A 72089-nucleotide genomic window follows, 5' to 3' on the forward strand; every position below is an offset into this window, starting at 1 on the left:
TTGGAAAATACGAAGTCTAACTGAATCATCATTTAAGGAGTTTGATGAACATCACAAATGAAAGGTCATGACATGATTTGATGGGTCTTCTCCAGGATTTCCATTAAATTTCAGAATGTCAAATGGTAACTTATGTGGAATATTCGGACAACAAGGTGCATATAAGATTCGACCATTAGTGAGCTAATTTAAATCTAGTAATTCTAAAGCTGCTACAAATGAAAATTGTCAATTAAAGTCAGGTTGAGCATACCTGGGATATGATGGAATTTCCTGAGCAATAGGTATTTGCATACCGACATAGGGCATCTGCATTTGGTAACCTTGGTATGGTTGTTGAAAAAACCAGTATAAGCTGGTCGTTGATAACCAGGTTGAATGTGTGGTTGGCCATAACTTGCAAAGCCTTGTTGACCAGGACCTTGGTAAGCTTGAGATTGACCAAAACTAGGTTGAGCCTATAGAACATGTCCAAACTAGGGTTGGAATTGCTGGAATTGGCATTGTTGAAATTGAGGCTGCCACAATTGTTGAATCAACTGTTATTGTTGTTGGTATAACAATTGTTTATTTAAGAGTTGTTGTTGTCCAACAATGAAAGGTTGGCCAAGTTGTGAATAAACTATACCAGTGTAAGCCTGGGTCAGTCGAGATAAAGGTATACTAACCTAAGGTCGTTTTTTAACTCTAGAAACAAGTAGTTGTTGTACAACAACTTGAGGAACTTGAACTTCCTGACATGAAACTTATGATTGCAAGGTAGAAGGATTAGTTTGTACCAGTTGAGATACAACAGTTTGAACTTGTGATTGTGGTACAATAGTAACAATAGGTGTAGTAGGAATAGTTGACACAGTTTTCATTGGTTGTGTTGGATACACAAACCTCGTTTGAACTGGCATTCTTGGTTGCCATTGACAAACTCTAATTCCATATTGACTTGAATACTATGGGATATTAGCATATGGTAGTCCTCCGGAATAAGGAGGATACAGTGAATAAGCATATTTCTCTCCATATGGTGGCAATACAGTATTTAATGGATACATAGGTATTTGCTGACCAGATTTCCCAGCTTGATACTAATATGCAGGATCAAACTGTTGAATTCCAATTGGAGAAGAACTAGCTAAAATTCCAGTTGATCACATGGGTGATGACCATGGTGTAGAAGCAACCCTTGAGTGGGTTCCAAATAATGATTGGTAACCAACCAAGACTGACAATTCACCATACAGGTGCGACTCAAGTGTGGTAGAAAACATCAAAGAGTTTACAACAAAATATTCTACTACAGCTACATTGGATGATACAGTCTGAGATGTTGATGGCTGTTCAGCCATAGTTAACTGACCCAAAAGTTGTCCTAAAGAATCGATGGGTACTTGAAAAGAAGCACGATCAAATGAAGCAAAAAAATCAAGAGTATTAGGGTAAAGATAAAGCCCAGTTCCAAAGTGAAATGGGTTTCTAGGTGTGGAATCTTCTTCCAATTCCTCCTCTATTGAAATTAAACCTGGTGGAAGAACTTCACCATCAGGTCTGTAAAAGATTTCTAGTGTTGATGAAGTTGAAGTTTCAATAGTTACTGATGTCTGAGCGGTAACCAGTTGACCGTCTTCTGGTAAAGTAACAACTTTTGAATGTTTAAATTTGAAGTCGAGATGTTCGGGTAAATGAACAACAGTTTGAGAGAGAGGTTCCTGAACAACTTCTGGTTCATATGTAACTTCTATTTGAATTTGGATAGATTCTAGATTAACTTCTGGTTGAACTAATTCAAGTTCAGAAGTACTTTCTTGTTGAGCAACTTCAAGTTGAGGATCAAGTTGTTGTTGAACAACCTCAGTTACTGTTTCACTAAGATCAATGCTAATGTCCTCGGGTAATTGTGAAACTTCTTCTTGAGAAATAGATGGGCCAGAAATAGTTGGAGTAATTGGAGTCTGTGTACTTACCAAAATAGATGATTTAGGTGACTCAGATGAAGAACTAGGAGTTCTTGATGTACCAGACTCCATTAAGCGAGACCACTTTGCTAGAATTGGTGTCGCTTCGAGAGGCAAAGGTGGTTTTCTCACTATTCTCCACGAATGATGGGGTATGGGTTGATGTTACTCCACGATTGCTGATTAATTTTACTATCAAAAGAGAAATAAACAAAAGTGGTGTACTAGGAAAAAGGCTTACCAATCAACTATGAACTGCAAAATATCTCTTGGCAAACCAAGAAGTATGGGAAGGCAATCTCCTCGAATTTTGCTCGGTGTATCACAGTTTACAAGGCGTCCAACTCGATTACTTAAGAATGGATAAAAACCTAGATTTGTCCTACCATATATACCCAAAGGTGCGTGGAGGCCCAGTCCGTATAAACGCTGTCTAATGTAAAACCACATAGTGAGAGCATTCCCATATACTTTATGTACTGTAACACCACCCTATATGCCCGAAGGTATGTGGAAGAGCTACGATATACTCATGTACGTGGAATGAGGTATCACACTTGGGATGTATTACAGACAATGACAACTACTTTATTTTACGACGCCGGAACACATCTCTAGCCTAGAACCACTAAATGTTCGCATTAATTACAATGCTCCATTAGGTAAATTTATTTTTATTTTAAGTTGATCTTGCTTAGGAATTTTCCTTTCAAGTTCACCACATGATGTATTTTGAAATTCCTAGGAATTCAACTATCATCATAAGCATTCTTTCCATTCAATTTAACGATGAAAATCCTAGCTACTTAGGGATAGAGCAATCAGATTTCTTTTTATCAAAGAGCAAATAACACAATCTAAATGAAATTCCACTACACTATTCCTATCATCACACACAAACATTTTCAATGCAAAATGCATGTATTTATTTTTTATTCCCTTATTGTGAATATGAAAAAAAGGGAAATATGCACATACAATCAATCAATCTTTCATACGAATGAAGAATTTTACAACAGTTCAATTCGAAGGAAGAGAAGACTTTACGACACTTTATTTCGAATGAATATTAATCAATTATATCCTAACTTTGACTATTGATCGATAAAGAAAAAGGAAACATGAAGAAACATTAATTAATCCAATCAAATCCGGGCTAGACCAGGAGATAAACACTCATTTTCAGAGACATAACATTCATTGATCAATCAAAAAACAAGCAAACAAAGAAAACTTGGTAAAAACTCTTTCCAAAGGTGGGAAATTGGTCCTAGGGGGATCAACGCAGCCCAGAGTGGGAGATAGTGCACTTCAGATCACTATTCCTAAGCCAGGGATGCTCTGCAGTGCACTGTGTCCCTCACAATCCTGCACTGGTGATAATAAGCCATCTCAAGAGGCAATTTGACATAGTTTTGACCAATTTTTCAATGTAAACAACTCAATTACAATATATGAACATGGTTAGAGTCTTCAAGGATGTCTTAGGAGGTGGATAAGCTACTAGGAAAGAGGATTCTTCCCCAACGAAGTCGCTAATTTGTTTTGGAGAATTTAGCATCTACGGATAAATACTATTCACTAGACAAGTAGATGTGCCTAGAAAAATAGTTTAAAGTGTTTTAGACTTTCCCTATAAGCAATAGATAAGAAGAGAGGATAGAAGTCCTACTTGTAGTTCCACTTTCCTCTCGTCTCCCAAGTATCGATTCTGTCGCCCCTTCTGTACTTAAACCACTTCAAAAGTACCCTGTCAACACAATAGAAGATGAACATCGATTAAAGCATATGATCCATTGAATATAAATGAAAGGAATCAGAATCAATTCATACATATAAGCATTATGAAAGAACACAAATATGGAAAAAGGGTTCAAACAATTTATTGGATAGAAGAAGGAATTACAACCATCAGTGTCTGATTCAAAGTCCTTCCTCCAGCTTGGATCCCATTCACATCACATCAAAAGTAAGACAATCTTGTGGCATCACATCATTTGATCAAAAGTCAAGTCTCATAACAACAATATCTCCTTACAATTCAACATAGTCCAGCCCCTGATCACTTAGATGAGTGGTCAGTTTATAAGAAGATGAAGGAGGTTTTGTCATTAATGGTGACATTGAATGGCCTTCCATACTTAGAATTAGTTCCATGGAGAAAGGGATGAGAGGATAGGATGATCCTTAACTCATTCCTCATCCACTTTCGAGCTCATAAGAGTTGATAAGACAGGGAAACTTCTATATGACTCCACAAGATAAGAATATTCCAAAACCCTATGTGAATTTCACTCATTCTCACCTAGCGTAGGTGGAAGGAAGCCTACGTGCTCTGCAGAGCACCCTAGCAGTGGACCTAGCTGCTCTACAGTGCACTTTCATAAGGGCTTACCTACGCTGGTTCCTCTAGAGGCAATTTCTGGATGTCTTCAAGTCATGAAACACTTTGGGAAGGAGGTATTCCAAGCATTGACCTGGTTAGGGCATGAAACAACTGAATTTAGGGTTTCATGAGCCCTAAACCACTAATTTGAAGGTTGGGATTTGATGTGCCCAAATGGATCTGTAACACAAATCACATGTGATTTGGAAGTAGAATAGGTGCCACTTGACCTAGCAACTGAGCCCATGGATGTCCATGTCATGTGTTGCATCCCTCAGCATTAGGGTATGTTTCTCAATGGACCTTCTAATAAACATGGCCAAAATCAACCTTCTTGTCACTAGCGGAAATTTTATATTCCCCAATGGTTGAAGCTAAAAACATGGGGAAGAGAGAGAGAGAAGGAAATTTTATATTCCCGAGCAGTTGAAGCTGAAAACATGAGAGAGAGAGAGAGAGAGAGGGATTATGCCAACAATATGATAAAATAACAAAAACTAAACAAAAGATAAATGTAGCACTAACCCCTTAAACCAATCCAAAATCTGAAGAGAACAAGTCTCCTCCCCCCTTTCTACCTTAAAATATTTAGAAATATTATAACTCGAAATCTTCAAAACAATGTCTCATGTCATCCATCCAACCTACTATTGGATAATATCTATTGTGTTATCAATGGCATTCACCTTAGAAGCATCTTCTTCAAATTTGGTCATATCACTTGTTGGCTTGTGATATGTATCCTTATCTTCTGAACCCCCATATTGCTCCTTACCATAAAAAAGCAAATGAAACTAACGATTGTTATTTGATCCCTTTTCACCTGGAAGAGAATTGTTGTTACTACATGGATTAATGATGGTTCAACAAACAAATCAATATTTGTCAAACCATTCTCTCCAACTACAATCATGTCTTCGGGCGTACACTCAATAACATCAATTCCATAAACTTCCAAAATATTTACAGTGAAAAAAAATTCAAAAGGCAAACTCAACACCAAACTCACTTCACCACTAAGTATTGTACCAAGGCTCCAACCATAATCTCCAACCAATTAAATTGAAAAGGGGAAATGTCCTTTGTTGTGCAATAGCATTGGATGCCAAGAATAGGGGTAACACTCTCTTAATTTTTTTATTGAACAATGAAAGTGATGCAAGAATGAAAAGATGATTTAGAAAAAAGTTTAGCCAAGAAGATAAATAATATAATGTAGAAATAATAAATAATTTTTTATCCATCAATTTAATAGGAAGCCAAGACTAAATTCTTAAGTATATCTCAATTGTAGCATGAGCTTGAAAAACTTGACGCTAGTTGCCATGAAGAAATAGGAATGTCAAAACCACTATTTATGATTTTATTCATAACTATATTTGAATTTTGAAATATGAAAAGGTATATTCTTGACTCTCATGTACACATTTTTCAGTTTCAATGAGATGATCATTAACATTGATTTTCCAAATCATTCACAAACAAAAGTAAAAGTCTGTATCATTGAAGCTTTAAGATAGACAGAGGATGGAGAGTGCATAACACATTATGAATATCAGTTAAAATGTATGTATGTAATGTTTGATCATGATGACTTAGTTGGTGACAATGATAATCTAATGATTAAGTTCAAATTATTAACAAATGGCCTCCGAAATATCTAAATTCATAATGGTCTATCAACTTTTTAAGTAAATGAGGAATAGTTGTAAGAAGAAATAGTTGAAGCAAATGAATATTTGGGGTACATGGCATGTGGATATTAAGGAAATGGGTGAAATTTCAGATAAATGTGCTTATATGCATATAGAAAAAACATGGAAACAAACAAATATGTTAATTTGCATGTGATTTTTCTACTATGCAACCCTATAATCATTTTTAATTTTATTAATGTACCCTGACCTTGTGTCATTAACACCCTCATAGTTTAAATCTTGCCTTTTAAGTTAAACAACTAAAAATAAACCATGTCTAGAAATATGAAACAAGGACCGTATCATTATTAGGGTCCAGATCAACCAAAATGTACACTAAATCCCTAACCATTATTCCTTGTTCAACAGAATCATGATCACCTACTTGACCTAGTGTAAACTTCTTCCCTCTCTAACCATATGCTATCACTACTCCATTGAAACCATTCAAGACACTCTGTAAGAGAAGGTGGAAATAGACCATAAAGTAATTGTGAATAACTTTTTAAAATTTTAGGGGAAAAGTTTATGGAAATTGTATCAATCAAACTAAATATAATTAAAATTTAATTTGTATATACTATAGAATTTAAAACACATTATCTTGAGTACAAAAATAAATAGCTTCGTTTTAGCTAAAACTTAAGGCATTTTATCATGTCCTTTTCCATGTTTCCTTAAGATGGATATTGATGTAAAACTCATAGAATATACTTCATCCAATCAATTTAAATCAACTTAACAATTTTCCTGTTGCACCCATTCCTATTGACTAGAAATATTTGTCCATCATATTATACTTCACTCACATTTTGGTGCTTCTAATTATGGTTAATTAATAAATACTAGAATAGAAATTTCCATATAATCATGCAAACTACATTCAACAAATCTTGCTAGGAGTTTACCTCAACTACATGTTTGGTAACTACTTCATAAACATGCTTTGAAAATTTATTTCTACGAAGACCTCATCAAACCAGAATATCTCCAAGTCCCAATTTTTTTTCTCAATTTCAATCTCTTGAGTTGCATATTTCTACAATTGGATTATTTAGTGCTACTAGTGACTTTCAGAAAGCAAAATTCATATATAAACATGATAAACGATGGAAACATATATTGAATTACCTAAATTGATTTTTTCCATAAATTTTTTTAAAAATCAAACTTTAACATGAATATGTATAACTTTATCGAATATGCACATTGTAATATAGAAATCAATCAGTGTCCAAAACAAGAATAATGATAAGAAGCCAAATAATTTTAGAAAGTTTCTTCTAAAAATACAAATCGTTGTTGGAAGGTGCGGAGATAGAGCAAGGACATCACAGTCCTGGTTTATTCGAAAAGGACTCTTCGGGGTGAACTGAGTCCTTCTAATAGAAATAGAATGGCCTTATGGTACCTTGCCATCTCTTAAGTATAGAAGAAGGATAGAAGGCATATTCATTTTTGAGTAGTACAACATATCAATACCCATCCCCATGCACCAAGGATTTTTATAATCAATTTCCATCTTTATACCATATAAGCACATCTTTACTGGACGTAGTAAAGAATTAAAATCCTTATAAATATAATGAATTTGACCCATAATATATTTGAATGCAAAGTCATTGACTTGATAGGAAATGTATAAATAAATATCAACTCAACTAACTTAGTTATGAATTTGCTTCCATTACCCATTTTCGGCTTTAGTATCAATTGGCTTACGTTGGGTAAATTCTATTAAGATCTTTGACCTCAAGAACATTTTTAAAAGTGAAATAAATCCAAGTAGGAATAGATGTCTACACTGATTTCAATCGAGTGTTAAATAATGTTAGGGAAAACTACAGCCTAAGCTTCTAGTGAATCGAACAATTATAATTCACTACACTAGAATACTTCAAAATCTATCTCCCATACAACCTAGGAATATGTGAAACAAAGTATAGTGATATATATCCTAGATAGAAAAGAAGTATAGTGAATAGATACTAACAGAGCTACATTCATCATTGCAAAGAAAATACCAACTGAAAGATAAAAAGGTTTTGATTTATGCTTCATATTTCCTGATATTTTCATTAGAGAGGACTTATCCAAACTTAAGTTGTGCACGTGGTGAACTTGCATGTGTGCTAGTACCCGTAGGAAAATGACTTTGCTAGGTTTTATTTGTGATTTGTAATTTATAGTTTGAGATTGCAAGTTAAATTAAAGAGATATATCACGTAAATTGAGTTTATATCACAATATATAAGAGATATAGCCGTCCCAATAAAATCAAGTTTAATTTAATAGTTTACCTGTTGATTTTAATGTTTACCTTGTTATTAAGAAGTGTATATTTCTGAAATGAAAACCCTAAGTTGGAGTTCTGGTCATATAAAAAAAGAGATATATGCCCCAGTAAACCATTAATTAATGACAAACATAATTCATAAACTAATAGCAAGTATTGTAAATTATCACCTTTCGATTTATTAGTTTTAGTGGAGAGCAAGTTTGTTGGAACATAAATGAGAAATAACAAAGACAGTTGTCATTTTGCTTTGTTCTGTTAATAATCAACCATGAATATTTGATAATATTAGATCGAAATCAAATTCATAATAAATGGACTTAGAAATCATAAATCATCCTCTTGAACATTAAATAGAAAAACTTTGAACAGTCATTACCCTTCTAAAATTGCAGTCATACCAACACCTAGTTCTCCAATCAATACAGTGTTATTTTTGGACTGTCTCAAAAGAATTTGAATGCATCTAGATATTCCATCATTTCTTCCAATGATAGGATCAGGTTTTCCTTTCCTAGCTATCTCTATTAAATATTTGCCATATTTTTCCAAAGCCTTGTACTTTTCCTTGGGAACTGTTTCTCCAAAGTTCAACAAAGATCACGTTAAGGTCAATTACTATCCAAAGTTTAAACGAGAGTGCTAAATTTTAGAGTAAAAATGCACAAAAGCTTCTGCACATAATTCTCAGCTAGAAGTTCATTGAAACCAAAGTACATTTACACTTCACAGATGGGTAATGATTATGTGGGTTTAGTCCAGAGTGTTAGTTTCCCAACATGTAGCTCAAACAATGCTCCAGGTACAATACCTTCTATCCTCCAGCACAGCAACATAAAATGGTACACCATCCCTCCCTTTAGTAGTTCATACAATATACATGTATGTGTACTAGCATTTATGGAGGGGGAGAGAGAGATACCACTAGTATGTTGTCCATCAAACCAAGGATTTTAGGTGTAGTTCTACAAAAACCCTATATCTTCACTTTCTTCAAATTGACTGAAGGTATTAAGAATCAAGTCCACCATTCATGAAGGCAGCCTACCTATAGTTTTCATCCAAAACAAAAAAGCTAAGTGAAAACAAGGGATGATACCATTATTGGAAAAGAACTTTGATTTTCTCAAGGGACTATGATGCAAGAAATGTTAATTTATGAAGCCCTTAATAAAATAAATCTCACCTTGCCACACTATTTTGTGGAGAATTCCACAATCTCTGAAGATGTAGCAACAATTTTTCCTCTTCCCCAATTTTTTCTGATAGAATTGCAAGACATGGAAAATGAGAATGCGACAAAATCTCCCGAAATAAATCTCCTACCCTTACAAGTTGAAAAGCAAATTACGTCAAAGAAACCCATAAGACACCACTCATCTTCTATCTGGTGGGTTAGAAAACCTCGACCATTGTTATAATCAAAGGAATAATTGGCTTCCTTTGGCATATTTGATTAAGGCGTTGTATGGGACCAATAGAATCATCCGAGTCTGAATATTCAATTATCTCAATTGCATTGATTTTATGTTTATCCATCAACTGAGTCTCTTCCATAGGCACTAGTGAACCCATTGGGCAAGCCTGTTTGAGAGATAAGGGAACTCTTGTTCCATTCTCTAATGTAGCTTTTCCATGACGATATGGAACAATTTTTTTTGTCATTGATGGGGATCTCTTGGTGAGCTCCATCAGATTGCTTGAAGAAACATGGTTGGTAGCAATGAAAATTCGAGCTCCACCCCCTAGTGTGGTTCATTTAATGTTAAACTTGTCTCTTTTTTGAAAGTTATGGGTGTCAAATATTATGTTTACAACCTCATTTATGCAAATTTTTGCATGGTGGAGAGCTCGAATGACATCCATATACGATTTCTCATTACTCAAAACTACTCTGATGGCTTTAATCCTCTATAGCCCTTTTCTAGTTTTCCATTTGTTGAACCATGGAGAAGTGTGCAATCAAATATGCAGATCGATAAATAAAAAACGTTTTGCATGAAGAGAACATAATTAAACACACAACTTTACGTATCACAATTTGTGGTCATCAAAGTAAGGAACCAATGAAGAAGGCCATGTGCATTGCCATACATTCATTTTGTAAGTTATTTTATAAATGATAAAGTAATCCATAAGGCTGAAAATATGTGCAACTTATTGAATATGCACATTGCAATACATAAGCCAATGAATGGCCAAACCGCGAATGATGATAAGAAACAAAACAATTTTAGAAAGTTGCTTCTCAAACCACACACTTAGCTTAGACTAGGTAAAATATATTAGGATCTTTTCCCTTACGAACATTTTTAAAAGTGAGATAAACCCAACTAGGAAACATGGGCCTTGAAATATATGGCTACACTAATTTCAACCCAGTGATAAGTAATGTCATGGAAAATTATAGCCTATGCTTCATGTGAATCCAACAAGTATGAATCACTAAACTAGAAGACTTCAAGTGTTCAAGGTCTATCTCCCATACAACCTAAGAATATGTGTTATAAAATATAATGATCTATCTCCCACACATAAATGAAGTATAGTTTATAGATACTTATAAGCTTACATTCATCATTGCAAAGAAAAGACCAACTGTGGGATAAAATGGTTTTGATCTCTACTCCCTCTTTCGTGGTATTTTCATTAGAGAGAACTTCTCCCGACTTAAGTTGTGCACACGGTGTACCTGCATGTGTGTTGGTATCTGTAGGAAAATTATCTTGTTAATATTTGCTTGTGATTTGTAATTTATAATTTAATATTTAGAGTTAAATTAAACACATATATCACATCAATTTTGTTTATATCACATATGTCACATATATAACAAATATAGAAATCCTAAAAAATCAAGTTTAATTTAAAAGTTTACTTGTTGATTTCAATGTTTTCCCCATTATTAAGAGATGTATATTGCAGATCTGCAAGCCCAAAGTTGCAATTATGGTCATATAGAAAGAGAGATATCCTACATGATGCCAAAACACGAGGCATAAACTAATAACAGGTATAGTGAATCATTACCTTTTGGTTCATTAGTGCCTATGGAACATACCCTTACATGATTCTTTGAGAAAGCTTGTCGAAACATAAATGAGAAATAGAAAATACAATTGTCATAATGCTTTGTTGAATTAGTAACCAACCATGCATATTTGATAATATTGGTTGCAATCAAATTCATTAGAGATGGACTTATAGATCATAAATCATCATCTTGAACATCAATTAGAAAACCTTTGAATGGTCATTACCCTTCTAAAATTACAGTTTTTCCAACACCTGATTCTCCAATCAATACAATGTTATTTTTTGACTTTCTTGAAAGAATATAAATGGATCTATGGATTTCATCATCCCTTTCAATGATAGGATCAAGTTTACCTTTCCTAACCATCTTTGTCAAATATTTCCCATATTTTTCAAAAGACCTGTACTTTCCCTTGGGATCTGTTTTTTGAGAAATTCAAAAAGCTCATGTTAAGGAAAATTAACATCTAAATATTAAATGAAATCCTTAAATATCAGAGTACAACATGCACAAAAGCTTCTGCGCATAATTCTCGGCTCGATGGTCGTTAAAACCAAAGTACATAGATGAGTAATGATTATGTGGGTTTAGTCCAAAGTGTTAGTTTACGAGTCTGTGGCTAAACCAATGATCTAGGTAAAATACCTTGTTTCCACCAGTAGAGAAACATACAACAAAATGCCACACAATGTTAAACATCCTTCACTTCAGTAGTTTATATCACACTTATGAAGGTGTACTAGCATGTCCACCAATGCTAATGCATTAAAGGCTTTAAATAAGAAACAAATAACAATGTCCAATATTATTAATGTATTAAAGGCATTAATACAACTACTGGAAGTGCATTAAAAGGTAGATGAGAATGATGCCTAGTCAACATTATTAAAAATACCACCCAAAAAAATTAAAAAATGATAACAATAATAAAGTTGGCACTTTAGCATGGGGTACTAAATGGGGCAAGGACCCCTTTGCAGTATTATTGGATGTGGAATTTGCTTGTAATGCCTCACACTACTGTAAATATATTAAATTAAGTGATAGGTAATGCAAGTAGTCCAAACTAAATAGGGTATATACCATATGGTCCAACAAAGTAAAAGAATAATATTAAATTACATTAATGAAAGTAATGTACTGTGATTCGTGGGGGAAATAGATTCATCAATATAGTTCATTGTTTAAGAGCATAAACTTGTGGCTATAGAAAATATTTAATCACAAGAGTATAAATAGAACTAGAAGCAATAGTTGAAGGTAGGCATTCCCACTTGTTAGTATTTCACAGTGTAGTGTCATTGGCATCTACCATTTTGGGATGAGTGTTACACCCACACAAGATTCTTCTTCCAAATTCAACTATACCCATGGCTTTTGTAACGTTAAGGCCAACAAAGCAATGCTACCACCAGAAGGAAGGATACAAATGATCCAAATTGGAGAACTAGAAAAGAAGGATGAAAATGTCCCATAAAGCTCTCACTTAGAAAAATATAGACAAATCATAGAAGGATGGATGGTAAAAGGTTGGCCCCTAAGAAGCTTTAAGTTATACCCCCAAACTTCAATAAACCACCTATCAAAAGTTACAAGGTTGGTACATGCTACACCCACAGAATCTCAGTCACATCTATAAGGAAGAAAGTATCAACGTGGCCCCAAAAGTACACCTCCCTTGTCAGCAAAATATAACAATAGGACATCCATTTACCTCGAGTTTACCCCTTGGCCTGGGAGATCATACATTTATAGAGAAATGAAAGATGACATAGATCCAATGGGTTCATTGCATAAAGCCTTAAATATTGAAATTACTACACTGAAAATATTTGTGGGAGTCTTATAGTTGAGAAGGAGTAGGACAAAGTAGGACAACATGCCTAGTTCTTTAAAATTGATATAGAACCAAGGGACAAAATTATTGAGATAAATGAGAAGATGAGATAAATGTATTTCCAATGTGCAACATTGGAAATACATGCCATTGATAACAGAAAAGAATCCTTAATAACCATGCCATAATGCTCAACTTTGTTATGTGTTGTCAACAATGTACAATTTCTTATCTCAAGGAACAATGCCAAGATTATTGCCTCATTAGCTCAAATGGAAGTTTGGTTGGAGAAAATTTCCATAAAACTTGGAAGGGAAAGAAGACCCACATGGTGTCTTGGAGTAAAATTCTCATAATCTCTATAGGTTATTAAAAACTATTGTTATGAATAAGACATTGAACATAGTACTACAGAATGGACCAGCCATACTTATTCGTTGTACCTTTGGGTCAGGTGCCCATGTTGAACATTATATAGGAGATAATGTTGCAACATGGAATGATCTCTCGTACTCCATACCTATAATGACGAGTTTTGGATTTTTTGGAATCCTACTGGTAGGTGTTGATATTTGTGGATTTTCAAAAGATACAAATGAAGAGCTTTGCAATATATGGATTAAACTAGGTTCCTTTTTATCCTTTTTCCAGAGATCACTGAAGGAAGAGAAAAAGACATGAATACTAGCATTATCATGGGAATCCATCACAATGTTTGCGAAGAAGGTGTTAGGTCTTACATACAAGCTCATAACGTATATCTACACATTGTCTTTTGAAGTTCACACTAAAGGGTCTTCCATTGCCAGGCCTTTGTTCTTCACATTCCCTAACGGTAATAATACACTAAGAATTATCACTGAGTTCCTATTTAGTAAAGCGGTCATTTTCTTACCCTATTTACAAAGGGAACTTGGTATGATTTTTTCAATGTATCACGCTTGGTAACAATTTCAAACGGACCAAATGTGACACTTGAAACTCAACTAGATACCACTGATATCTAATATAGGAAATAGGTTTGACAACTAAGGAATGTAGAAAATTTCAATTTAATCTATGGGTTGCTTCGGGTGGTAGGAAGGAAGCATATGGAGACCTATATGTTGACAATAGAGAGGGTCTGGAAATGGTAATAGAGGATGGAAATTCAATCTATATAGAGTTTTATGCATATACGATACATGGAAGAGTTCGACTTACATGAAAAATCCAACTCGATGTGTATGCATTTAGGCAAGGATGGCTTCTTAATAAAATTAGATTTTTGGGATGATTGTCCTCTGTGTAGAGTGTTATAGTCATTTCAAAGGATGGCTTCTTAACAATATTAGAGTTTTGGGATGATTTTCCTATGTGTAGAGTGTTCTAATCATTGCAAATGCTTCTCTTGTATTTCAGAATAACTTTTAACTTGTTACAACATGGAAGAAATGATCGAGTATAAAATTTTCCTTACTATCTATTCCCATTCTCGTATATATGTAGCTACTTGTTATGTATCATGATCACAATACCTTACAAGTTTCATTATCATTACATATGGTGGACATTCCATGTTTGGTATCTTAATGTTATAGATTAGCATTCCATCCAATATGGAAAATAGTTCAAAGCAATAATATAAGGAGATTTTCTCTTTTAGGGTATAAGAAAAATATAAACCAAATTTATTGAAGCATTTGTTTCATATTTGAAAAGTTAATGGACTAAAAGCTCAATGAATGATATTTAGACAAGTTAAATGTGCTTTGTAATAAATTGTGGATTTGTAATAAACATTCCAAATATGATGCTTAAGAAGCTCGATGAATGATATTTAAACAAGTTAAATGTGAATGATATTTAGACAAGTTAAATGTGCTTTGTAATAAATTGGAGATTTGTAATAAACATTGAAAATATGATGCTTAAAAAGCTCCATGAATGATATTTTGACAAGTTAAATGTGCTTTGTAATAAATTCAAGATTTGTAATGAGCATTGCAAATGTGATGCTTAAGCTTAAATATATTGAATGAGAAAAAAACATACATGTTGTGCATCCCCAACACAAGGCCACCTGCATATTGAATGGTAAGTCCTCCATTCAAATAAGAGGAAACTACCACCAATGTTGCTTGGACCATAACTTGAGAGGAAAGAAAAGTTGAAGGCACACCGATAGAAGCCTAACTGAGCTAATGGAAGAAGGGCCTGGAATTTTGAAAATAGATTTAAGGCTTACGCACCATGTTCATTAAATCAAATCTGGATAGAGTGAACAATTTTATGGTAGTTCTCAAATTGAACAAGGAAGGCTGCTAAGGTAGCAAGTCCCTGCCACCAAAGCAGCATCTATCGAGTTGGAAAAGACACGGGTGCCACCAAAGCAGCACATACCGAGTTGGAAAAGACACGGGTGCCACCAAAGCAGCATATACCGAGTTGGAAAAGACACGGGTGGGGCTAGCATGTAATGAATTTTAGCGACTTTCCAAGATATATGTGTGTAATCGTGGTTGTGCTAGGTTAAGACCGCATGTTTTCCACTTGTCTAAACATGCAATCATTTGAAGGTGTCTTTGAAACAACGATTAAGCAAACTCTACTACGCTTTGCACATTGAGATCGCAACGTAACTATGCTCTGCCTACAAAGGATAGGTAGCCAAAATCAAGGGAATCAGAGCTGTGAAATAGGTAGCCGAAATCAAGGGGATCAGAGCTGTGAAAGCACATGGTATTCGAGGCAACCCATGAGCAGTAGCTTTTGAAATGACTGACAGAGTAGAAAGCCGAGAATTTGGCATCAGAGGTCTGGACCAACTGCAAGTATAAGTTCACCTTTATCGTATTGTTCTTGCCCGCCTGCTTGCATTTTGAATTAATGGATTTCTTTTAAATGCAGTGAAAACTGGAAACATGTCGGATGTGGCTTGGGGTAAGCTGACCTTGGGTGTCTAAGCCCTAACGGAAGGAGGCTTTGAAGCTCTGTTCCGACAAACCTTTTCCATTTCTCCAGAGAAGAAGTTACAGAAAGCGTACGCTTGTTATATGTCCACTTCCACTGACCCCGTTGCGGGAACTTTGTACATCTCCACCGTGAAGTTCACATTCTGCAGCAGTCACCCTTTGTCGTTCATTGCTCCCTCCGGAGAGGCATCCTGGAGTTACTACAGGGTGAGTGATGCCTACTTTACTTTATGGAATCATTTAGTGTAAAAATTGGGGGAAATTGAAATAGTGATAAAATTGAATGTAGGTTGGGATCCCATTGGCGTATCTGATGATTGTGAATCCTTTTGTAAACAAAGACAATCTCGCTGAAAAGTATATTCAGATCGTGACAGTCCACTGTCACAAGTTCTGGTTCTTTGGATTCATTAACTATGAGAAATCTCTGAGAAATTTGTAGGAATCCATCCCGAATTCAGCCCGCTCAGCGTCCACCTCGTGAGCATCAACCATCGTCTCGAACCATCAACAGACCGCACAGCTGCCCACTAGTCTCATATCTTTGATGTCTAGAAACTGTGTTGCATGTACATGGTGCTCACCGCCACTAGGTATCAGGTATGTCCAACCCACCCACCGCCACCTGCCTGCCCAGGCCACGACACACCTTGATTTCACTCACTGCCACTAGGTACATGGTGCTCACCACCACTAGGTATCAGGTATGTCGAGCCCACCCACCGCCACCTGCCTGCCCAGGCCACGACACACCGCACCAACATGCCATTGCATTTACAGATGGCCGAAATAGCCCATTGAACTTTGCTAAGTTAGCGATAATGTCTCGCAAAGATTAGTTGTGAGGCTGCAGTGAACAACCCTGGTTTCTATCAAGACAGAAGAAAGCTTGGAAGGTGCGAGAAAAAGCAACTGCCCAGTTCTCGCATAATAGGTTCGACCAGTTTGGGTTCTTTTTTTTTCTTCGCAGAGCACCTACAGTGTCCATTGAACCTGTCCAGCTAGATCATGTGTGTAATTAACTCGAGCTCAAAAATTCAAATTCAAGTTAATAGTATCTTGTGATGCAAAAATTCAAATTCAATACTAGGATATAGAAATAGAGAAATTCATAACATTTTAACAATATATGTGGCTTGAATTTCCAGCGACGGCTTCAGAAGCACAACCAGCACAGAGGCTACGCTACTTAAAGCAGCAAGGCCACACAGAGGCTACGCTACCTAAAGTAGCAAGGCCATACTACCGTCGTTGGTAGATTACCCGGCCTCCCCTGGCTCTTTCACCGTTCGGGCTCAGCTCCTCCAACAAACAAAGGATTTTACTATGCTCTGGGCACAGGCCTGCGGTGTTTTCACCAGACTGCAAATAGTGCCATCCTCTACCGCCATCCTCCCCGTTGGCTGCATAGTATTCCAGGGTTGTCCCCGTGCGTTCTGTTAGGTGAACCGGGCCTGCTTCAGATTACCTTCCGGAAGGTAGCACCTTCTTGCAAACCGATGCCTCTGCAACAAAAGGAAAAGCTAACACAAATATGGGAGTTTGAAAAGTGAGGCGGTGAAGGCCACCGAACACACGAAATCTGCATGGCATGCAAGCGGCAGTGGGATGGGTGTGTAGGTGGCAATCGGAATAACAAGTATAACCGTTGCTGTATTATAACTTTTGACATTTTAGCATTTAATACTATAGATTAATGTTAGCATTAGTCTGTTAGCATTGGTCAACACTATGAACATACGAGCAAAAAACACACATAATATATGGTCAGCCTCGGGAAGAGGCCAAATAACATGGCAAAATTGTTTGCGCATAAAAACTTTGCTTAAACTAACATGGCAAAATTGTTTGTGCATAAAAACTTTGCTTAAACTGCTTTTGTACTGGATGGGAAAGACGAACAAACAGCTAAACTAATGCTTATGGACTAATAACCGATTACTATCCCTGGCCAGATGGCAAGGACTAATAAGATCTTGGTAAAAACATAATCTAAAAACCTTGGATATATGGACAACATCACCTAAATGCGCTAGAATGTACCCACATTTTAATGGCACACACCCAAGGAAATACTGTGTTCCAGAACAAGCAGAAGTTCTGGGAAAATGTTTTCATCAGGGATCCATTCGAATAAAATTGGTTGAAAACATAGAGGAAAAACAGAATCTAAAAAACACCCAACCATAAATCATTTCTGCTCTGCATACTGGATTTGACTTGAATCAGCTGCACTCTCCATCTCCATGGAAAGTTGAAGTGCCTTCCTCTGCATCAGTTTAAGCGTGTTCAGAAACCCATTATTCCTCGAAGGTGTCGATCTCTGCGTACATCCCAACATCTCAATAAAATCTGGTGTGACACCCATTATTTGAGCAGTTGAGCACCCTGAGAGCCCTTCAACTAAAAGAGAAGCCACGCCTCTGGCCAGACCAGAATCAGAATCTGCTTCGTAGTACACCTTCATGTCATCCATGAATGCCCTCACCCACACCTGGGACGCACACCCTTCAACTTTGTTCTCCCTATTTTTAAATTCATGAGGCAGGGGCTTCATATTTCTCCCATACTGCAATACTTGCCTAAACTTTGAACGAGTTTCTGGAACTTTCTGGAACAGTTTTACAATATTCTGAAGCTTCGGCGGAAGCTGCTGAACAGCTTGTTGGCGCACGATTCTGTGGGCAGGAGATACTGCGGGCGTTGATTGTTTTCTGAAGACGGGTTTGGTCAGGGCTACAGAAAAAGAATTGGGTCGTTCACAGCTTAAAGGGCCAACTGCTGACAATGGGACTGTGGGCAACAGAGCCACAAAATTGGAAATGGCCATTAATTCTAAATTTTGATAGAATTACTCAAAATTAGGTAACTGAGATAGAGTTCATAAAAAAATTGGAAACGGCCATTGATTCTAAATTGTCATAGAATTACTCAAAATTGGGTAACTGAGATGGAGTTCATCAAAACTTTCATCAGGCAGATCAAGAAATGCACATGAGTATGGAAACTCAGAAATGAATCTCCTTCCAAATCACACACGTCTAGAAGAGTATTCCATACCATTTATAGAATCACAAAAGTTGGTATTAGGGGTACTGCATATTATTTTTAGTTAATTTTAGATATGAAATTCGTTAGGTTTTAATTACGCCAAAGGCATTTTTATTGTGAGGTTACAAACTAACCCTCTAGAAATTTCCTCGCGTTTTTAAATCCGCCGCCGTTTATAATCTCTTGACTTTGAATTAGTCCCGGCAGAGAGATGTTCTAGTGATTTCATTTTCTTCGCCATAAGGTGTTGATTGATGACATTGAAAAATTATTATTTATAAAAACTCATCCAGGTTTTCAGGTTTGTTTTTAGTTTTAAATTAATAAAGTATTTTTTATTAAAAAAAAATTATAATATAAAACTATAGTATGATATAATCATTTTATACACAAAGATATATAATTAGCTGGGTTGAAAAATTTCAAAACACATACATAAATTTTATTAAAATATATATTTACCATTACTTTGAAATAAAAATTTAATCATTTCCTTTAAATATGTAAATATAGATTTAAGTTGTTTAACTTTATTGTTTGAGTGGTCGGAAAGAATTGTTGTAATTTTTGCTACCAAATTAAAGTCTGGTATATTAATATGTTTAAACTCGAGAGGTATACCCAAAAAGAATTGGCCTCAAAAAGTAAAAATTTAATGCTTTCCAATGAAATCAAAATAAAGAGATATTACCATGCTTTAGAGATCATTGTTTTCATCATAGAGTTTTAAGTAAGGTTAGTGATTATATTTTTTTTTTTGTGAAAGTATGATTTATTGGGTAGCCACTATATTTATGGACAATACTTTTGGTAGATCTTTCAGTAAGTAATATATTAATTTAAGCTAATTTAATAGGTTAAGCTTAATTTTCATTGGTAAAATATTGGAACTCGACCAACTAAATTATCTCTTAAACTTAACTCGAATTAAACAAACAAAATCAATAGAAATTTGCTATTTTAAATTTTGACCGAACACTATCCCAATGAGGAACCTAAAATATTATAGAGAAACTTGGTCAGTGTTCATATTAAAAAACGAGGGGCCATGTACTTCGTCAAGGACTGTATAATATTTAATGGACCAGAAATCTGCGCAGCGACTGTGAGAACTCATTTATTTTAGATACTTCAAAATTTCCACGGGGATCACGGGGATCGGAACTTGAAGATTAGCATCAGAGTCTGAAAGAGGCAAATACGTAACGCAACTAGAAACTTGAAACATTCGAATTGGGGAACTTGAGAAAGTAATTAAATAGAGAATTTGGGAATCCTGCAATGTTTGACAAAGTCATCCAAATGGCGAATTTGAGCAACATGTGAAACATAGTAATAATGATATTATTCAATGTTTTAAGATAAGATTATTTGACCTACAATGAGCACCTAAAATTTTCAAATATTTGCTGACTACCACATTCCAATGAAGATATAATATTTGCAAACTACCATACTCCTAAGAAGATATGATGATTTAGTATTTGCCAATTATTTTAATAAAAATAATTTTTTTAATTTTATATTTATTAAATATGAAATTAAATTATTGAAAACACAATTATTTTTAAATTATAAAATAAAATAAAAGAAAAGAAATTATAAATTTAATATATTTTAACATTTTATATTTTAAATCTAAATTAATTTAACCTCTAAAATATTTATAAAACACTCTTTTATCATTGATCTTACAAATTTTGATGAGCTGACCAATAATATTTCATAATGTACAATGATTTCGTAACCCATGAAGGTCCTCTAAGTCCCAATGCTATACCTTTTCAAATAAGAGAGGTTCATGTGAAGAATTCATTGGAACTGCTAAAGTTATAAATACAAAATAATATATATATATATAATAATAATAATAATAATAATAATAATGAAAACATTGCGATGGGAAGAAATTGTTGAAATTGAAGGTTTTAATGCAGTAAAGATGATATATACATGCATTGTATTATATATTTATCAAATTTTCAAGTCAAAACATGAAATACTTATCTAAAATATTGTAAGGAAACGTTATAAATTTACCGAGAATCCAAATTTTGGGATAGGATTATGCAATTTTAAATTTAATATAGAAATCAAGCAATTTAAACTTAAGTAATTTCACTTACAAAATTGAGTTTCAATTTAAAAAAAATATTTATTCTTAAAATTAATTTTTTAATTTTTTAAATATTATTTTTTTAAATTAATTTTTTAATTTAATTATTTTTGTGTAAATTATTGAAAAATAAATAGCATAATTTCAAAAATTATGTAATATAGTTGATTGAATCATTTTTGTTTTCTGTAATAATTTAATTAAGGACATAATTTTAATTAATTTTTCATTTTAACTCAAAAATAAAATAAAATAAAAAATTGTTTTCAAAAAATAGCAAAATAAAAGATAAGTAGAGTATTAGGAGCTAGTTCCTAATTTTTTCTTCATTTAGGTGATATTTGATCTTTAATATGTAATCAAATATGTATATCACCCATGATGCCAAATATTTATTTTTCACAACTATCGTCGCAATATGACAAGCATGGTGACAATCATTATCGCAATGACACAATACATTCTAGTTTATTCAATGTCACATTGTGTATTCAATAAATTAGAGTTTAGTATTCTTATTTATAATATGAAGTTTAGAATATAAATATTAAGGTTTGTATTCCTAGGGTTTAATATATATCCTAGTGTTTAACATTAATTCATTGAGTTTGTAATCCCTTGAGTTTATACAATTAATCCCTTCGCTTTATTGATCCATTGGGTTTATAATTTAATCTGTTAGGTTGATTAATCTCGTAGATTTATAATATTAATAATCGCTTGGGTTTATTAATTTGTTAGGTTTATAATATTAATAATCTCTTGGGTTTATAATATTAATGTTTTTGGTTTATAAAATTAATCCATTGGCTTTATTAATCCTTTTTGTTTATGATATTAATAATCCCTTGGGTTTATAATATTAATCACAGAGATTTATAATATTAAATCCTTAGGCTTATAATATTAATAATCCATTGGGTTTATAGAATTAATTCCTTGGGTTATTTTAATGATAATCCCTTCTTTTTATAATATTAATAATCTCTCCTCTTTACTAATCCCCTGGTTTTTTTGAGATGAGAACCTCATTCTACAACCCAATATGAGAGAGATGTGTAAGTATATCCTTGTTCAACTTGGAGTTGACATGTGCCCATTTTAATATATATATATATATATATATATATATATATATCCCATGGAAAAATCATAATTTTATTAATGAAAACAAAATTACATTTTGCATATTCTACTATGCATTCATCATCAAGTCCAAGACACGTGATCATAAGTTCAAACAAAAAAATAATAATATACAAATGAGGAGAAAGTTAGGCTTTTCTAAGTTTCTGTTTTCTCTACCTTATGCCATTCCCCTTGTGATAGTGACACAGAGAGAAGAGCAAGATGATTTCCAACATCAGGTCTTGCATTGTTCTTGTATGAATTTGAGGTGTCTGATGTATGTAGACGTTTGATTCCACTAGTATCCAATGATTCTGGTATCTTTGCTGATTGTAGTGAATTGCCCTGTGTTTCAGTTGGATCTTTTGAGCTTCCCCCTATATTTCTGGTTCATTTGTTGTCTAATTGTTCCCATTGGGTGTGGGTTCTACCTCTACTTCATCCTCCTCCTCATCAGATTTTGGTGGGGCGAATTTCCATCCTTTGGGTTGTTTCCCAGTATTCTTCTTCCTTCGGGTGTCTTTCTTGGCTTCAGGGCATGTATTTTGTAGGTGCCCTATTTGCCAACATATTCTGCACCTGAAGGTTGTGTTCTCATAATATAAACTCTGTATCTAGATCTTCTAGTTGTGAATGGGTTGTATGCGATGCGGTAAGCCTTTACTGAGATCTAATTCCACACATATTCATGCGAAGGTGAAGACTCCTTCCTCGAGCCTTTGGGTATCTATTTTGATGTATCTCCCAATGATGTTCCCAATACATGTAAGGACATGATTATCCCAGAAATGCAGAGGGAGATTGTGCAATCAAACCCATACCGGAATTGTGGATGTGCCCATGGTATTTGAATCAAATTTTGGAAAGAAAGGTGTGATGAGGAGGCCCTTCCATCCCCGGAACCATGGTCCTTCTTTAAGGATAATGTCTCTTACATCTGGTAATTGAAAATTTAGAGTAGAGGTGAATTTCACAATGTATTGTCGAGTTACTAAAGTTCCAATGAAAAAGATCTGTTGGTTTTGGCCATAAATAGTTGAATCGACATATAATGTCTTGTGATTCAAATGTAGCACAATTCTCGTCTATTTCTGGAGTAACTATTTTCAGTTCTAGAGTGTATTTCAATCAATCAACTATGTATGGACTAGGAGAAGTAACTACTTGAATTAATGGCATTGTGGCTGCGTTTTTTCCCTGTAGCATGTGGTTGGAAGAGTGACCTCCATTTATCTTCTTCTATTTTGATTCTATTATTTTTGATGTAATGCTTCCATTCCCTTCTCCTACACTTTTAATTTTACTGGAGGTCACAACACCACCTCGCGATCACAAATTAAGGGTTATGGACGATGTTGATAAGATATTGTAATCCATTATGGGTCAGTTATCCTACAATGATCTATCCCCATAGATCAAATGTTACAGCTACACAGGGTATGTAGTATTTTATGAGATGTTTTTCTTCAAATGCATCACGTTGTCTGTTGCATACACCCAAACTAATAAAGACATCCCTATAGGGGTTTTTAGAAATATTTGAAAGCAAAATTCTTTTACGAGATGCAAGGATACTATGTCCATCTTGTTGACTAAATTTTGTTCTGCTTCAGATATCCTATTTTGTGAAGAGGTCTGTTTTGAGTGATTGAACATTGGTGTGGGGCTCCTTAAACAGAGGGCTTTTGTCCTTATTGAAATCTAAACCTATTATATTTGTTCCTAGTGGACCCTGTTCAAGTATTTGATCATCCAAATCTGAGATCGTGAGCGGGTTTGTTAGTGGTGTATACCCAACCTCTACAACAAATTCGATATGCATGTAGACCTACAAAATTGAGTGTATCGGAGCATTTTCGTTTGAGTTCTCGTTGGTAGCTGCGAAAGCATTATTGTTGTGACAACATAGGGTTCCTGGGGTGTTGTACCAACGTGTCGCAGAGACTATATCAACATATAACCATGTTTCCACTGCCTTCCTCAAAGTCTCCCATCTGATCCGCAAAAAATTTGTCAAACAAACCCTTTGCAGCTAATCCATATGGGCTGGTACGCCATCTTCAACAGTATCGTGAAGGATGATGAGTCATTTATGACAAATCACATTCTCTTTGGTTGCCCCAAGAGAGGAAGCTATTGCAGGGTCATGATCTCCATCCTCTAAATGTTCCAAGTACTCTTCGTTCCAGAAATCAGGATGCCCTCACAAAATAGATGGCACAACATAAGCCCACCCAGAAATGTGAACTGACCAGAGGCCAAGTGCCTCATCTCTGTAGTCGTCATGTGAGCCCACCAAGGGATTATTCTTTGCCTTTGATCGTATTCTTACACACCGAAACTGTTAAACCCTATCGTCATCTAGCTCCATTTTTCTCATACCTTACAGCTATATATATATATATATATATATATATATATATATATATATATATATATATATATACACATATACATATATGTATATAATCTCACTAAGGGGTAAAAATATTTCACTCACACTTTGGATATAATAGAAAAACAAAAATGAATATGTGTTTGGTTTATTTAATTAAAAGTATAATAAAACATCAATAAAATCAAACAAAAATGCATATATGTGTTTGCTTTATTTAATTAAAATTATCGTAAAACATCAATATCCCCACTCTATCGAGCTGTAAATATTTTATTCAAAATTTACACTCTAAAAAAAATTTTCATCTCAAGAGATTTGATCTCTTGGCCCTTTCTAGATCTGTGGATAAGATGGATCTATATTATATTAATACTTTGGGTTTATAATATAAATACCAAGTGTTTATAATATTAATCTTTTGGGTTTGAAATAATAATCCCCTAGGCCTATAATATTAATAATCCCCTCAACTTATAATATGGGTTTATGATATTAATTTTCATTTATAATTTTAATGGTTTGGGTTTATTAGTCTATTCCATTTATAATATTAATCCGTGAGTTAATTACTTGTGATATGTATATATGTATATATATATATATATATATATATATATATATATATAGGCGTAGTCTAACTTATAAACAAACTAACATTTTTCACCAAAATCCAGCCATAAAATTTCAAGTGAATGCGATTTTTTTTTTGTTTAAAATATATTTTTGAATGCACAAATGGATTTAGAACACTCAAAACCCCCTCCACTCCAATTCTATAAATTAAACAACTTAAATTCAAATTTTTAAAATCTCTCCTCAATTTTGGTTAAAAATAATGAGAAAAATGATCTTTAAAAATGTCATTTAGTCTATAAGTTAGACTAAGCATATATATGTGTTTGTATTTTAGTTTACTATATAGTCTATATAGTTAATAGTATCAATATACTCCAACTAATATTGACAACTATATTAATAAATATATAATAATTATTAACTATAACATATATAATTGGGAGAGATAAATAAATATTATTAATAATCACTAAATGCTATTATTATGCTCTATGTTAATTATATTATAATTTAAAATAAAATTATTAATATATTAATATTATATTATATGAATATATCATATAATATTTATATAATAACCATAAATATACAATAATATGGATGCTATTGTTTAGAAAATTATTAGTAATCCAAAATAATAAGTTTTTAAGAAGATATATTTAATAATTTTCAATTTTTATGTTAAAAATATTAGTTATCATATAATAATATGACTATATTTCCTAATATAGTTGATATACTCTCATAAAGATATATGAAGTATATGTACAACCATATTAATAAATATAATTGATATATCAACTACAAATATAGTTGATATATCAGTTATATTTATTAATATGATTGTACATATACTTCATATATCTTTATGAGAGTATATCAACTATATTAGGAAATATAGTTATATTATTATATGATAACTAATTGAAAAAAATATTTACTCATAAAACCTTTAAAAAATGAAAGAAAATCATTCATGCATATTAACCAAGGAAGTTAAAACTGGAAAATGGTACTTGTCAAATATTTAAGTATTTATTATCTCAAACATTATTATCCTAAAATATTTCAAAATATCATTACACATATTTTTGACATGTTACTTAAATTCTCTATTTGAATGACTTTGTAAGATATTATAGCATCCTCAAATTCTCTATTTTAATATTTTCCTCCAATCATCTATTTCAAGATCTTAAGTTTCTGGTAGTATTGCGTATGCGTATTTGTTCCTTCACACTCTGATGCTGATCCTCGAATTGCCAATATTGTGTTGATCCGTGTCGAAATTTGGAATTATTTAAAATAAACGAGTTCTCCCACGGATGCGCAGGTTTGCAATGCATCAAATATTAAATACAGTCGTTGACCAACTACATTACTCACAAACACTGACCAAGTTTCTCTGTATTCTTTTCAATTCCTTTTCCTGCTCTATCGTGAGTGGTGGTTGAAAATTAAATTAGAGAACATCCAGTAACATGTTGTTCTTGGTCTATATATAGTATAATTTATAAATCCAGGTTTATTTTTTTTCTCTGTAAATCCAAGTAATTTAAATTAGAGAACATCTAGTAACATGTTATTCTTGGTATCTATAGTATAATTTATAAATCTAAGTTTATTTCTCTTCTCTGTAAATCCAAGTTTATTTTTTATTTTTTTATTTTTTCTCTCTCGAGACTATGAAAAATGCAGACTGTGGATTAGAGTTCTCAAAATCAAATTAAATAATTTTTTACCACAATTTAATTTTAGAATTTCAAATGAGAATGTGATTTAACACATTTAAAAATCAGTCTATAATTTAAACAACTTAAATTCAAGTTTTTAAAAATCTAAGGTGAATTTTGATTAAAATTAATGGTCATTTCATTTATAAATTAGACTATATATATATATATATATATATAATTGTATTTTAATTTAATATATAGTTAAAATTATCAATATACTCTAACAAATTATATAATAATTATTGACCATAACCGGAAAGATAATAAGTATTATCAATAATAATTAAACGTTATTTGTGATGACTCCGGAAAATGTAAATGTGGGAATTTTACTGTGGTAAAAAATAGAGTTGAAAGTTTGTTGTTCTTTCATTTACAAAAAAAAAAACAAAAACTCTAATGATATTATCCTATTGGTAAATTTAAAATATATTGGAAATATATATTTCTTGAAATGTTGGCAGCCTCTGGAAGGAGGATTTGAAAAGAGAAAATCAGTTACAAAAAATGACTGAAACTACCCTTCCACACAGGAAAAGTCCTGGGTAGAGGAAGGGGGTTCCCTGTGCTGTAGTGACAGACAGGAGGATTCCAAAGAAAAAAAAGATAACAAGAAACTGGTTAAGTCTGGTAATGACCAGGCACAAGGTGCATGTATCTTGTTGAGGGCTGTAGGGCTGCAAGATAGCTCGGGGGGAGAATCCAGTCTTAGCGATGGATCTCAAGGTTGGGTGGTTAAGAGCGAGTATGGAACGCAGGTGAATTTTCTGGAGTACGTATTCACAACTCTGGCGAACCAGGTACGAGTTAGTAATGAAGGTTGACTACACTACAGATTAAATTTACAGTAGTCGGCGAATTAGACCTTCACAATTTATATCTTTTTTTGATATCATAATGCTTAGTATATTCGTAACAGGTGAACATTGATATTAAATTGTCAGTATATTTAGATGCTAGACAAATACAAAGAGACAACCAGTGCGCTTCGGGTAGTTTAATAAAGAAAAACTTATAAGAATTCCACACGGGCCAGAATACCATGGTGGATATTCAAGCGGCGAAGCACACCAAGGGAAACGACTAGAAAACCTTAATGATTCCTATGCAAAGAATAAACCAAGACCATAAATCTCTTTTTATTAAAGCACGGACAAAGGCATACTAACTGGATACATTAAGCAAAACATATATCTGACAAACCTCAGAGTCGAGAGTTATAGCGAAACTGAGACTGCAAGAGGAAACGCATACCCACAAAGCAAAACTATCACCGGCAAGAGTAAACGTTATAAAGCTGTTGTATATCAGCAAAACCATTCGCAGTTAACCAAAAACGATACTAAGAAGTAAACATTCCAAGAATGGATGCGTCCAACCGTTTGAACACGGCCGCGTAGATAACTGTAGGTGTATTCATACATCAACAGACAATAAGCATATGCATTCGCTGTAACGATACCATAAAACTTGTTATAATCTAAACTCTGCAGCGACTGAAAATGAAACATACTACCACTGCACGAATAGGATTTAACCGGCGAATAGTAAGAAGGAAACCGATAAACATTATTGGAATGTTCTTACTATATATATATATATATATATATATATATATATATATATATATATATATATATATATATATATATATATATATATATATATATATATATATATGTGAAACGAAACTTCCATACCGTTCAAGGAAAAGAACATAACTGTATCAGAATAACAATGACATTATCAAATGGGTATACAGCGAACAATCCGGAAGGACCGGGAACGAAATAGCAACACAGTCCCCATGATAAATAAGAGCGATGGTCTGAAATATAAGCTCTGAAATATATATATAAACATTCAGAAAACAAAATATGCGTTCATTTGTCCAGATGAAATAACCCTGACCAGCCAGCCCGACACAACGGCCGGAAACTACAACTGTCTTCACATATATATATATACAACAGAGGCATAAAATGCCGAAAAACACAGAAAGACAAGATTGCCCTCAAATCGAACAACTTTTGCACAAGTTCCAGGTATGATAGAAGTCGGTCTGCAGCTCATAGCTCAGCGGGGTAGGTCGAAGACATAACCCTGAGGACAGGCAAATGCATGCAAGCCATGAGGAACTCCTCTGGCAATTCCTCGTCTAGTATATAACAGAAAGAAAACGACATGAGTAGAACATGTGGCACACCAAAAAAAAACCGAGTAATCCTCAGACTCCGCACCCAGTTAAAGGGTCGTCGGCTTACCTAGAAGGAACGAAGGGCGCTGGCTCTATCATCCTACAGGCGGTAGCGAAAGGCTGTAACGAGTCTCACCTGCACACAACCATAACAAAAGTCACCAGTCAATATGAGCTTCCAACAAAAGGCAACAAACACATTCTAAATGCAAGCAAACCAGAGCCGAGTAGAAGGTGCATAGCCTGTAGTAAACGACTGTGCCGAAGACAGAAAACCATGAACAAATAATAAACAGTGCGGGTTACCTGTACAAGCCCGTGAGGGGAAAACTTGAGACCTCTGTGCTGTAGAGGAATTCTGGAGCGGCAATGAATGAAATCGAACGCGGGGTTTGAATAACCAGAGGAGTGCCGAGAGACCCCCTCGTTTCCAAATGAACCACAGGCGCATTCCAAGGGGTTTATGAATGACCCCCAAACCCTTGAACATATTCCAGCCCTCCTATCTGGGCAACAGATCTCCACCTTTGAGGTTGAGCGGGAGTCCAAAGCGGGAAGTCCGAAAACGCAGAAACCAATGAATCACATGGCCAAGCGGGTGAGCCATGCCACCTATCGAAACGCTGGCAAGAGAATTAATTACTGCCAACAACTCAGCGCCGGAAAGGGCTGCGGATATAACACTTTTCCGATCACCGTCCAACACACATGTCTCCCATGCAATCAAGCTAGCCCTGGGTCAATAAATTACATAAACGTTAGACATTATCAAAGGTCCAAAATATATTGCCATATCGTCATTGTGTAAGGATTAGATCGCACGATAATATTTATGGTAGAAGTAAAATTATATAGTAAAGAATCATTAGTTTAATTTATTTTATTTTATTTTATATTTTCAGGGGTGTGACAATTTGGTATCAGAGCCAAAGTTTCAATACTGTGGCCTCTAGAACAGCATGTTTCAGTTGTACGGATAACTATCCCATACATATATGAGGGAGAGAGTTAATCAAAGTAACTACTTTTCCTGTCCTATTTTTAGGGGTGAAACACAGGAACAATAACAGCTAATAGTCAACAACAGAAAACAGTGAAAATGCAGAGAGCCGACAGTGCTCCTCGGGAAAACCCAGAGCTGTGGGTACAGCTTGGCGAAGAGACACGTAGTACAAACCTTGCAATACTTGAGACTGTTCAGGAGCTAAAAAATGAGATCGCACGTTTACGAGAAGATAATGCGTGACTGACGGTGGAACAAGAAAGAATCCTGAAGAGTTTGTCGGACAGACAGAACCCACCATTAGCTAATCCCAGTACAGAACAGCAGAGGGTGACAGAAGAATAAAATTATCAAACAAGACCTGAAAATTCAGAGGAAAAGGAGGACCATTCCAATAATGTACTTGAACAACAGACTTCAAAACAACAGAAGATGGAGCTGCAGGGAGAATTTCGAAAAATTAAACCCCCACATTTTGATGGGGAATAGGAAGAAGCGGCTGAAGCATGGTTAATTAACATGAACAAGTATTTCCAGCTATATGAGTATGACCATAATTTGAAGGCACAACTGGCCATCTTCCTGTTACAGGGCAAAGCAACCCTGTGGTGGGAAGAAATTAAGATCGTCAAAGGAGTAAGCGAGCAGACCATAACATGGGAAAAGTTTCAGAAATACTTCAAAGAGAGATATCTGACCGAGCGTTTTTACGATGAAAAAGCAAGAGAATTCCATGATTTATAGTTGGGACAGTAGTCTATGGATGAGTTTATTAACCGCTTTATTTCCCTGCTTCGCTATGTGCCATATATTAAGGAGGAGAAAGCAAAGGTGTAGAGATTTGTGAGCAGCTTACCTCTATATATAAGAGAAAGGATTGTGTTTGACAATCCTAGGACAATGGATGAAGCTATCTGCAAAGCTAGAATCTGTTATCAGCAAAATAAACAAAAGGGAGATACTTCAAATAAAGGATGGAGTGAAAGAAAGGGTAACAGAACTGTTGGGAATAGCAAAGGAAGTCGCGGTAATGGTAGTAAGGGAGCTAGAAAAGGACAGAACAACAGAACTGTAGCAAGAAGTTCATTTCGGGCTCAGCCCACCAATTAGACCAGAGTAAGTGAACAACCAGCTAGGCAGGACAGTGAAGGAATGGCCAGACCTCCAGTTCAATGCTGGAGCTGTGGAGGACCGCACTATGTCAAAAACTGCCCGCAGCGGAAGGGTATGGACCAGATATCCCAGATTCACGAAGCATCGACCGTTGGGGATGTATCACGTAGCGTATCAAGGATTAATGTAGCCCTGGATGATCGTCAAGCGGAATACCAGCTGACTATGGTGGAATTTGAAGGTAAAATTTCAAATCTTTCTATAGTTGTTCTCATTGATCCAGGAGCTACTTTAAGTTATATTAGCCCAAAGATAGTAGAACAGTGTAAGCTACAATCTGAAAAATTTAGAAATCCATGGCTGGTACAGTTAGCTACGGGAGCCAAGAGACGGGTCTTGGCAAAAATTAATAATTGCTCTTTAACCGTAGCAGGACAGCCAATAGTAGTAGATCTGAATGTACTTCCGTTGGGTTCATATGACATCCTGATTGGGGTGGATTGGCTGGAAAAACACTGGTCATTAGTAAACTGCAAGACGAAAACCATCTACTATAAAGATAACCTTGGGGAGCAGCAGGAATTGCAAGGGATCAAGCACCCCGTGCAGATCCGACCCATCACAGCATCCCAGCTAGCTAAATGCCTCAAAAAGAAATGTCAAATTTATGCCATTCAAATAGGCTATGCAAATCAGAAGGATAAAACAGCTATGCTGGGCAATATTCCAGTGATACAAGAATTCGCGGATGTTTTTCCAGAAGAGATACCGGGGTTGCCACCTAAAAGAGATATAGACTTTACCATAGAATTGACACCAGGGGCAACACCAGTGTCACGGGCACCTTACCAAATGAGCGTACCAGAATTAACAGAATTAAAAATGCAACTACAAGAGCTGCTAGACAAGAATTACATTCACCCCAGTGTATCACCATGGGGAGCCCCAGTGTTATTTGTCAAGAAGAAAGATGGAACTCTTCGGATGTGCATAGATTATCGTCAGCTGAACAAACTCACGATCAAAAATAAATATCCTTTGATTCGGATTGATGAACTTTTCGATCAAGTGAAGGGGGCGAAAGTGTTCTCTAAGATCGATTTGCGATCACTAAGACAACTTTCAGAACACGGTATGGGAACTACGAGTTTGTGGTGCTACCTTTTGGCTTGACCAATGCAGCTGCCACCTTTATGTGTTTGATGAACAGTGTGTTTCATAGGTTCTTGGATAAATCTGTGTTGATATTTATCGATGATATTCTGGTATATTCTCGTTCTAGGGAGGAGCACGAGGAACACCTTAGAGTAGTGCTGCAAACTCTCTGAGAACATCAGCTATACGCTAAGTTTAGTAAGTGTGATTTCTTCAAGGAAGAAATACAATACTTAGGCCATATAATCACCAAAGAAGGGATTGCAATAGACCCTGAGAAGATAAAGACTATAATGGAATGGCCCGTACCAAAGGATGTGGTAGATATCAGGTCCTTTATGGGGCTAGCTGGCTATTATAGAATATTCGTGGAGGGTTTCTCAAGGGTAGCATACCCTATCACCTCCTCACAAAAAAAAGGGAGGGTACTCAGATGGACATCAGAGTGTCAGCGGAGCTTTGAGCAACTTAAACATTTACTCACCACCGCACCAATTTTGAGTATAGCTGATCCTAATAAGGATTACGTGGTATCTACTGACGCAAGTAAGGAGGGTGTGGGAGGAGTATTGATGCAGGAATGGAGAGTAATCGCGTACGAATCAAGGAAACTAAAGGATCATGAGCAAAACTACTCTACTTATGACTTAGAGTTGGCAGTCATTATACACGCACTGAAGATGTGGCGACATTATCTCTTGGGGAGATAATTTCTGTTGTTAACGGATCATCACAGCTTGACAAATTATTTCAGCCAACCTACCTTAAATACGAGGCAAGTCCGTTGGGCGGATTTTCTAAGTGGATTGGATTTTGAAATTAAGCACTTGAAAGGAAAGGAGAACCGGGTGGCCGACGCATTAAGTCGAAAGGTGCAGTGCTTGTGTGAACTTTCGATCAGCAAATGGCAGAATTCCTTGTTTGAGCAAATAAAAACAGCAGCAGATCAAGATGCTAAATACTAGCAAATAAAACAGCAGGTACAACAACCTTCTAGCGGAAAAACACAGCAGGGATATGAATTAGATGATGCCGGAATGCTGTATTTTAATAAGAGGCTGTATGTACCTAACCAAAATGGTCTTAGGAATCTGATTTTGGATGAATTTCACATCAGCCAGTATACCGGGCACCCAGGATACCAAAAAATGGTCACCGCACTTAGAAAAGAATACTATTGGCCAGGAATGAAGAAGAATGTAGCTTAGTATTTGGCGCGGTGCTTGGAGTGTCAACAGATTAAAGTAGAGCATTTACATCCGGCAGGGATGCTACAACCCTTACCTATTCCAGAGTGGAAATGGGAAACTATTTCCATGTATTTTATAACCGGGTTGCCTCAGACAAGGAAAAACAATGATTCCATTATGGTAGTCGTAGATAAGTTGAGTAAGGCAGCACACTTTATACCCGTGCAGTCCACTTATAAGGCTGTGCAAATTGCTCACCTTTTTATGCAGAATGTGTTTAAACTACATGGACTTTCGAAAATAGTAATATATGATCGTGATGTAAAGTTCACGTCAACTTTTTGGAGAACATTGTTTGCTGAACTGGGAACACAGTTGAACTTCAGCACGGCCTATCATCCCCAGACCGATGGTCAAACCGAACGAGTGAACCAGGTAGTGGAGGACATGTTGAGAGCATGTGTAATGCTAAAACCAAACCAATGGGAGGAATATCTACACCTGGATGAATTCGCATATAATAATGGATAGCACACGTCCACACAGCTAAGTCCCTTTGAGGTCTTGTATGGGCAGAAATGCCGCACACCCTCAAGCTATGGTGGACCTGAGGATAAATTAAGATTGGGCCCAGAAATGCTCAAGGAAATGGAAGACATGGTGAAAAGAGTGCGTACCAATTTAAAGGCTGCTCAAGACAGACAAAAAAGTTTTGCAGACCGGAGAAGAAGATTCAAAGAATATCAGGTTGGTGACCAGGTGTTTGTGAGGATCCAAGCCAGAAGGAGCACACTGCAATGGAGTGGGTGTGCCAAACTTGCACCTCGTTATTTTGGGCCTTTTCAGATCTTGGCAAGAGTGGGGCTGATGGCTTACCAACTTGCCCTGCCAAGTCATACTAGGATCCACAATGTTTTCCACGTTTCTATACTAAAAAAATATTTTTACGACCCTAAACATGTGATCAAATGGCAGGATGTTCGGGTAAGAATTAATCTGGTTGTTCTAGTTAAGCTTTTATTCTAGACAGAAAGTGACTGAAAGTGTTGTTGATTGCAGGTCGAGCCGCAAGGCGAGGTCCTGGTCGAACCACTGAGCATCCTCGACCGGAGAGAAGTGCGGCTGTGGAAGCGAGTTATTACCCAAGCTAAAGTGCTACTATGGGCCTGATGAGGTGACTTGGGAGGACGAAGAACTCATTAAAAAAGCCTATCCGGACTTGATTAGGGGAAACAGACATCGGGACGATGTCCAATCTCAGGAGGGGGAGATGTGATGACCCCGGAAAATGTAAATGTGGGAATTTTACTGTGGTAAGAAATAGAGTTGAAAGTTTGTTGTTCTTTTATTTACAAAAAAAAAAAACAAAAACTCTAATGATATTATCCTATTGGTAAATTTAAAATATATTGGAAATATATATTTCTTGAAATGATGGCAGCCTCTGGAAGGAGGATTTGAAAAGAGGAAATCAGTTATGAAAACTGACTAAAACTACCCTTCCACACGGGAAAAGTCCTGGGTAGAGGAAGGGGGATCCCTATGCTATAGTGATAGACAGGAGGATTCCAAAGAAAAAAAAGATAACAAGAAACTGGTTAAGTCTGGTAATGACCAGGCACAAGGTGCATGTATCTTGTTGAGGGTTGTAGGCCTGCAAGATAGCTCGGGGGAAGAATCCAGTCTTAGCGATGGATCTCAAGGTTGGGTGGTTAAGAGCGAGTATGGAACGCAGGTGAATTTTCTGGAGTACTTATTCACAACTCTGGCGAACCAGGTACGAGTTAGTAATGAAAGTTGACTACACTATAGATTAAATTTATAGTAGTCGGCGAATTAGACCTTCACAATTTATATCTTTCTTTGATATCATAATGCTTAGTATATTCGTAACAGGTGAACATTGATATTAAATTGTCAGAATATTTAGATGCTAGACAAATACAAAGAGACAACCAGTGCGCTTCGGGTTGTTTAATAAAGAAAAACTTATAAGAATTCCACACGGGCCAGAATACCATGGTGGATATTCAAGCGGCCAAGCACACCAAGGGAAACGACTAGAAAACCTTAATGATTCCTGTGCAAAGAATAAACCAAGACCATAAATCTCTTTTCATTAAAGCACGGACAGAGGCATACTAACTGGATACATTAAGCAAAACATATATCTGACAAATCTCAGAGTCGAGAGTTATAGCGAAACTGAGACTGCAAGTGGAAACGCATACCCACAGAGCAAACCATCACCGGCAAGAGTAAACATTATAAAGCTATTGTATATCAGCAAAACCATTCGCAGTTAACCAAAAACGATACCAAGAAGTAAACATTCCAAGAATGGATGCGTCCAACCATTTGAACACGACCGCATAGATAACTGTAGGTGTACTCATACATCAACAGACAATAAGCATATGCATTCGCTGTAACGAAACCATGAAACTTGTTATAATCTAACTCTGCAGCGACTGAAAATGAAACATAATACCACTGCACGAATAGGATTTAACCGACGAATAGTAAGAGAGGAACTGATAAACATTATTGGAATGACCTTACTATATATATATATATATATATATATATATATAAGTGAAACGAAACTTCCATACCGTTCAAGGAAAAGAACATATTTGTATCAGAATAACAATGAAATTACTAAATGGGTATACAACGAACAATCCGGAAGGACCGAGAACGAAATAGTAACATAGTCCCCATGATAAATAAGAGCGATGGTCTAAAATATAACTCTGAAATATGTATATATATATATATATATATATATATATATATATATATATATATATATATATATATATATAAACATTCAGAAAACAAAATATGCGTTCATTTCTCCAGATGAAATAACCCTGACCAGCCAGGCTGACACAGCGGCCGGAAACTACAATTGTCTTCACACACACACACACAGATATATATATATATATATATATATATATATATATATATATATATATATATATATACAACAGAGGCTTAAAATGCCTAAAAACACAGAAAGACAAGTTTGCCCTCAAATCGAACAACTGCTGCACAAGGTCCAGGCGTGAGAGAAGTCTGCCTGTAGCTCATAGCTCAGCAGGGTAGGTCGAAGACATAACCCTGAGGACAGGCAAACGCATGCAAGCCATGAGGATCTCCTCTGGCAAATCCTCGTCTAGTATATAACAGAAAGAAAACGGCATGAGTAGAACATGTGGCACACCAAAAACAGAGTAATCCTCAGACTTCGCACCCAGTTAAAGGGTCGTCGGCTTACCTGGAAGGAACGAAGGGCGCTGGCTCTGTCATCCTATAGGCAGTAGGGAAAGGCTGTAACGAGTCTCACCTCCACACAACCATAACAAAAGTCACCAGACAATATGAGCTTCCAACAAAAGGCAACAAACACATTCTAAATGCAAGAAAACCAAAGCTGAGCAGAAGGTGCATAGCGTGTAGTAAACGACTGTGCTGAAGTCAGAGAACCATAAACAAATAATAAACGGTGCGGGTTACCTGTACAAGCCTGTGAGGGGAAACCTTGAGTCCTCTGTGTTGTAGAGGAATTCTGGAGCGGCGGTGAGCGAAATCGAACGCGGGGTTTGAATAACGAGAGGAGTGCCAAGAGACCCCCTCATTTCCAAATGAACCAGAGGCGCATTCCAAGGGGTTTATGAATGACCCACAAACCCTTGAACATATTCCAGCCCTCCGATCTGAGTAAGAGATCTCCACCGTTGAGGTTGAGCGGGAGTCCAAAGCGGGAAGTCCGAAAACACAGAAACCAATGAATTACATGGCCAAGCGGGTGAGCCATGCCACCTATCGAAACACTGGCAAGAGAATTAATTACTGCCAACAACTCAGCGCCGGAAAGGGCTGTGGATATAACACTTTTCCGATCACCGTCCAACACACATGTCTCCCATGCAATCAAGCTGGCCCTGGGTTAATAAATTATATAAACATTAGGCATTATCAAAGGTTCAAAATATATTGCCATATCGTCGTTGTGTAAGGATTAGATCGCACGATAATATTTATGGTAGAAGTAAAATTATATAGTAAAGAATCATTAGTTTAATTTATTTTTTTTATTTTATATTTTTAGGGGTGTGAAATTATTATTATGCCTATGTTAATTATAATATATTAATATTATATTATGTAATAACATAATATTATATTAATATAATAACTATAAAGATAAAATAATATGGATGTTATTGTTTATATAGTTATTGATAATCTGATATAGTTAGTTTTAAGAAAATACATTTAATAATTAATAATGTGGTTGATATATCAACCACGTTTATGAATATTGTTGTAGATGTGCGTCATATAATTTTATGGGCTTATATCAACCATATCCATAAATATAATTGTGTATACATATTATATAATAATTGATATTTATTTTTTTTGGGAAAATTTATCATAACTCAGTTGTCAAATCTAAAATGGGGACATCCATCTCACGCTGCCATCAAGAAATGGAGGATGACTCATTACCCTTATTCAAGGAAAACCACACCACCTATCAAGAAATGGAGAATGACTCATCACCCTTGTTCAAGGAAAACCAGGCCACCTATCAAGAAATGGAGGATAACTCATCACCCTTATTCTAGAAAAACCACGCCACCTGGAATAATCCATGAGTGGTCCGTTAGGGGAGAGGCTTTCACTCATGCAAGATACTCTTGATCTTGGGAGGTTATGTGTACGTCGGAAGAAGACAAACTCTTAACCAAACAGACAATTTTAGGGCATACTCGAGGCCATGTAATAACCGATATTTTTTACATAAGTTTTGAAAAAAATATTTAAATATAAAACATTTAAAAAATAAAATAAATTCATTCATATATATTAACCACCAAAGTTAAGAGTGCAAAATGGTACTCGTCAAATATTTGAAAATTTTAGGCATTTATCTTAAAACATTTAAGAATATCATTACAAACATTTTTGACATGTTGCTTAAATTTCTATTTGAATGACTTTGTCAAATATTGCAGGATCTCAAGTTCTCTAGTATTTTAACATTTTCCTCAAATCGTCTATTTCAATGTTTTAAGTTTCTGGTCGTGTTACGTATTTGCTGCTTTCAGACTGTGATGCTAATCCTCAAGTTACCAATATTGTGTTGATCCGTGTCGAAATTTTGAGTTATTTAAAATAAATTTGTTCTCCCACGGACTGCGCAGGTTTGCAATGCATCAAATATTAAATACAGTCCTTCACCAACTACATTACCCTTCATCTTTGAAGACGAACACTGACCAAGTTTCTCTATAATATCTTAAATTCATCTCCCTGCGGTACCGTGAGTGGTGGTTGAAAAATTCAATTAGAGAATGTCCAGTTGTTCGTGGTTGGACCTAGGGTTATTTTGATTTCACACTAACCTCATGTGAAGTTTTTAGGTCTTTATGAAATTTGATGTTGCAGGTTTAAATATGCACCTATCTAAATCTATCCAATATCACAAAAATTTATTGTCAAACTCACTTGACAATTTTTCTAAATACTATAAATCAAACTCACTTGTCAAATTTTCTAAATGCCATAAAATTTAGTAGAGTTAGGTTTGTTATCAATTTAATATAATTAAATGAATTAAAAACTCAAATCTACAGTTGTCCGAATCGATCTAAAATCTAATATCTCATAAATACTCAACTACCAATATTTTAAATATCACAAATAAAAAAAATAAAAAGAAAAAGTTATTTGTGTTAGCTTCGCCATCCATTCAATACAATGACAGAACAAGTAGTCCTTTGTTGGAATTCAGAGGCACAACAAATCAATTAAATAAACACAGAATTAACACAGCAGAACAATCAAGCACATAGGAGACAATTTTTAACGTGGTTCACCCAACCAGTCTGGGCTACGTCCACCAAACATAGGCATCAGGAGTTTATTAATCAAATCAGGAGATTACATCATGAAAGCCTCACAAAACTCTCACACTCACTTAGCAAACCATCTGAATGATTGCATGTTATATAGCATAGAGAATCTAACAGCTTCATAACTCCCTCACATCAAATATAGGAGGCATTAACTCCCTCCCAACAACCTGGAGCTAATCTAGGAACTGAATCCCTATTGTTGTCATCAGCTGAGATTTTTCCTATTTTTCTCAAACAGAAAATCTCAACAATCTCCACCTTGACAACAATTCGCCTGATGCCCTGTTATTATTATTTTATCTTTTCTGCAAGCCAAGAAAAGCCAAACACCAGCATAGCTTCTCCAACAAAACTGGTTTCGTGAACATGTCTGCACAGTTCTCCTTTGTATGCACCTTTTCAAGAGAAACGCCCCTTTCAGTGATAACCTGTCTTACAAAATGGTACTTGATTGGAATATGCTTTGATTTACTATGATAGGCCGGATTCTTAGCCAAATGTATTGCACTTTGACTGTCACAAAGTAACCTGATGTTATCCTGTAACCTACCAAACTCACCAAGCAAACCTTTCAACCAAACCACCTCTTTGAAAGCATGCGAAGCAGCAATGTATTCTGCTTCAGTAGTGGATAAAGAAACAATGTTCTGTAGCTTTGACATCCAGCTTATAGCTCCACCTGCAAGAGTAAAGACGTACCCTGAAGTTGATCTTCTCTTATCCAAATCACCTGCAAAATCGGAATCAACAGATCCTCAAACAAATTCACTACTCTTATTGTATGAAATACAATAAATACTTGTGCCTCTCAAGTACCGAAGCACCCATTTCACTGCTGACCAGTGCTCTTTACCCGGATTTTCCATGTACCTGCTAACAACCCCAACTGCATGAGAAATATTTGGTCATGTACAAACCATCGCATACATTAAACATCCTACTACATTGGCATACGGAATTCGAGACATATAATCCTTTTCTTCATCTGTATTAGGACATAAACTCGAAGAAAGCTTAAAATGGGAAGCTAAAGGGACTGAAACAGGCTTCACATTATCCATACCAAATCTCAAAAGTATTTTCTCAATATACTTTTGTTGTGATAGCCATAGCTTACCATTGCTCCTGTCTCTGAAAATCTCCAAGCCCAAAATCTGTCTTGCTGCTCCTAGATCTTTCATATCAAACGTCCTTGCCATCTGAGTCTTCAACCTGTTGATTTCTTCAATGCTTCTGCTTGCTAAAAGCATATCATCAACATACAACACTAAGATAATGAACATGCCATTATTTAACTGCTTAAAGTAAACATAATGATCATATTCACTTCTTAGATATTTCTGACTCAACATGAAAGAATCAAACTTCTTATACCACTGTCGAGGCGACTGCTTCATGCCATATAATGACTTCTTGAGCCTGCAGACAAATTTCTCATTGGGATGGTGAGCAAACCCTTCCGGTTGTTCAATATATATTTCCTCATCTAAATCACCATGTAGAAATGCAGTGTTAACATCTAACTGCTGCAACTCCAAATCAAACAAAGCCACCAATGCTAACACAATTCGAATTGAAACAATTTTAACCACTGGTGAAAAAATCCCATGAAAGTCTATGCCAGCTTTCTGAGAAAACCCTTTTGCAACTAGTCTCGCTTTGTACCTGTCTTCCGTATCATTCACACCCCGTTTTAGCTTGAACACCCACTTGCATCCCACAGTTTTCCTACCTTTGGGAAGTTCAACCAGATCCCACGTGCCATTCTTACCTAAGGCCATCATTTCTTCCTTCATGGTTGCTTTCCATTTGTCACTATTTGAACCTTCTACAGCTTCCTGATAACACAAAGGTTCATCATCATTAGCGATCAAAGCAACTGAAGTAACATGATCATCATACCTTCTCGAAGGGTGTTTGATCCTTGTAGACCTCCTTAAGAATGTTTCTGGTGCTTCCACAATTGGCTGTCTATCAGCTGTAGGAATTTCTTCATGATCGCCATCTGAGACCTGTTCATGTCCTCCATCTGAACTCTGTTCATAATCTGATTCTGAAACCTGTTCATGACTAGAATCTGAACTATGGTCGTTATGACTATCATTAGAAATGCTGTCAAACTGAATATGTTGGAAATCAGATACATCATCCTGTTTCAATCTACTATTTACATCTAACTGTACAAGAGAGGATTCATCAAACTTTACATCTCTGTTGATGATGATTTTGCGGGTAGTAGGATCCCACAATCTATATCCCTTTGTTCCATCACCATACCCAACAAAGACATATTTTTTCGATTTCGGATCTAATTTAGTTCGCTGATGTTTAGGCACTAGAGCATATGCATCACAACCAAACACTCTGAGTTTAGAATAGTCACAAGGGTGTCCTGTCCATACTTCTTGCGGAATCTTGCAGCCTATCGCCGTTGATGGAGATCGGTTTATCACATAACAAGCTGTCGCCACTGCTTCTGTCCACAACTCCTTTTGCAACCCGACATTACTGAGCGTACACCTTGCTCTCTCTAGAAGAGTCTTGTTCATGCGTTCAACAACTCCATTTTGCTGAGGAGTATAAACCGTGGTCTTATGTCTCTCGATCCCTGCATCCTTGCAATAGCTGTCAAACTCCTTGGAGGAAAACTCACCACCATTGTCAGTTCTTAAACATTTTATAGTTCTACCAGTGCTGTTTTCTACCAATGCTCTAAACTGCTTGAAAACTATAAAAACATCAGACTTCCATTTCAACATGTAGACCCATACTTTCCGAGAAAAGTCATCAATGAATGATACAAAATATGACGAGCCACCATATGACGTCGTAGGAGCTGGACCCCACACATCTGAATGGATATAATCAAGTATCCCTTTACTAGTATGTTTGCTTGTTTTAAACCTTTGTTTACTTTGTTTACCAAACAGACAATGTTTACAGAAATCCAATTTTGCAGATCTTAGATTAGGAAGTAACTTTCGGTCAGCCAAAATTTTCAATCCTCTTTCACTCATATGCCCCAACCTTTGATGCCATAAGTGAATGGAACTACTGTCATGTTCGGACACAGACACATGATCTGACCCAGTTCTACCTTCTAACTGAAATAGATTTCCTACTTTCTTAGCCTTCATCACTAGTAAGATACCTTTATAAATTTTCATAACTCCACCTTGAATTATAGTTTTATATCCATTCGTATCTAGTGCTCCTAATGAAATTAGATTTTTTCTTATATCTGGTACATGCCTCACATCAGTTAATATTTTGGTTGTCCCATCAAACATTTGCAGTTGTATGCACCCAATTCCCACAATATTACATGTTACATCATTACCCATGTACACAACGCCATCATCAATTGATTTATATGTTTTAAACCAATCTTTATGAATACACATGTGGTTAGATGCCCCGGAATCTAACAACCAATGTTGATCATGTTTTGAAATATTAACTGACAATACTTCATCACTCATACCTGAACCGGATGCTGAACCTGTATCTGTGGTGTTGGCTTCCTTCTTTTCTGTCGAAGAGCCTTCTTTAGCAGCCTGCTTTCGCTTCCAACAATCCTTTTTAGATGTCCAGCCTTGCCACAATGCAGCACTTCACCTTTGGCTTCTTTCCTTTGGACTTCGAACGAGAGTCACTATGCTTTCCCCCGGAGTGTCTCTCTCGTAAGCGACCTCTGGCCATCATTACCTCTGATATAGAGGTATCTGCATTCGACCCTTCCTCATCTCCTCAGCCAACAAGGCTCCAACAACATCATCAAACTCAAGGATATCTGATGTACTAAAACTTATGGAAGTAACAAAGTGATCCCATGATTCAGGCAAAGAACATAATAGAGTTATTGCCTTATCCTCTGAATCAAATTTCACATCTAGACTGTCTAATTGCACCAATAAGGTATTAAAAACATTCAGATGATCAACAATTGAGGTACCTTCTTTCATCCGCAAACCATAAAGCTGCCGCTTCAGGAGAATCCGATTTGTCAAAGATTTCGTCATATAGAGCTTCTCAAGCTTCGTCCACAGGCCTGCGGCGGTTTTCTCTGACACAATGTTGAACAGAACATTGTCCGCCAGACATAACCGAATTGCGCTCAGAGCTCTATCGTCCATCTCATCCCATTCATCCTCTGTCATGGAAGGAGGCCTTTTATTTTTCCCCAACAGTGCTTTCGCCACACCTTGTTGAACCAGCAGATCATGCATCTTCACCTTCCAGATCTCGAAATTATTTTTCCCATTAAATTTCTCTATTTCAAAACGGGCACTTTATGTTTTGGCCATCTTGTATCAGCAAAAAAACACAATAATCTCCAATATCCAACCAGCAATAAAAGAACAAATTGCCTATGCCTTTCTGCCTTTGCCTTTAAAAAAAAAACTACCCTTTACACTTATATTACTTTTCTTTTAAAAAAAAAACTTTCTGCCATATACACATCTCAAAAAAATAAGATACGTCCATTTTAAAAAAAAAACTTCAATATCCCAGCACACAAAAAATTCCCACAATCTAACTCGCACTGCGTTTTATAGCAGAGACTGGAATATATTCACGCGGGTTTTATCAAATCACACTGCGTAGGGGCTTCTTATGACATTCGGTCATTTAAAAAAAAACAAACACGCGCAGGGACAATACCATTGGCTTGAGAATGGTTTGGGCTTTCGATTTTTCACTGATAAGCTGCGTCATCTTTCTGTAATATAACTTGAAACAAATTCTCTGTCGATAAAGACTTAGCAACCTGTTACATTAATTTCCAACAGCGTATCACATGCAGAAAAGTCCCACATCTATATCTAAAGCAGCAGGATGTTCATTCGGTTGACATTTTTTGAAGACACGCTTGTTCTACCAATAGAGCATTACAATATCTTCATGACAACCTAAGATTGGATAGAGCTCTCGAACACTGACATTTCCATAACATGCCTTCCTTTGTTTCTTGTAAAATAAAGCTCACTTGAAGTAAAGAAATGCTTGAGATTAAGGGTTGATATCCAATTCGGTCATGTAAAAAATACGCACCAGGCAACATAAACAATTCAGGCTCCACGCAATTAAAACAGCGCAACAGCAATTGCTTAACATACGAGGTTAACAACGCACCATTTAATACCAGGATTGCCTCCAGTGCCTTAGTCCACCAACGCTCCGGTCAACACAAGTCCGTGCTCCCTTGCTCCACACGTAGATATTATAGTGCTCAGCGCGCACACGCAGCAACAAAACCTTCAGCACCACGCTCCCTCAGCGCTCAGTTGTGCTTCACCTCCAACTGTGCAACTCCTCCAACACGCTCTGATACCAATTGTTGGAATTCAGAGGCACAACAAATCAATTAAATAAACACAGAATTAACACAGCAGAACAATCAAGCACATAGGAGACAATTTTTAACGTGGTTCACCCAACCAATCTGGGCTACGTCCACCAAACATAGGCATCAGGAGTTTATTAATCAAATTAGGAGATTACATCATGAAAGCCTCAAAAAACTCTCACACTCACTTAGCAAACCATCCGAATGATTGTCTGTTATATAGCATAAAGAATCTAACAGCCTCATAACTCCCTCACATCAAATATAGGAGGCATTAACTCCCTCCCAACAACCTGGAGCTAATCTAGGAACTGAATCCCTATTGTTGTCATCAGCTGAGATTTTTCCTATTTTTCTCAAACAAAAAATCTCAACATCCTTGTTGAGGACTCTCTGCAAAAGCAGTTGTCTATAATGCGACTTTTCGAAAGTCTTTATGGCGGGTTTTTCTGGTCGAAATCCGGCAAGAATTTATTGGAATCGCAAGTTTGATAGCTATTTTCTGCACAATGAAAGCGTCCCAGGGGTTTTAGAGGGTGTTGAATCCAAATATGCAGTTAAAAAACCATTTTAACTGCAACAAATCAAGATTTAACCTCAATTTCTTCCACCGGATTCCGTCACCGGAATCTCCAAAAAACCTCATTATAGACAACTCCTCTGCAAAACAGTGATCTTCAAAAAAAAAATATATATATATATAATGTAAAGATGGGTGATTATATATTATATTATAATTTTATTGTTTTACTAATTTTATTCAAACCTCTGCCCGGGACTAATTCAAAGTCCTATAAACTGTACTTCATTTTTGGAATGTTGCATACTCATGCCCATTTCTTTGTAGAACGAACTGGCTTCAAAATTTTGATGAATTCTATCTTACTTACCCAGCTTTCCTGAATTTTATCAATGGCCATTTCCAATTTTGTGGCTGTGCTGCCCACAGTCCCATTGTCAGCAGTTTGCCCGTTAAACTACGTGGGACCCAATTCTTTTTTTGTACCCCTGAGAAAACCCATCTGAGAGTGAGAGTGCAGCTGATTCGAGTCAAATTTAGCCTGCAGCATTACTTTTAGTTTTTCTAATGGTTTTAATACAACTACCTGTACTTTTTTATATTAATGTGTAATATTTTTGAACTCATCCTTCCATAAGTTTATATTGATTCATTCATTTTACAGAACTGGTTGAATAGCTGTCATTTGTTTGTCTGAAATGTATGATCGGTGTGTACTATAATGTTCAAACTTAATGTATTAACTGATTAAATAAATGCAACTTCTTTTTCTTGAAATGTATTATTAATAAATTTAACATATTATATCGTGAAAATTTAATGTACGAAAGCTGTAATTATTATATTGAATTATTCTATAATATATTTTTTATTTTATTTTATAATTACTTTATAATTTTATTCATAATTGATATTAAAATTGTAATATTCCTTTGTTGTTGTGGTAAAACCACTGTGGTTTTATTTGGGTGAGAAAGAATGGCTAAAAAGCTAAAGATGAATATTGAATTAATTTTATATATAATTAATTTTTAATAAGTAAATCAATAAGGTGTATGTATGAAAGAAAATGTTAACAAAGAAAGTTTATTTTAAAGTTTAAAAATTTTGGCCAATTTTACTAATTTTTAATTTGCAAATTGTAAAATGTTTGGAAATATTTTTGTAAAAATATTTGAATTTCTAATGATTTTATATTAGTCTATATAAATTTTGATGATTTTGAAGGTAAAATCATTTTATAATATAAAGTGTGGGTTAATCAATTAAAAAAAAGAAATGGCCAATATTTTTTTTGGAAAAGCATAGCAAATTAGATCACCTCAGAATATTAGCCCTTAAAATTTTCCATGGTATGTATCTGGAATGAACAGCTAGAAAAGATATTCTTGCCAAAATAAATTCAAGATAAAAATGTCATTGGTAAAAGAGATTTGATAATTCTTTCATCGTAAGTACTCTACAAGATGTTAAGCTTACAAAAGCCTAAAAACACCACAGAAAAAACCTAGGAAATTGGTTAAAAAAATCCACAAAGCAAGACACCGCTGAAGAAAATATTATCATGAAAAAAATGTTTTAAATACAGGTTGACAGAAGAGACAGAAAAAACCTAGGAAATTGGTTAAAAAAATCCACAAAGCAAGACACCGCTGAAGAAAATATTATCATGAAAAAAATGTTTTAAATGCAGGTTGACAGAAGCGACAAAAGGATTGTTGATTTCTTGGCAAAAGATTCTGATCTCAGAGGTGGACTAGAGGAAACAGTTGTAAGTTGGGTGGAGAGGTGTTGTGAAATTCCAACCACCCTCGTAGTGATTTTATTTAATATTGATGATTTAATTCTTTAATGAAAAACAATTGCATATAGGCATTTACATTTCTGAATAATTTTCGCTTTCAGTTCGCTATGAGACCCTCTGCCTTGCATTAGCTCTACACTCAAGTATTGCTACGGGACTTACTACTCTTATCGATCTCGACTTTATCATTTCGTTATCACGGCCATTATCAATAGAACAAAATGGCCATTAACTTCGGTCCTCCCATTCCAATCCGAAAAACTGGCCTTGAAACAGGATTAACGAGGTGTGACTCGTCGATAATGCCCATTTCCGAGTCGTGTAGATAGTAGTGAAAATGAAAGAGTTCAAGTAGTCCATCGATTGTTGATGGGGGCTATTTCAGAAACCACCCCGCTGATTTAGTAGGTTGGTCAAAGCTAAGCCTATGATGCACCTCAAAAAAGAAATTTTCTCGTTGTTTCTGGTGATAATCTTATTCTTCGATCTCTTGATCCTTTTAATGTCGAGACTTTACTGTCCACCGCACATGTCATCCTGCATGGATCTGTTCTACCTCACTTTTTCTCGAGATACCACCAATCCATGTCAAATACGTTCAGCATCTCAATTTTAAAAACACAAAGAAAGCCATCGTGAGCACACTCACATTTAGGATGGAAGAAGACGAATGAGACATAATCAAAATTAAATGACATCTTGTTGTCTCAAAATTAAATGACATCTTGTTAGACTTATATGGAGAGGAATGTCAACAGTTGCACATAGAAGATATGAATTGGTAAACAACACAGGAGGATCTCACAGGTGCAGATCACCAGGAGCTCCTACAAGCAAATGCACCCACTTAGACTTCACATTAAACTCCAATAATAAATAGATACATTTTGTTAGGGATAGTAAAACAAATCCCTAAATAATAGGGACTGAATGTCTAAGAAAAAACTTAATCATAACTAAGTAACAATATTCACCTAATCTCCATTAATTCTAATACTCCCCCTTAATGGAGAAAGGGGTTATTAAACACACCTAATGTATCCCTCAACAAATCAAACTTCAGTCTTCCCAAAGGCTTAGTGAATATATCAACCATATTATCACAAGAGTTACAATATTCTACACAAATCTCTTTGGACTGCACCTTCTCCCTGACAAAATGAAATTGAGTGTCTACGTACTTGGTGTTTTTATGAAACCCGGGATTATAAACCAATTTGATGGAATTGTGATTATCGCAATTGATAATCGTAACTTCTGCCTGTTCTTCTCCTACATCTTGGAGAAGTCTACGCAACCAAACTACCTCACATGTTGCTGCACGCATAGCTTGATATTATGCTTGTGCTGAGGATAAGGAAACTATATGCTGCTTCTTGCTGCACCAAGAGATGACCCTAGAATCAATGTTGAAGGCGTAACCTGTAATTAATCTTCCATCATCTAAATTTCCCACCCAATAAGAGTCTGTATAACCTGTCAAACTAACATCAAATGAGTCAGAGTACAAAATACAAAAGTATGATTTTCCTTGTAGATACCTCAATACTACTTTCATTGCAAGCCAATGGTTGTCATGAGGTTGAGTCATGAATTGACTCAAAACACTCACTGCATAAGCTAAATCTAGTCTTGATGTAGTCAAATAAATATGACTACCAATCAATTGTTTGTACAGTGTTGCATCTATATATCTCGAACCATCATTCACCTGAAGTTTTCTATTCTGCTATAAAGGCACAAATGTATCCTTACACTCATACATTTTGAACCTAGACAACAAAGTATTTGCATAATTACCCTGGGACAAGAAAGTTTGGCTTCAATCTCTCCAAACTTCTAAACATAAACAATAATGCATTTCTCCAAGGTCCTTCATCTAAAATTTCTGTGATAATTGCTACTTGATTTCTTCAATGAGATTGTCTGCACTCCTCATCATGATGAGATCATCTACATATAAATAAATCAACACTATCTGTCCCTCATCATTAAACACAGTATACAAAGTGGGATCATTTTTGCTATGTTTATAACCATGCATGAGGAAAAATGAATCAATTTTTTTTATAGCAAGATCTATTAGCATGTTTTAAACCATATAAAGCTTTCTTTAATCTACATACCAAGTGTTCTTCTCCCTTCTTAACAAACCCCTCAGGCTACACTAAGTATACTTCTTCTTTTAAGTCACCATTTAAGAAAGCATATTTAACATCTAATTGATATATTTTCCAATGATGCTTAGCGGCTAAAGAAATAATCATTTTGATAGTATTTAATTTTGCAACAGGGGCAAATGTTTCCTCAAAATCAATACCTTCTTTCTGGGAATACCCCTTTGCCACCAACCTTGCTTTATGTTTATCAATAGACCCATCTGCTTTAAATTTCAACTTAAATAACCATCTGCAACCTATGGGTTGTTTATCATTAGAAAGCTTTACTACATCCCAAGTATTGTTCTTAATGATTTATTCATCTTCCTCCTTCATTGCTTCCTTCCATTCAGAACTTTTACTAGCTTCATAAAAATTAGAAGGTTCTGCAATGTTTAACATACCAGTCATGAGTGCACAATCGGTATATCAAGCTCGTAACTGTTTTGGCCTACTCGATATGCTGAGCAGTGGGGGTTCAATTATTCTGCTGCTTTCTTCTCTTTATGGATTGAACTCGATTTCTTCCACATTATCTTACTGTTGTTGCTGCTGTTCCTGCTTCTGTTCCTGTTGCTGACTGATTCCTGTTTCACTATCCTCTTCTCGAAATAAGGGTACATGCTATTCTTCATTGTTTTGAACAGGATTTCCATCATCAACTTGTTCATGGAATATTACATCTCTACTAACAAACACCTTGTGAGTAGAAGGGTAAAACAATTTATAAGCCTTATACGCACTGCAGTACCCAATGAAGGTACATTTAATGGCCTTTGAATGTAACTTCTTCCTATTCTCTTTGGGAACATGTGCAAAATCTTTACAACCAAATACTCTGAGATGACTTACTGCAGGCTTGAAGCCAAAAAATGCTTCAAAAGGAATTTGATAATCAAGACTTTTAGTAGGACTCCTATTCTTCAAATATACTGCAGTATTGATAGCTTCTGCCCAAAAACCATTAGTTAGATTCTTACATTTCAACATACTGCGAGCACACTCCACCAGTGTTCTGTTTTTCCTCCCAGGTACTCCATTCTGCTGAGGAGTGTAAGGTGTTGTAAATTGCTACTCTATCCCATGCTCGTTGTAGTATTTGATGAAAACCCCTTTCTTGAATTATCCGCCTTGATCTGAAAGAAGAATCCTGATGAACTTTCCTGTCTGCTTCTCAATCATATTTTTAAATTGCTTGAAATACTCAAAAGCATGACTCTTCTGTTTAAGAAAATATACCCATGTGAATCTTGTACAATCATCAACAAACATTAAAAAGTAGTAGGCCCCACCTAACAATCTTGTTTGCACCGGGCCACATAAGTCAATGTGTACAACTTCGAGTATATCCCTTCGTTTCCTGTCTTTAATAGGAGGAAATTCATCTCTATGCTATTTACCAAATGCACATGCTTCATAATCAATATGCAACTTTTTCAAAACAGGAAGACCATCTACCATACCCTTATGCTGCAACAGAAGAAGGTCACTGAAATTGATATGCCCAAGTCGTTGATGCCACAAATTTTCAGCAGACTTATCCGATGACATCAAGGCTTGCTGTGGTGTACTCTTCACATCTAGTTTGTAGAGTCCTCCTATCCGAACACCTGTAGCAATAGGATTCATCTGGTCCAACAACTCTTTAATAATACAATGAGATTTAAATAATTCTACCTTGAGATCCTGATTTGTAATCTTTGACACATAAATCAAGTTCTTCTTAATACTAGGAATATACCACACATTAGATATATTCCTCATCTTTCCATCAGGAAGAGTAAAAAGGACATCTCCATGTCCCTTGATCTCATACCCTCTATTATCTCCAAGGTATACTTTTACTCAAGTGTTGGATTCTCTAAAATTTCTGAACCATTTCTTTTTACCTGTCATATGTGAGGAGGCTCCAGAATCTACGAACCAAATATCTGATTCATCCTCCTCAGTAGCTAAAGCAATTTTAACCTCAACCATAAACAATCTTACATCCTGATTCTAATTTTCATTTGGATCAGCCAAATGACGTGCATGTCTTCTCTATTTGTACCTCTCCTCATCTTCCTATTTCTTATGGAAAAATTTAGCAATATGGCCTACCTTACCACAATAAAAGCATTTAGGAGTGGAGTCATGTTTATGCGAGGTCATACCTTGTGGTGTCATTTTTCTTGATGCGTTGCCTTTACTGTGATCAACGACTTCTTTCCCTTTTGGCTTGAACTTTGTCATCAATGCAAGATCTGAATTTTGAGGTTTGAGAGACAACCTCCTTTCCTCTTTCTGTATCAAAATCCCAGTGAGATCTTCAAATCCTGGAGGCTTTCCTCTTGCATTCAATCCGGTTATAAACATCTGATAATCATCCGTCATGTCGTTTATGGTAATTGCCACCAAATCATCATTTGCCATGGTTTGGCCGATATCAGATAGTTTATCTTTACTTCCTTTATCTGTGATATGAATGAAGAAACAGACTCATTCTCCTCCATCTTGATTGAGAGAATCCTCTTCCTGAGGTATAAGGTTCGACTGGTGTTCTTGATCTCATACATATCTTTGAGAACTGTCCAGATGTCATTCGTTGTCTTGCAATCTTGAATGTGAGGGATGATGCAATCTTTGACTGATAACTTGAGTAGCACATTTTCCTTCATCTCCCTTTTTTTCCAGTCTTGAATTTTTGTATTCGATCCACCCATTGTAGTAGTCGGCTTGACTTCATTACAGGTGGCGATATTATAAGCATTATGTCCCTTGAGCAGAATCTGGAGCTTAAATTTCCAATTTGTGTAATTAGAACCATCAAGCTTATTACTCTCATTGAAATAAGCTTCAAAATTTTGGTTATTCATCTTAGATGAATAAAATCTTCAACAACCCTCAAATGTTAAAATTGCCTTCAATAATACTAATTTCTCAAATTTCAATTCTAGATCTCCTTTTAGATCACACCATAGAAAAAAATTGTCTGATAGAAGATTATTTCTTCACCACTGTGGGGAGGAGGAAGAATAAAAAACCTCTCACTCGACACTGCCGGAGTCACCGAGCTTCTCTCGGTCAATACACTTCCTCTGTGCAAACAGCAAAACACCCACAATCTTCACGCGCAACCACTTTTTTTCATGGCAACAGACAATGTCGTCCACCACACTCATCGGATCCTTCAAACAGCAAGGCTGAGAGATTCAGTCTCCACGCACTTCTCTTGAGCGATCAACCACAACTCGTCAAAGTTGGCTTCTTAACGTGGCAAAACTAGGGCGATCTCTGCCTTCTACAGGTAACTTCCTAAAAAAACACAGCAGTCCACCATTTTCAAAACACACAGCCTTAAAAAAAACACAGCAAGTCAATCGTCACAGCGATTAAACCACACATCTGCAACTAGTCGCAAAGATACATCTGATTCCTTCGACGAAGCGGAAAATAAAATTTGCATGGAGGGATGAACAGTTTCGTTGCAATTACCCTTCGGCGTCTCCGCGACTCGACACACTTACTCTTCAGCGTCCCAGTGACGATGCACTGTCCCTCAACTCAGCGTACAGGCCTTTATTTTCTATAGCTCTGATACCATGTCAAAAGTTGCACATGGATGACATGAATTGACAAATAACACACGAAGAGCTCACGGATGCGGATCACTAGGAGCTCCTACAAGCAAATGCACCCGCTTAGGCTTCACATTAAACTCCAATAATAAATAGATACATTTTGTTAGGAATAGTAAAACAAGTTCGTCAATAATAGAAACTCACTATCTAAGAAAACACTTAATCATAAATAAGTAACAATATGCTCCTAATCTCTATTAATTCTAACAAAGAAAATTTCTAAATGGGAAAAGATAAATATAGCAAAAGTAATAGAAAAGATAAGCATAGAGTCACCCGCAATTTTCAGACGTTATATTTATATTTGGTCATGTCTTGGATTCATGCATAGCATTGGCCCCAATTAAACTGAACAGATCGACTCGGTCCACAGTGTTTCCATTTATATTCGATTTTTCCTGAGATTGGTCGGCCATGAAATAAAGGGGAAGCACATAATTCATCCCCTTAACATCGAAAACAAATTAGTAGTCGAATAGCAATGAGTCCATGAGTCCATCCACTGGACACGATGGTTGGAATCTTAACCACTATTCGAATACAAACCCAAAGATTCTTCGTATGCAGACAGAACATTGAAACTAGTTAGTCATAGTGTGGTATAATTGTCGTTCAGATATTTTATATCAGCCATCATAGCGAGTTGTGTGTTTGGAGAATTCATAGCAACAAGGTTAATTCGTGCTTTGACTTTCATTTTAAATGCTAGGTATTTTAGACAAATGTGTGGGATGTTGTTAACATGGTTGAGGTTGGAAGTTTATTACACCTTAATCTTCCATTAATTGCTATAAAGTTTTCATGCAGTTTGAGATCCTTAATGTTGTGAGGGTGTTATTTTGACAAACCAAGGTTGAATATCGATTCTATTTAACTGTTTGACTTACCCTTCATTGATTTGCATGATATGAAAATCCTATGTGATATTTTAGTGCTTGCATGGGAGTATTACAAAGCCCACAACCATGCCTGGGATACATTGTGAAAATAAAATTTGGGTTATGATCAAATATGCCAGGGAGAGAGAGTTACCAGGCAGAAAATTGAATGTCCATTTTAACGAAGAAGTTGCAAAACTGCAGTAAATGGGTCGGGATGGTTTGAATGGCCAATTGTTTGCGTAAAGGAAATAATGTGTATTTCGGGTATGAATCCAAAATATGATACCCATGTTTGGACGATCGAGTGTTCTTGGTAACATGGGTTCCTGTGGATGAATATTGAGTGGCCGGAATCTGCTGGTGTGCTTGAGTTTGGATCTCACAATGTTATGATTCTATCCAAGATTGTCTTGTCTCTATTCTGTTAGCATATTATCAATATTTTGGAGCATTCTTTTTGCTATGCACTGTCATTTGGTTGACTTCAGTGTTTGTGTGAAGCATTTGTGTTGGGGTAGATGATGTTTTAATCCGCATATTGGAGTTTATAACGAGTGGTGAGTGAATTTCAATCTTTTAAATGGGTCTTGGGAAGCCTTGTTGCTCCATATTGGTAGAAAGGCACCTACATCAAATCAATTATACTAATAATAATAATAAAATATAGAATGCTGAGGTTCATTACATATGGTATGATAACCAAGTTTCAAATATTGAAACCTATGGCCACCCACAACTACAACATAAAAATGATTAATAGCTAGATTATATCTGAAAAGAACTCGTTACTCATTGGAATAACTAAATCGGAAACGTTCAAAGTAGGATGTGATACATATAGTTTTTCACCACAAAGTATTTGATGGAGACCTTTTACTCATCCTTTCGTGTTGCTCTTGTTGCCTTGCAATCAGTTCGTTTCTCCGTTTCATGGGTTTGTTTCTGTTTCATGTCACTCTCACGTCTGCTAGTGCTTGAAATGAACATCAATGAATACATCAATTTTATTAATCCTCCGGCAGTTACAAATATCAGAATCAATTTCAACACAGCATTCTTTGCGTAAAATTTACTGAGCAAGTATCATTGAAGTACTCAGGATAATATTACGCGATGTTGAAGAAAGCGGCGTGCTAAGGTGGGGTAATTCATGATCTGGTTAGCAGAGAAAAAGGAAAAAAAAAGATTCGTTTTTTAATATTATTTTTTCCTGTTCGTAAATACATTAGTAAGGAAACTCGATCCAAAGACGATTCGATCGGGAGGAAAACAAAGACGTTGTTATAATATGCTTCGCTAGGATACCACCTATTGCTATTTCGAAACCAGAGATGGGAGAGAAAACTTTTGGGTTTTTGATTTATTCCTTAGGGAGTGAATAGCCATGGAGTAAACGCTGCCAACGAACCCTAGCTATGTCGATGAGATGCCTATGTAGTGCATCGGACTCGTGCTTAATAGACAATTAATTTGGTAGGGTGGGGTGGAACTGATCCATCCAACGAACCCTAGGAATGTCGATGAGATGCCTATGTAGTTGCATCGGACTCGTGCTTAATAGACAATTGATTTGGTAGGGTGGGGTGGAACTGACCCATTATTCGGATCCTCCGGTTGCTTTTAATGTGAATGGTAGTTGGTTAAATTAAATAGCCTTACTTAATTTGATGTAATATGTATTGATTTAATCACTTTTGACTTTGGGTGGATCCTTCCATATAGTATTAGAGTAATCCTTGATGCCTCTACGCAATTGCCTACACTGAATATTGTACACAAAAGTGAGCCGGTTGCTTGATTTCATTAGAATGAACTTTTGTATTTATGGCAGTCATATAGTAAAGCATTAACCTAGTGGTGCATTTAAAACAAAGAAGACTTTCTTTATTTAAAATTTAATTTACATAACAATAAACATTTTGAATTGGCCTAAACAATAAATAATAAACAATTTTAATTGGCCTAAACAAAAAGCGTAACCTTTGAATAAGAACGTATAAAATTTCAAACTTGCAAAATGACCTGTGCCTTTGTTTTCATTCTGAATTAATTATGAGGTATGTTACAAAAACAACCTCCAGTAAGGGTATTGCAGGTTTCTCTTCACTAGGCTAGGGATCTGACGTAAGTGAGACTCCCCTTCTCCAACTGCTTTACGTACATGGGAATACATATTCATAGTTGTCTTGGAATGAAAATTCCCTCCAAATTTAAAAGCATCAAGCATTCTCTTGCAATTTGAAAGATGAGAAAGAATCCTCTACTCCAACAGTCCATTATCAGCAATAATAAGGGAGTTGCCTTGTTCAGCGATGAAATGCTAGACAAATTTTGCAGTGGTCTTTTTCCAATGTTATTTAACAAACAATGCCCTCGCTCTTCTGGACGTGATGTTTCCTTTTATCTGTAATGGTTGAAGAAAGTTGGAAATCAAAAGGTTGATAGAATACACTTCACATGGAGCAGCAATAGCATGATAGGTCTCTTTCCTACTCTTATCATCAGGATACCGGAAGCAAATAATTCCAAAGGCAATTAGGCCAACTTGGAGGATGCGTTGCAACCAAGCAGAATTGGAGGATAGTTGTTGGACGAAGTTTTTCCTTGGTGGTTGCGATCGGCAAGGAATGTTGTGTAGCTCTAAGTTGAGTGTGTGTCGATATGTGAGTGGATCTATGTGTGACGGTCACACTAAATATGTTGGAAATAATAATCCCAACCATAGCAATAAATAGCTTGATAGCAGTTAACTATCAGACATATTTTTGAATATGTTGGAAATAATAATCCCAACCATAGCAATAAATAGCTTGATAGCAGTTAACTATCAGACATATTTTTGTAGGTTGCATTTTTGCATGAAGATAAAAGGACTAAAGCTAGACATGAACCATTCATAAACTCAGCAAGGACATTTAAAGAAGTTATGTACTTTGGTAAACAGATATGGGCAAGCATTCATTCAGTAACCTTTGACCACACTCCAGAAACACCTCCGCGATTATGAACACACTCGACAACAACATCACAGAAAATGGTGGAGCAATTTTTGGTGGGCACATGAAAACAACATTACTCTAGTTTAAATCATTGTAACTTTTATTTTACTTGGTGAATGAGTAAAATTGTATGTTGAGTTAAATATGAATGTAAAATTCATTTTGATAGTAGAGTAGAGAGGTTAGAGAGTAAGAGGTAAGAAAAAGAGTGCAAGTCTCTATGGAGAAAATGGTGGAGCAATTTTTGGTGGGCACATGAAAACAACATTACTCTAGTTTAAATCGTTGTAACTTTTATTTTACTTGGTGAATGAGCGACAATCTCATGTAAATGTATTTTCATGTTTAAGAAATGAATACTAATTTCTAATGTGTTCCTCCAAACCTATCTTGTTATTTTTGTTGTGAGTATTCATTAAGTCTACATTACTCTATTTTACTGTCTGTTATTACGCTTAAGTTTAAATCATTGTAACTTTTATTTTATTTGGTGAATGAGTGGTATTCTCATGTAAATGTATCCTCATGTTTAAGAAATGAATACTAAGTTTTGGTGTGTTGCTCCAAACATATCTTGTTATTTTTGTTATAAGTATTCATTAAGTCTCTAGAATAGTTCCGAGGTGGGCTAAATCCAAGTTTGGGAAATTAGCATCGCGGTGGTAGCTTCGCTAAATCAGCTTCGCGCTAACCTAGTTTCAGGGCTAAATCCAAGTTTGGGAAATTAGCATCGCGGTGGTAGCTTCGCTAAATCAGCTTCGCGCTAACCTAGTTTCAGGGGTGGGCAAAGGTAGCTTCGCTAAATCAGCCCTAGTTTCAGGAAAAGTAGCTTCGTGAAAGTCATAACTCTTTGCCTCTCCCCTCTACGAAAATGAAAATTAAATTTTGTTAAATTAAATTTTCTTAATAAATTCTAACATGGTATCATTAATAAATTCTAACATGGTATCAAAGCAGGTTAAACTCTGTTTTTACTATCAGTGAATTAAATTTGATTAATAAATTCTAACATGGTATCAGAGTGAGTTAAACTCTGTTAGTGTAAAAAAAAGTGTTTTTACTAACCGTGAAAATTGTTTTGAGCACAAATTGTATTTTAGCATATATGTAGAAAGTTTTTTTAAGCTAAGAAATGGCAACATCAAGCACAAGTTTGACTAATCCTCAAATACCTCAATTTAATGGAAAAAATTATGATTATTTGGCTATTACAATGAAGGCCCTGTTTTCTTCTCAAAACATTTTGGATTTGGTGGAGAATGGTTTTCAAGAACAAGCAGATGCAACAGCATACAATGCCTTATCTCAACAAGAAAGAGATGTGTTAAGGGATAACAGGAAGAAGGATTCAAAAGCTCTGTTTTATATTTTCCAAGAAGTTCATGAAAGCATTTTCCCAAGGGTTGCAGCAGCAATGAAGTCCAAGCAAGAATGGGACACCCTCTAGACTACATACCAAGGCATGATAAAAGTTAAGACAGCAAAGCTGCAAATGTTGAGGAGAGATTTTGAAACACTTTGTATAAAAGAGTCTGAGAATATAGACTCGTTTTTTACACATGTAAGTGGGTTGGTTACTCAAATAAGGTCTCATGGTGAGACACTTGAGGAAAGAAGAATAGTTGAGAAAATTTTGAGAACTTTGCCAGCAAGGTTTGAGGCCATTATTGTGGCCCATAGAAGAGAGAAAGGATCTCTCACAGTTCTCAGTGGATGAGCTTAATGCATCACTGATTTCTCATGAACATAGACTGAATAGAGCAGCAAGCTCCTCATTGGAGCATGCCTTCAAAACACAATTATCATTTGGTCAAGGTCGAGGTGGAGGAAGATCATATGCTAGAGGAAGAGGAACAAGCCCACACAGAAGTGGAAGAAGCAGCCCTTCAAGCTCAAATGGAAGATGCAGCAATCAAAATCCAAGTCAAGGCCCAAGCCAAAATCAAGCACAAAGTCAGAGGTATGATAAATCTCAAGTTCAATGTCATTATTGTAAGAAGTATGGTCATTACGCAAATGAATGTAGAAAGAAGCAATATGATATTAGTAACAAACAAAGTGTAAATTTCACAAGAGAAAATCAAAACCATGATAGAATGTTTTTAGCTTGTAATGTAGCACAAAAAAAACAAAGTGATATATGGTATTTAGATTCACGGTGTAGCAACTACATGTCAGGAAACATAGAAATGTTTTCTAATCTAGATGAAAGTGTGATATCTAAAGTGACATTAGGTCTCTGTCATGGGAAAAGGTAGAGTTAATATCCTAACAAAGAAGGGGGAGAAGAAATACATCTTTGATGTTTACTTTGTCCCCAGTTTGAAACATAATCTCATGAGCGTTGGATAACTCATGCAGAAAGGCTACAATGCCTTCAAAAATGATGTGTGCACAATTTTGGATAGGCGTTGAAGCAGAAAGTTGATTACAAAGGTTCAGATGACAGAAAATAGAGTGTTTCTCCTAAAAATAATATCAGATTTGCAGAAAGAAGGTGCACAAGCACAACTATCTATGAACTCACAAGGAAATGGAAGAAAAGGGGTAGCTGTCACACAAGTAAACTTTCAAGTAGAGGTAAAAGATGAAAACTAGTTATGGCACTTGAGATTTGGACATGTCAACATTGGAGGTTTGAATTTGTTGCATAGGAAAAGCATGGGGAAGGGTTTACCACTCATAGAAAAACCAGACAGCATATGTGAAAGATGTATCTTAGGCAAGCAACATAGAGAGACATTTTCAGCAAGAAAGTCAGTGAGGGCAAAGGCACCTTTGGAGATTGTCCACTCAGATTTATGTGGACCAATGCAAACACTATCAATTGGTGGCAGACACTATGTACTAACCTTCATAGATGACTACACAAAGAAGACATGGGTCTTTCTCCTAAAACATAAAAGTGAAATGTTTGAGCGCTTTCACCAATACAAGGCTCTTGTTGAAAAGTAGAGTGGATACTACATCAAAGTCCTTAGGATAGACAGAGGTGGAAAATACATCTCAAATGACTTCCTTCGATTTTTCACGGAACATGGAAGTCATAAGCAATTTACAACAAGATATACACCGCAGCAAAATGGTGTGGCAAAAAGGAAGAATAGGACCATTATGGAGATGGCAAGGAGTATGCTGAAGGTAAAGCATTTGCCAAATGACTATTGGGCTGAAGATGTCGCTTGTGCAACATATATCTTGGATGGATGTCCAACCAAAAGTGTCCAGAACATTGTTCCTGAAGAGGCATGGAGTGGAAGAAAACAAAATGTCACTCACATGAAAGTTTTTGGATGTGTGGCTTATGCACATGTCCCAGATGATTTGAGAAAGAAGTTGGATAGCAAGGGGGAGAAATGCATATTTGTTGGATACAGTGATGAATCCAAGACATACAAACTCTACAATCTATTAACCAAGAAATTCATAATCAGCAAAGATGTGCAATTCATAAAAGAAGAAGCATGGGATGGAAGTTTAGAAAATATAGTCAATGTCAAAACATGCATACCACATGAGGACAGAGAGGAATTAACAGTAGCAAGTAATTCCTCAACAGTGACTCCCTCTACTCCTATTCAAGCGCAACAAAGCAGGCAGCAAGCAACATTATCAACAAATAATATGACAGTTTCACGTAGCCAAGAAAGTGTTTCTCCAAGCACACCACGAAGTGCGACACCAAGTGACATATCAAGCCCATCTTCAACAAGCACAGGAAGGCCAAAATTTAGAAATTTAAATGAAATTTATGAGCAAGATAAAGTTGATAGCGCCACAGATCTAAATTCCTTATTTGCATTATTTTGTGATGTAGATGACCCAATCCGCTTTGAACATGTAGTGAAAAAAGAAAAATGAGTTGCGGTAATGGAGGAAGAAATAGAAGCAATAGAAAGGAATGACACATGGGAGTTAGTGAGCCTTCCGAAAGGAAAACATGTCATTGGAGTGAAGTGGGTTTATAAGACCAAAAGCAACATTGAGGGAAATAATGAAAGGCACAAAGAAAGGCTAGTTGTCAAAGGATACAAGCAGCAGCCTGGAAGATATTACGCAGAGATGTCGTGCCAGTCGCGCGGATGGAGATAGTGCACGCAGTTGTGGCGATTGGCACACAACATAAATGGACAGTGTATCAGATGGACGTAAAGTCAGTGTTCTTGAATGGAGTGCTAAAAGAGGAAGTGTATGTCACGCAACCGCCTAGTTATGAGATTGAAGGCCAAGAAGACAAAGTATATCGGTTGGAGAAACCTCTTTATGGGTTGAAGCAAGCACCACGCGCATGGTACAGCAGGATAGATGCTTACTTGTTGGAAAATGGTTTTGACAAATGTGAGAGTGAGCCTACTCTGTACATCAAAGAGAGCGAAGGTAAAATTCTCATTGTCGTCTTATATGTAAATGATTTGCTTTTTATAGGCAATGGTGATTTTCTCATCGCTGATTTCAAACAAGTCATGAAGAGTGAGTTTGAAATCACTGACTTGGGATTGCCAAGGTATTTTTTGGGCATATAAGTGAAGCAAACAAGAAATGGCATTTTTATCTCTCAAGCAAAATATGTGGTAAAAGTTTTGGAGAGGTTTAAAATGCAGAACAACAAGTTCGCACCAACTCCAACTGTCATAGGGTTGAAGTTGAGCAAAGAAGATTGCAACAACAATGTCAATTCAACAGTATACAAAAGCATGATAGGCAGCCTGATGTATTTGACTGCCACTAGGCCAGATATAATGTATGCAGTAAGTTTGGTGTCAAAGTTCATGGAGACACCCAAGGAGACACATTGGCAAGCAGCGAAAAGGATTTTGAAGTATGTCAATTGGACAAAATAGTATGGTGTTTTGTACACAGCAACCGGTGATTTCAGGTTGGTTGGTTACACTGACAATGATTGGGCAGGCAGTGTCAATGACAAAGAGAGCACGTCAGGATATGTTTTTCATTTGGGTTCGAGAGGCATTTCATGGGCCTCCAAGAAGCAGCCAATAGTGTCACTATCAACAACGGAAGCTAAATATGTCGCAGCAAAAGCAGCAGCATGTCAGGCAGTTTGGATGAGAAAGATGTTGAAGGATCTTCGTCATCACCAAGAGGGCGCGACAACTATTTTCTACGATAACACTTCAACAATTTCATTGTCAAAGAATTATGTCTTCCACAAAAGGACCAAGCATATTGATGATAAATATCATTTTATTAGAGAGTTGATTAACAATGATGAAATTGTGTTGCAGCATTGTAGGCCACAGGAACAATTCGCCGATATTTTCACAAAGCCATTGGCAAATGAAATTTGTAACATAATATTCTATTAATATATTAATATAATATTATATAATAACATAATATTATATTAATATATTATATAATATTAATGTAATAACCATAAATATATAATAATATGGATGTTATTGTTTATATAGTTATTGATAATGAAAAATAATTAACATTTAAGAAGATACACTTAATAATTATTAGTATGATTGATATATCATCTACATTTATTAATATGGTTTTAGATGTGTTTTTTATAATCTTATAAGTTTATATCAATCACATTATTAGTTAATATAAGTGTGGTAATATATTATATAATAACTAATATTTTTTCGAATTGAGGCTTCTGTGATCCATATTAAGTTTACCATAGATTTTTGGGGGTAAATCACATGGTATTTCATTTGTCTACCTGTTTCGAACCAACCAGTGTGGTTCATCATCAGGACAAGTTGAGGAGCAGATCCAGCTAAACCAGTGTGATTCATCATCAGGACAAGTTGAGGAGCAGATCCAGCTATGCATGTTAAATAGACAGAGCATACCTCCAACAACTATAATTCAAGAATAGAAAATGGCTATAAAGACTAAATTTGACTGGGGAGTAGATAGCTGGACTAGGACCACGGGGATAAAAATAAGCTAATTTATTTTATCAAATTGAAAATTATATTACTATAAAAAGTCAAAGAGGCATATATATATATATATATATATATATATATATATATAGATATCTATATATATATATATATATATATAGTAATGATTATTAAGTTATTAGTTAGTTAAAAAGGTATTAAATAAAAATATAAAAAATATAAAATTCCAAAAAAGAAAGGGGCATAAGATTTTTAATTATATATATATATATATATATATATATATAAAGTAATTTTAATGATTATTAAGTTATTAGTTAGTTATAAAAGGTAAAATAGAAAAGTCAAGTGTTAAGATCATATTTTAATAAAAATAATTATTTATGTAATTAACCTAGAAGTTGATCTATTCAATCAATTATCGAGATTTAATTCAATGTTTCATTGTAAAGTAGATAAAACCTTTATATACATTCAAATAAACATTGAATTAAATTATCATGATATTTATCAAATATTTAAAAATTTGAAGTGTTTAATGTGTGTAAAGCATTCTTATCTTAAAACATTTAAGAATATCATTACTAATATTTTTGGCATGTTGATTAAATTCTCTATTTGAATGACTTTGTCAAATATAGCTGAATCCACAAATTCTCTATTTTAATACTTCCTCAAATCTTTTTTCAGAGAAAATATTTCCTCAAATCTTGTATTTCAATCTTTCAAGTCTCTGGTTGCGTATTTGCTGCTCTCAGATTCTGATGCTAATCCTCAAGTTGCCAAAATTGTGTTGATCCGTGTTGAAATTTGGAATTAATTAAAACAAATGAGTTGTCCCCGGGATTGCGCAGATTTGCAATGTATTAAGTATTATTTTTTGTTAAGTCAATTAATATTTGTGAAGTTATAATTTTATTAATATATTTTTTGTAAGCTAATGTATGATTCTTTAATATATTAATCGCAAGACTATGTACAGTGAGATACAGAGACCCCTGCCCCGAAGGGAAACCAGGGAGAAAACACCCAAAAACATCCATGTCCACCCCTGCCCCGAGGGGAAACCAGGGAGAAACCTTCAAAGATAAGTTCAGCTATGTCCACACCTGCCCCGAAGGGAAACCAGGCAAACTTCAAAGATAAGTTTGTTAACTACGTGTCTAGGAAAGAAGGAAAATACTACATTGCCGCCATAGCAAAAACGATGCTGAGAAAAACTACAGTAAGATTGCAAAAAATAAAAACAGATTACTGCTTCTTATCTTCCTGAAGAAGGTCCGGCTCCAGCTTGACAATGCCTGCACCGCGAATGAGCCGAGTCAGCTTATCCAGCTTCCTATCCTGCATCATAAGAGTAAACTCGAGGTTCTTCAGTTCTTTTTGCAGATTGCCTTGGGCAATATCCACCATCTCTGCTGCCACCTGTTCCATGGACTTGGCAAGCAGACGCTTAAGACCCCAGTAAACATGAAGGGACTGCTTATACAGCGACATTCTCCCCCTGGTGTGGCCGGGGTCAGGGAGATAGAGCTCCCAATCCTCCATCTCCGGATCGGATTGCTCCTGCAGGGCCTCCTCCTCAAGATGGTCGACAATTCGGCGAATTTTTGGATGAGTATCATGCAGATAGGCACGCTCTGCTTCCGCCAGTCTTCGCTGGATATCCCTCTTGCCTCGTCCCCGTCCCGGAATCCCTGCATTATCTCCTTCCTCCCGGCCAGGACCACGAGCCCTTCCTCAGCCCCTGCCTCGTCCCTTGCGACCTCGGCCGCGCCCTCGCCCACCACGGCCTACTTCGGCAGCAACATCCGGATGTCTACTATCTTCATCTTCCTCATCTTCATCCGCTCCAACCTCATTCCGCCGCAACCACTTGCCAACCTTGCCACCCGTAGGCATCCTGCGCGGTGCATCTCCAGACCTCTCCCCTACGGGGTCACCCACATCTACAGAGTCCTCAGAGAGGTCGATAGGGGTATAACGCAGACCTTCTTCCTCGGCAGGCATCCCCAGAGGCAGTCCCTGACTGCGCGTTTGGCGACCCTCAGAGGGAAGTGCAACCATACTAGCAGAGAAAGAAATTTCGAAAATCCACAGAAAAGATAGGCGAGACAGAAGACCAAGATGCGTAATATAAGAGCTGCGGAAGAAGCCAGTTGCATGGATAGTAATACCTGTCCACCACCCTCGATCATCTTGGTAAGTACTGTCGTTTGCACACGTCGCAGGAAGAGAGCTGGGATATGATGTGCAGGCTGTCCTGCCCATGCCACCACATACCCACCACTGTACCCAAATTGCCGTCAATCTGGAGGAGGGAAGTTTCGCGCATGCCATCAATAAATTAAGCTGGCAGGTGGGTTGCAGAGTCGTGCCACTCATGATCATGATAGTGTAAATGTTATGCTGTCATGTCGCCCCCCATGGCCTCATCATTATCCTGGCGGAGGATGGCGGCCAGCTCACTCCAGCGTTGGTCGTGATGGAAGGAGCCCCAACTACCATCCAGCACACTACGTGAATCAGCAGTAGCCCAGTTGGCCAAGTAGTCAGCCGCCCGATTGCCACGGCGCAACACATGAGCAAGTGTTATGTAATCAATCCTTCGAAGTTGCTCCGCAATATCTTGTATAATAGCAGCAACCCGCCAGCTCTTGGCAACCTGATCCCACGGCTTTCCGCACTGTAGTTTCTTCAGCATGTCAATAACGAGTTGGGAATCCCCCTCCACAACGAGATTGTGGTAACCATTCCTTACTGCTATGCATAGCCCATGGTATACCCCCCAAAGCTCGGCCTCATTATTTGACAGCTCCCCTCCCCACTCCGCATATATCCAACGCGTCCTCCCGTAGCTATCCCGAAAAACTCCGCCCCAACCCGCCTCCCCTGGATTGCCCTTGGAGGCACCATCGAAGGTTAACTTAATTTGGTGCTCAACGGGAAGCCGAAAGGAGCTGGGGCTCTGCAAGCGTGGCCGACGGGGCCGATCATTGCTTGGGTAGAGCATCGTAGAATCAATACCCAGTTTGAGTAAGATTCGCTGCTCAGCCAGATCTAATTGCCAGTCCTCCTCTGCCCAGGATTCAGAAAGAACCGTTTCCTTGAGCGACCTACAGATCACCTCCCAAATTGCAACCTCGCCGCAACTACGCCCCTGGAAAATTCGGCGATTCCGTTCCTTCCACACCTCCCAGAGGACAAACCCCAACGATAAACTCCATAACCTGCGAACAATTTTACTGTTAAAATGTCCCATTCCCCATTGGAAAATGGTTTCACGGATATTGTTGGGGTCTCTATGCAAGTAACCAAAAAGGTTCCTAATTTCCTCCCACAAACTTTGGATATACAAACATCTATTCAGCAAATGCTCCTGTGTCTCATATGCCGTATGACAGAGAGAGCACGAAGAAGGGCCGATGAGACCACGTTTCTGGAGATTGTCCCACGTTAAGATCCTGCCACGGCACACCAGCCATGCAAAAATTGTCACCTTAGGCCACCATTTTACTTGCCAGAGTTTTTGCCACGGTGTTGGATCGACCATGTCATCACCCTTTGTTAGCCAATAGTAAGCCTCCTTCACCGTAAACATTCCTTGCGGAGCTTTCCCCCAGCGAAGGAGATCATTGCCTGGTCGTACCCTAATTTTCCGCATATCTAATTCCCTGAGATATATTTGTTGGGTGTCCTGATGAATGCGCGCATCCCAATCTGAAGGATTCTTCCATGCACGCCACACCTCAGATTGTCCTGCCGGGCGCCAATAGTCCTGAACACATACAAGTCCTGCCTGATGTGCACCGTCCTGTAAGGCATGCAAAGTAGGGTGACTAGCCAGCTTGGCCCTTTGCTGCCAAGCATCCAGCCAAAAACGAGCAAAATTCCCACTACGTATTTCCCAGAATGCGAAATCTCGAATCAAATTACTGTTATGGCGAGCAAGCTCCCAAATGTTCGATCCCCGTGGAGTATCTTGAACACGGAGGCGGCCTTCAACCGTGGGTGGCATCCGATATTTATGATTCCAGATTCGTTTCCAGATATCCCCACCCCCCTGCACCCATCTCCACCACAACTTTGCACCTAAAACCTTATTGACAAACTCCAAATCCCTGATACCTAGACCACCCTCCTCTTTACGTTTAATTAGCTGTTCCCATGAAACCAATGTCCATTTGCGTTGCTGATTGGGCCCTTCCCAGAGAAATTTACCAAAGAGTTCCCTCAACTTCCCGAAGACTGCCTTAGGAGCAGGCATAATGGATAATGGATAAATAGGAATGGATAACAGAACGGATTTTAAAAGGACAACTCGACTGGCAAAATTCAATACTCTGAACGACCAATTTTGCAATCGCTTCCGAATTCGATCAATAATAGGTTGCCAATTCTTAATCCGCAATGAATTAAAATCTAATTGGAGACCTAAATATTTAGTAGGTAACTCAGCCAGCCGGAAACCGAGCTGCCGAGTTAAGTGAACCTTAACAGCAGCTGGCGTATTAAAAAAGAAAGTACAAGATTTATCATAATTGATGGCCATACCTGAAGCTGACATGAAAGTCTCTAACACTCGCTGAAAGCCCCTGACCTCTCGGAGTGATGCCTCGCCAAACAACATTATATCATCAACAAATTGCTGATGTGTGATGACAAGGTCAGGGCCCCATAATCTAATGCCTCTGAGTCCGCCTGTCCTGACCTCCGTCTTGATTTGCCTGCTTAGCCCTTCCAGTGCAAGGATGAACAAGAAAGGTGAAAGAGGGTCGCCCTGTCGGATGCCCCGTGAAGCCTTAAACAGAGCCGTTGGTATCCCATTAAGCAATATGGAAAAAGTCGGAGTGGAAACCAAGTTTAGAATCCAAAGTATCCATCTATGGTCAAAACCGTAGGCTGCAAGGATTGCTCGCAAATAGTCCCAATTCAAGCGATCGTATGCTTTTGATAAATCTAGCTTCAGGAGCATGCCTGGTCGCTTTCGCTGTTTTAGAGAGTGTATCACCTCCTGGGAAACCACAATGCCATCCAAAATTTGCCTGCCCTCAACAAAACCTGTCTGCTCAGGCGCAATCAATGAGGGGAGAAGAGGCTTCAACCGTTTCGCTATCACAGTAGAGATTATCTTGTAAAGTACATTGCATAGGGCGATTGGTCTGAATCCCTGTGGTTCATCCGATGACTGAGCCTTAGGGACCAAAGTAAAGAAAGTAGAGTTGAGAGCTGGCCTGACTTGTTGGCGGAGTCTGGATTCCTCCACAACTGCCAAGATATCTGGCCCTAGGAACCTCCAACAGGCCTGAAAAAATTCAATGGTATAGCCATCAGGACCAGGAGCCTTATTTGTAGGCATGTTCATCACAACCTCTTCGACTTCTTCCAGGGTGACAGCCCGCATTAATGCCCTATTCTGGTCAGCTGTAACAGTTCTTGGGATGTGACTACAGATGTTAGTGATAGCCTCCCAACGATCTCGCTGAGTCTCATTGAGAACCCCCTGGAAGTAGTCCACTAGAGTGTTCTCAATGTCAACCTGCTCGACCACCCGTTCCCCTGCTGCATTCTTAAGAGAGAAAATCCGATTTCTATGCCGGTGCTGAAGCATGGATTGGTGAAAAAATTTCGTATTCCGTTCCCCTTCTCGCAACCAGCGAACCCGAGATTTTTGACGCCATAAAATCTCTTCCTGTTTTCGACGCTCCTCTAACTGACTTATGAGACTTCCTTCCTCCCGACTGATAGCTTCATCACGGCCATTCACTATGATTCGCTGCTGTAAGAGCTCCAAAGCTTCTTGTAAGCGCTGCTTAGCTTCGTGTATATTGCCAAATTCTTGGCGATTCCAATCCTTAATGTTCTTCTTGAGTTCTTTAAGTTTCAGTTGAACGGTATGCATACTTCCATTTCCAGTACTGGTACTTTGATTCCACCACAATTCCAGTCGTTGAACAAATTGAGGATCACGTAACCAAAAAGATTCAAAACGAAAAGGTTTTTTACCTTTGATAGTCTTAATGTCTACCTCCAAACGGATGGGCCAGTGATCGGAGCCAATGCTCGGGAGAATGGTAGATTCAATGAAAACATCCCGATTGAAGATGGACTCTGATAATAAGAAGCGGTCGAGACGAGAGGCAATTTGATGCTGGTCGCCCCGCCGATTATTCCAAGTATGTGTTCCATTAAGAGTGTGAATATCCACTAAGTGTAACTCTCTAATAAAATCATTAAAATCGTCCATGAGTGCATCCTCTCGCCTAGACCCTCCTCGCTTTTCAGCTAAATTTCGAATGAGATTAAAATCACCCCCAAGCATCCAAGGAATATTGGGCAAAAGGCTCCTCAGAGTATGGAGGTTCCGCAAGAACCCCTGCCGTTCCTGATGAATATGAGGCCCATACACCCCTGTGAATAAAATATGCTCCCCCATTCCAACTAGCCGAAACACTCCTGAAAGAATACGGGGAAGGGAATACCAATGTTCAAAAATTACCACGTCTGGGTTCCATAATACTGCTAGTCCCCCTGCTGTGTCTACTGCGTCGAGAGCCATAACCTCATAACCAAGTTTTAATTTCTTAACAACGTCTTCCATCTGATGACTTTGCATCTTCGTTTCCTGAAGAACCAAAATACACGGTTTGTCTCTCAGAATTCGCTCCTTCAAATATCGTTGTTTCCCACGACTGTTAAGACCCCTTATATTCCAGCTTAATACAATCATTTAAGATTTCCGAGGGTTTGGGACGAACACCTCTGACAGAGGTATCACCTTTCCAGAGTTGACCAGATTCTCACCTACGGCTTGAATGGATTCATTTAACGTGCGACGCCCTTTCTTCCTACCAAGCTTACCTAAACTATCCCCTTCCTGAGCATCAGGCAGGAGCCGCACATCGATACAGCCAACCGTCTTCTCCTTGTAGCGCTGAAAAGTGTCCTTGTACAGTTGTTTCTCATTCTCTGGTATGAATCGTTCATCCAATTTCTTCCATTCCGTAAGCAACCTTTTAAGAATAGCTTCCTCCTCGTTACCCACGAACTTGACAACATCCTGGCCCTCTGAAGGTGGAGCAATAGAAGTTTCAGCACGACTTTTATCAGCGCCTTCCGAATCCCGACTAGGACTTCTACTCTTTCTCTTGCCATCCTTGATAATTTCCATCGGTGCACTGACAGTATTTTCCAAATCCCGTCCAGGGAGGGTAGTGGCCAGACCCTGATTACCATCAACCTCAGCGGTTTGGAGAATAGAAAACTGATTGGGGCTAACTAGGAGGGTATTGCTGCCCGGGGTATGCACCTTGACATTCCCAGTGGGTGGGCGCCGTTTCCTCTGTACCTCTTGAAAGCCTGATGCATCCCCCTGTTGGCGTTCGCTGGATGGAGCAGTAGCAGTCTTGTCCTTGGAAGGGGGTGTGTTATTATTCCTCGGTAGGTCAACCCCCTGTGGGCAGTCCCTAGCAAGGTGACCGTAGACATGACAGCGCCGACATCGAAACGGAATGTGCTCATAGTCAATAGGTTGCAGCCAAATTTCGTCCTGATACTCCAGTTCAATATAATCAGGTAAGGGAGCTGAGATGTCCATATACACGCATATGCGAGCGTACGAAGTATATTTGCCTCTCTTTGTAGTCTCAGCCACCTTAACAAACGAGCCGATGGAGTTGCCAATCCCTTCTAAGATTTCAGGGTCCCAGAATTCATCAGGGAGGCCAAAGAGGCGAACCCAGAGCGGCGCCGCTTTGATTTGCTCAGCCTCCGGATTGTACCTGTCCTCCCAATACCGTAGAAACAAACCAGCATTATTCATAAAATATGGACCGTCTTCAAACACCGTTGCCTTGTCCTGCAAGCTGGCGAAAATAACCGTAAAGAATCCTTTTGCACCTAATTTAAGATCAATGTGGCCGCATGGTTTCCATCGCTGTTGGATCCATCGCAGGAGATCTCGCTCAGAAGGCCAATACCCAATGAATTTACAAATCAACGCATGGTCACGCATATAACAGCGATAATCCTCCAACTTGTGACTTGGAATAACATACCTGGGTTTCTTTTGGGCCCGTGGTAGGCATTTATTCACCAGCCGTGCCTGCCACTGGTGCCCCATGACTGGTACTCCATCGGCTTCCCCGTGAAACGGTTCCTTCCCGCGGCTTGTACTGGACTGCCCCGCCATGACATCCCGAAAGGAAGGGGTTTCACCCTTCCCCTGCCATGTAGCCATAGCAATCCTCAAGATCTATCAGATATTCCCGTGTGCACAAATGCAGATGGATAGTGTGCATTTACATATAAGGCGGTGGCGTTAAACTTTGTCAAATCCAAGGACACGAGCAATTATGGCGAATATGTATTTTTTTTAGTCAATTTTATTAATATATAAAAATATATGTTTCATTTAAATTTTATATTTTAATTTAAAATTTATATATACTTTTCTACACATTATTAAAATATATATTTTATTTAAATTTTATATTTTAATTTAAAAATTTATGTATATTATTTTATACATTAATAAAATTATAACCCCACACAAGCTTTTTAGTCATAGTCGTCGAAATTTTAAATTAGCAAACCTTCATTAACATATTGTTCGCTGTTTGATTTGACAATCAAGTGATGTGAAGTTTGTAGGTCTTTATGAAATTTTATATTGGTTGCTTTAATCTGTCCAATATCACAGAAATACTCGTCAAACTCAGTTAACAAATTTTCTAAATCCTATAAATAAATTTTATACATAAGTTCGTTATCCATTTAATATAATCAGTGAAGGGTGATCCTTATTAAAGACTCAAATATACAGTTGGCAGAATCGATCTAAAATCTAATATCACAGAAATACCTACAACTCAATTGTCAATTTCTCTAGATATCATAATTAAATATATAAAAATAAAAAAATGATATTCGTAGTTAGGTTGGGCGGACTTTGTCGAGAACGGTGATCTTCAATGTATGCTAACCAACGTTCAAAATTGAACCCTTTTTAGCCTTTCCTTAGGTTCCTGGCCCTTCTATGCACGTGCTCTCACTCCTCAGTGATTATTCTTGAGTGCTCTTTCCCTGCTTCATTTTTTTCCATTTTCATTTGA

General features: G+C 36.8%; 1 protein-coding gene and 1 pseudogene across 1 annotated transcript; both read left to right on the top strand.

Moving 5' to 3' along the window:
- The first annotated feature begins 13727 nt into the window (after nucleotides 1-13727).
- On the top strand, nucleotides 13728-16640 carry LOC149253613 (GEM-like protein 5; annotated as a pseudogene).
- A 14873-nt stretch (nucleotides 16641-31513) lies between these two features.
- LOC149253614 (uncharacterized) lies at nucleotides 31514-34989 on the top strand. The gene is made up of 3 exons (XM_089454544.1): nucleotides 31514-31640; nucleotides 32001-32401; nucleotides 34879-34989. The coding sequence occupies exons 1-3, from the start codon at nucleotides 31514-31516 to the stop codon at nucleotides 34987-34989; spliced, it is 639 nt and encodes a 212-aa protein (XP_089310670.1).
- Nucleotides 34990-72089: the final 37100 nt, after the last annotated feature.

Source organism: Pinus tabuliformis, chromosome 7 (genome assembly GCF_031772625.1).
Source record: "Pinus tabuliformis cultivar Carrire ecotype Pingquan chromosome 7, CPIR1, whole genome shotgun sequence".
NCBI lineage: Eukaryota > Viridiplantae > Streptophyta > Pinopsida > Pinales > Pinaceae > Pinus > Pinus tabuliformis.

Excerpts from the sequence above, each read along its gene's own strand:
- LOC149253614 (XM_089454544.1), top strand. The coding sequence starts at position 31,514 with ATGGCCAGACCTCCAGTTCAATGCTGGAGCTGTGGAGGACCGCACTAT. Across the intron at positions 31,641-32,000 it reads GACCGTTGGGGATGTATCAC|TAAACTGCAAGACGAAAACC; the intron begins GTAGCGTATCAA and ends ACTGGTCATTAG. Across the intron at positions 32,402-34,878 it reads AGAATTACATTCACCCCAGT|GTCGAGCCGCAAGGCGAGGT; the intron begins GTATCACCATGG and ends TGTTGATTGCAG.